The 71004-nt window shown below is 36.8% G+C and overlaps 8 protein-coding genes and 3 long non-coding RNA genes across 16 annotated transcripts in view; all 11 read left to right on the plus strand.

The window, feature by feature from the left end:
- Positions 1-5167: 5167 nt before the first annotated feature.
- LOC119492617 (nuclear factor 7, brain-like) lies at positions 5168-7535 on the plus strand. The gene has a single exon (XM_037777186.1). The coding sequence runs from the start codon at positions 5479-5481 to the stop codon at positions 6925-6927; it is 1449 nt and encodes a 482-aa protein (XP_037633114.1). The 5' UTR covers positions 5168-5478; the 3' UTR covers positions 6928-7535.
- Positions 7536-12385: 4850 nt separating this feature from the next.
- On the plus strand, positions 12386-14217 carry LOC119492620 (nuclear factor 7, brain-like). Its single transcript, XM_037777192.1, has one exon. The coding sequence runs from the start codon at positions 12501-12503 to the stop codon at positions 13923-13925; it is 1425 nt and encodes a 474-aa protein (XP_037633120.1). The 5' UTR covers positions 12386-12500; the 3' UTR covers positions 13926-14217.
- A 4837-nt stretch (positions 14218-19054) lies between these two features.
- Positions 19055-26223, plus strand: LOC119492618 (nuclear factor 7, brain-like). Of its 3 annotated transcripts, none has more exons than XM_037777190.1 (2): positions 19058-20343; positions 24986-26223. In XM_037777190.1, exons 1-2 carry the CDS (start codon positions 19242-19244, stop codon positions 25303-25305), a joined length of 1422 nt encoding a protein of 473 aa, XP_037633118.1. In that variant the 5' UTR covers positions 19058-19241; the 3' UTR covers positions 25306-26223. The 3 variants fall into 3 exon arrangements, with proteins under 3 accessions (XP_037633116.1, XP_037633118.1, XP_037633117.1); XM_037777189.1 differs by having other exon boundaries at positions 19058-20309; positions 24952-26223; XM_037777188.1 differs by lacking the exon at positions 24986-26223 and having other exon boundaries at positions 19055-21075.
- Positions 26224-27145: 922 nt separating this feature from the next.
- LOC119492624 lies at positions 27146-28872 on the plus strand. Its single transcript, XR_005207820.1, has 2 exons — positions 27146-27498; positions 28663-28872. It is a non-coding gene; the product is annotated as an uncharacterized LOC119492624 (long non-coding RNA).
- A 1439-nt stretch (positions 28873-30311) lies between these two features.
- LOC119492619 (zinc-binding protein A33-like) lies at positions 30312-32040 on the plus strand. Its single transcript, XM_037777191.1, has one exon. It carries the CDS (start codon positions 30468-30470, stop codon positions 31911-31913), a length of 1446 nt encoding a protein of 481 aa, XP_037633119.1. The 5' UTR covers positions 30312-30467; the 3' UTR covers positions 31914-32040.
- Positions 32041-33646: 1606 nt separating this feature from the next.
- Positions 33647-35476, plus strand: LOC119492623. Its single transcript, XR_005207819.1, has 2 exons — positions 33647-34028; positions 35267-35476. It is a non-coding gene; the product is annotated as an uncharacterized LOC119492623 (long non-coding RNA).
- Positions 35477-36987: 1511 nt separating this feature from the next.
- LOC119492621 (nuclear factor 7, brain-like) lies at positions 36988-38843 on the plus strand. Its single transcript, XM_037777193.1, has one exon. The coding sequence runs from the start codon at positions 37130-37132 to the stop codon at positions 38549-38551; it is 1422 nt and encodes a 473-aa protein (XP_037633121.1). The 5' UTR covers positions 36988-37129; the 3' UTR covers positions 38552-38843.
- A 2317-nt stretch (positions 38844-41160) lies between these two features.
- On the plus strand, positions 41161-42821 carry LOC119492622. Its single transcript, XR_005207818.1, has 2 exons — positions 41161-41285; positions 42612-42821. It is a non-coding gene; the product is annotated as an uncharacterized LOC119492622 (long non-coding RNA).
- A 1386-nt stretch (positions 42822-44207) lies between these two features.
- LOC119492615 (zinc-binding protein A33-like) lies at positions 44208-46291 on the plus strand. The gene has a single exon (XM_037777184.1). It carries the CDS (start codon positions 44468-44470, stop codon positions 45914-45916), a length of 1449 nt encoding a protein of 482 aa, XP_037633112.1. The 5' UTR covers positions 44208-44467; the 3' UTR covers positions 45917-46291.
- A 6720-nt stretch (positions 46292-53011) lies between these two features.
- On the plus strand, positions 53012-54901 carry LOC119492616 (zinc-binding protein A33-like). The gene has a single exon (XM_037777185.1). The coding sequence runs from the start codon at positions 53185-53187 to the stop codon at positions 54631-54633; it is 1449 nt and encodes a 482-aa protein (XP_037633113.1). The 5' UTR covers positions 53012-53184; the 3' UTR covers positions 54634-54901.
- A 1932-nt stretch (positions 54902-56833) lies between these two features.
- Positions 56834-71004, plus strand: part of LOC119493025 — a 17990-nt gene continuing 3819 nt past the window's right edge. The window contains exons 1-11 of one of the 4 annotated variants that reach the window (XM_037777983.1): positions 56834-56917; positions 59474-60083; positions 60177-60213; positions 61238-61317; positions 61634-61714; positions 61883-61942; positions 62033-62122; positions 63212-63292; positions 64546-66415; positions 67633-67752; positions 68608-69351. In XM_037777983.1, the coding sequence (XP_037633911.1) occupies positions 59532-60083; positions 60177-60213; positions 61238-61317; positions 61634-61714; positions 61883-61942; positions 62033-62122; positions 63212-63292; positions 64546-66415; positions 67633-67752; positions 68608-68897 (3261 nt within the window). In that variant the 5' untranslated portion in view covers positions 56834-56917; positions 59474-59531 and the 3' untranslated portion in view covers positions 68898-69351. Of the gene's footprint in view, positions 56918-59473; positions 60214-61237; positions 61318-61633; positions 61715-61882; positions 61943-62032; positions 62123-63211; positions 63293-64545; positions 66416-67632; positions 67753-68607; positions 69352-71004 lie in introns of those variants that run through there. The other 3 variants (XM_037777979.1, XM_037777982.1, XM_037777980.1) reach the window with 3 other exon arrangements.

The following is a 71004-nucleotide window of genomic DNA, read 5'->3' on the forward strand; positions in this document are numbered from 1 at the left end:
ACTGTTGTTTGTTTTACACATCTGTTTGCCAAGCTGCTTACAACACACATACACATGCACACACACACACACATATACAAACACAAATTATTTGTAATTGGGGAACAAACTCGGCTTATTTGTTCAGATGAAGAAATGTATTTTGTAGTTTATTAGATATTCCTCAGGGTGGTCTTTCTTTATAGAAGTCTTTTTCTTCAGAGTTACAAAGCTAAACCAAAGAGAGTGTTTCTCCGGTGGCCTTGGTTTACGTGTCCCAGCGCTCTTCTGAAAAAAAATAAAAAATGAAACATTTCTGAAACAAAAGCTGTTGAATAATTCAGCCATGTTTAAAAAAGAATAAACTGTGATCCTTCATGATTATGACCCGGTAATCCTGGGGAATAGTGTACTGTTTAGCTGTAAAATCAGCAAGTTTGCTCCAGCTGGTGGGCGGTGCTTGGTATTTCTTCAACTGATCTCAACATGGCTGCCGGGTCACAAACTTTCTCAATTTACAGCTAAACAGAAAACATTTGAGGCGAGAAATAGGCATTACAGTAACAGAATATTGATTCATATTTGATCAGCGCTGCCTAGTTTGACCGTTTGATCAGAGTTTGCGAGTGATTGACAGCTGCTCAGAGACGGCAGGCTCCAGCTCGGCTCTGATTGGTTGTTTTCTTCTGGTCTGTGAAATCTTGCAGATGCCATTAGGAGCACCGGAGGTCAAATTACCTGTCTCATGCACTACTGTCAGGATATAGTGGCTGTTTTATAAAAACAACTTTTTTTTATCATAAAGCTTTAAGCGTCGGTATCTATAAAGCTGACGGCCGTGACAAAGCCTCGGTATTTGACGCCCTCGGAATGAAAACAGGCTGGGTAAGCAGGTGTCATGCACATACAGTAGATATGACCCCAATGGTGGCGGCTGGCGGCTATCAGAAGTAGAGAGGGTCGCCCACCAGTCAGAATGTCGTTGGTTCGATCCCCGGCTCCTCCAGTCCTTGAGCATGATACTTAAACCCAAACTGTGCCATCAGTGTGAATGAGAATTTAAATTAGATCCTGATAGGCAGGTTGGCACCTTGCATGACATCCTCTGCCATCAGTGTATGAATGGGTGTGTGAATGGGTGAATGCTGACATGTAGTGTAAAGCGCTTTGAGTGGTAGGAAGACTAGAAAGGTGCTATATAAATGCAAGTCCATTTACCAACACAGACTTACAATCCTTCAGATGCAAGAACATTAACTCATTTGTGAACTTTCTGGCCCCTGGTGATGAGCTCTGTGAGGGAGCAGACAAGGCTTTACATCAAACTTTAATGCTCATAGTAGGATGATATAACGTAACATGATAATGCAGCACAGGCTTAACATTCGGGAATGAAATGAAACATAATGCAGAACAGGATTGCAGCAAATATGATGCCGCCCCCTACAGACAGTGGGATTTAATCACAAGTAAAAAGAAAGGAAACGTTTTTACTCTTTATGATTGACAGGTGGTCTTAAGGGGAAGAAACATCAGCAATACTTTCTTAAAGTCAAAGAGCCCAAAGAGCCAACAATTAAAAATACAGATTCCTTTTTGATTTTTTTGATGAAAAGTTCTGGATTTGGATTTTACTGACCAAATACTGAGGGACATACATTGTGAGCACCGCTGTGTGTGCAGATGTGGACAGAAGAGTCAGTGTTCAAGGTTTTCAGTTCACTCCAGATGAAATGAGTTACGGTGGGATCCCCCTGGTACTAAATCATGTTCACCAGGCCGACAACCCTTTCCTCACCTTCCGTCCTGATCCAGATTGAGCACAGCAGTGTGTAATTGGTTCAAACAGAATCAGATGCTATGAACTCTGTGTGTGCCATACGGTGGCAAAATTGGATTTTTAAAAATGATTGTATAGTTTTGAGTGAAGTGTTTCATTTTGCAAAAGATCTGAGATGTTCTGCTACTTGTGTGTGTGTGTGGTTGTGTGAATTGTGTGTAGTGTTTTGACAAAATGAGCCCTGTTTTAAAAATTGTGCTTAAAGGTGTAAAAGAATTGACTAAAAAACAATAGACTGATACAAAAATAATCCCTCTCAATCATCACTTATGACCCACTAGAATAGTGTGGCGGTGTCTGTATCTGCAGAGACCCTGCAGCTCACAGCCCACACAGCACGCTCGTTCTCGCTATTTCGCTCCACACGTGCATGCGCGCACACTCCACACTGCAGAAGAGTTAGTAGCTCTGAGAATATCTAGAGAATGTACAGTGGACGTTTGTGCAGAAATAAATGCTGCAGCTCCTCCAGACCAACAGAGGTTTCCCGTGTCTCCTGCCGCGGTCGGGAGGCTGAAGCAGGACAACACAGGATCAGCATTGATTCATGGAGAGACCTTCGTCTGGTCAGCTAACATTACTGCCAAGCAGGTGAAATATAGAGTGATATTGTGCTTTTAGCTGACGTGTGTCGCCTCACTGTTTTGAGCGATGCTCGTTCATGTCTATGTAGAGCGAGCACAAGCACGAGGCCGACGCGGACTTTCGTTGACTGAACGAAAACGGAATAAGTGGAACAACAACGTAGTCAAGTGTTCATGGTAACAACAACACAGGGGGAAAAAAAGGTATTTTTCATTTAATGAGACATTTAAATACTGCAAGAAAACCTTAGGTAGAGGTAATCAGGTACCAAACATGTACTTGTACTGTATGCACACATATTATCACATTCATACCACACTGGGTTTCTCTGCTGGGAGGTCAGGGAGAGCTCAGGTATGCTAGTGGTGTGTTAATGTACCTGGGAGCAAGAGAGAGAGCCGAGCCTCAAGGCCTCTGGACTGCATCAATATTACAGCACACAGGGCCGAAGAGCAGCCAATCAAATATTCATTCATCACCCCTCATCTCTCTCACACTTTTTTATCTTACAGCTCTGGTTCTCTCCAGCTAGTGAAGACACACCCAGCCTCTGTTCACATCAGCTACCTTAACCGTCAGTGTAGACGCTCCACTTGTGGATTCAGTTATTCAGAGCTCCCGGGGGAGAGCTTGGGTTAAGTGTTACATGGAACGAGAGCTCCATTTGGGGTCAAATGCAGAACAAAGACGCCGTAATGCTGAGGACAGGCTGTCTGGTTCTGTTGTTGGAGCACTCTTAGAGTCTAGGACTGCCCTCTCTTAGTGGATTAGTCGACTAATCGTCCGTTTTGGTCTTAAGCCCCAGACACACCAACATTAGAGAACTAGTGGTGATGAAGGCCGCCTGTTGCGTCGCCTCATGTCGCCTTTGTTTTGGCAGACAAGTTGCACTGAAACACACCGCTAAGACGACAGCCGACAGCCAGTTGGCACGTACGTTCTGCGCCTGCATGAGATAAAATAACTCTCCACACCAGCAGGCGATGGTAGTCTGTATTTGTCATTCAAAAAGGGGAAACCAGAAGACCGAGGAAGGCGGATATGCACGCCGTTGTTATGAAACGTACATAAATCAAAGCAGCATCACACGACTCTCACTCACCACTTAGCTTCATTCCAGACGGCCATGTCGTTGTGAAAATATCTGTGTATTGGAATGATCAGATGAGATGAAGATGAAAATGAGAAGAGCCTTCTGTGTTTTTCCTCTTGACTTCACTCGTTGGCTTGCTTTCCTCACGTCTGTTTCTCTTTTCGTGCGCTGATTCGTTTAAGCGGAACAGCCAATCAGAGTGATTTCTCTCACCAACGATTCAATATGCTGAATCGGCCGATAAAACTCCAACATGGGCAGACTAGAGCCGACAGGGCGGGACATATAGCAGTCACCGTACTCAGATCTTTCAAAAGTAGCAATACCACAATGACTTTGTTACAAGTAAAAGTCCTGCATTCAAAGTAAAAATACACAAGTATGAGCAGCAAATTATATTTAAAGTATCAAAAGTAAAAGTATATCATTATGGAAAATATCTCCATTCAAACTGTTACATTTATTGGAATTTTATTCCTGATTCATTACTGTCGAGCTAATTTTAACAGCTGTATATACTGTTGGGTAGTTTCAACTATAACAATAAACATATTTTGTAAACTGATCATAGGTTTAACGTATAAAATGTTGATCTGAAAAGTAACTATAGCTTTCAGTTACAATGTAGTGGAGTACAAAGTACAATATTTCCCTCTGAAAATATGTACTTAAGAACACAGTACTTGCCACCCTACATAGACCTGTGAGACCTGTGAGATAGTATCAGTTGAGGCTGATACAGTAGATCATATTGTGTGTTTCTGTGTAATAACCTGCAATGCAGAACACCAGTGGAACAGGTGTCAGGTATCCACTGAGGTGTTTTAAGGTTTTTAATACGTTTTTTTTCATGCACATGTCAATTTTCTTTTATTTTTGGGCTATTTTGCTTCCATAACATGTCTTTGAGTGGAAAGAAAACATCCAAAAATACACATTTAGGTGTTTATTTTATAACTTTGTCTATATGTGTCTGTAGATTTCTCCTAAATTTAACAACAGTTAGCATTAAATAATGCCTCACTTGCATATTTAAACATAACATTTAAGAAAAAAGTGTAATACAACAAAATAAATGTCTTAATGTAAGTAATCAACTGGGGAAGTTTCATGGTGATATCTATTAGATCATTTTTTTCCTATTTTACCCTATAGTAGTGTCTTGCAAAATGTAGTGAACTTTACAATCCATATATTGAAAGGCAGTTTTCTCAAAATGAGTTTTTTGAGGCATAACATGTTATTATTGCATTAACTTTGACAGTTCTAATTAAAACATTTCTAAAGTTGTTGATCTTCAGGACTGTCACCATATATTCGTGTGACCCTAAACAGAAACTTCAACAGAACACCTAAAATCACGAGGAAGTACATGTACCAATAAATGTTTGAGCTCAAAGCCAAAGCTCAAAGTCCTGCAATAATAATAAAAACTGCCACACAAAGTCCAAAGATAGTGAGAGCTGTAATCAGTCATAAACAGGAACACTGATCAAATATACTGTAGGCACAAATAATGTCAAGAAGTTTAAAGGAGTCTTTTCATCATCAGTGTTTCCAACAGTTTCTTTGTCTTCAGTGAGAGAAAGTATATTTTCATTGTGATACATGAAACATCAGATGCAACAGGGATAAAAATGTTCTGCAGTGTTTATTTCTCACCTAAGAGGGAAATGGGCGGGCTAAACAATGAACTTGAAATGTTTCCAGGTTCTGAAGTACAGGTTGAAACGTAATCTCATTCTTATCTGCTGGTAATAAAAGACAGATGACTGCATTTACTACCGTTAATGATTAACTAATAAAAGAGGTTGGTGAAGTTGTCAGCACATTCTGGCATTGTTGAACAGAGCAACAACTCCATTACACTGGGAGAGACCTCTATCGAACAATGCACACTTGGAGGACTGTAAGGAGCAAACTGAAGGGAAATAAAAATTGGTGAGTCTTTCATTGAAGAACAATTTGGAAAATCAAGAAAATGGCTGAGAAAACTCCTCTTTTTGAAAGTTACCTGAACTGCCATGTGTGTTCAGAGACTTTCAGAGATCCTGTGTCTCTGAGCTGCAACCACAGCTTCTGTTCAAGCTGCCTGAAGAAGTTCTGGGAACAAGCTAAAAACAAAAACTGTCCCATTTGTAAAAGAAAATCATCTAAAGATAATATCTCTGTGAACTTTCCACTGAAGGAACTGTCTGACTCGTTTGCTGGGAGACAGAAAGCTGGATCATCTGAGACAGAAAAAGAAGAGAAGAAGGTGGAGGTGGTGTGTAGTAAACATCAAGAAGAGCCTAAACTGTTCTATAAGGATGAAGAGAAAGCTGTGTGTCCTGTCTGTGAGTTTTCTCTCCACCAGAGTCACAAGGTGGTTCCTGTAGAACAAGCAGTCAGTGACCTGAAGGACCAGCTGACATCTGACTTAAAGTCTCTACAGGACAAGAGGGACACACACAAACAAGTAGAGAAAACATACGATGAAGTGATTCAACACTCCAAGAAGCAGCTGTTGTCCACAGAGAGGCAGATCAGAGCAGAGTTCAACAAGCTCCACCAGTTCCTGAAAGAGGAAGAGGAGTCCAGACTGGCAGCTCTGAGGGAGGAAGAGGAGCAGAAGGGGAAGACTATCAGCAGAGAGATGAAGATGATTCAGGAGCACATCTCCTCTCTGTCAGACAGTATCTCTGCTGTTGAAGAAGACCTGCAGAAACACAACGTGCCCTTCCTCAGCAGTTATAAAGCCACTCAGACCAGAGCCAGAGTCCAGTGCTCACTGTCAGATCCACAGCTGGTCTCAGGAGCGCTGATAGATGTGGCCAAACACCTGGGCAACCTGTCCTTCAGAGTCTGGGAGAAGATGAAGGACAAGGTCCACTTCAGTCCTGTCATTCTGGACCCAAACACTGCAAACCCCGGTCTCTATCTGTCTGATGATCTGACCAGTGTGAGACGTGGAGACACAAACCAGCAGCTTCCTGACAATCCAGAGAGATTCACTAAATATGCCAGTGTTCTGGGCTCTAAGGGCTTCAGCTCAGGGAAACACAGCTGGGAGGTGGAGGTGGGAGACCATCCTGACTGGAATGTAGGTTTGGCTAAAGAGTCAGCTGACAGGAAGGGAGAGATATATGCCTCACCGGAATATGGAATCTGGTGTTTAACTCATCACAGTGGAAAATACAATGTTGTTGTTGGTGGGACAGTCGGAGTGAAGAAGAGTCTCCAGAGGATCAGAGTCCAGCTGGACTATGACAGGGGGGAGGTGTCCTTCTACGACCCTGAAGACATGACTCACATCTCCACTCACAGAGACACTTTCACTGAGAAACTCTTCCCATATTTCAGTGTTGGACGAGCTGGTGATGCTAAAACTGCTGATATCAAAATCATTCAAACTGTGATTCTCTGTGATGTTCAGACACGTTGGTGTTAGTTCAGACTTTAATCTGACTTCACTGTCTGTCTAGATCTTATTGAAATAATCAAGACAATCAACAGTTATAACATAAATAATATTTAATCAATACTTAAACTGCATTACATCATCAGGTCTTAAACTTTCATACAGCTCCAAATCAGTTTACTTATTAACCTGGTTATCATCATCTTGTGTTTAATCAGACCACAATATAACATCTACTGTATCCACTATACCAAACACTTTGTTTCAGCTGTGTGATTCTTTAAGGGGAGAGTCTACAGGTGAATAGGGTAAAATATTTAACTAAAAGATATCACCATGAAACTTCACCAGTTGGTTACTGACATTAAGGCAATTATTTTATGCATGACAAGTTTTCTGAAATGTTATGTTTAAATATGCAAATGAGGTATTATCTAGAGCTAACTTTTGGTGAATTTAGGAGAAATCTACAGACACAAATAGACAAAGTAGTCAAATAAACACTTAAATGTGTATTATGGATGTTTTCTTTCCACTAGTCTGAAAGAAGACGTGTTATTGAAGCAAAATAGCCCATAAATCTCAAAATTGACCAGTGCATGAAAAACAATATTTCTGCCTGTAGTGTCTCTCCTTAACATTTATCATCATCAGACAACATTTTTAGTTTGTCAGATTTCTGTATCTTCTGATGAGTTATTTCAGTTCTGATCTATAATTTCAGTGTTTTACACTTTACACTCAGAGTCTCAGTTTATCAAAACACATTCTGGCTCTGATTGATTGTTATCTTTTTTATATTTTTATGATTTGTTGAGGGTCACAGAAACTGTTTTTCTCTACTGTCCAAAATTAATATATATTCTTTTACTGTTTTAAGGTAACTCACTGTAAAAACATGGACACATAGATCATTTCTGATATCTGAAATTCATTTTTGAAAATACCTTGAGAAATTAAGGATTTGTTGTTTAGCAAAAATGTGTTAAAGACGGTAACTAAGATTAATCCACAAGAAAATGTGGCTGCAAAATCTGTATCACATCATTTAGTCATTTAGTTATTTTAGTTTTGGATCTCTTGTTTTAATGATGTTTTATTTTAAGATAAGATAAAACTTTATTCATCCTGAGGGAAATTACTGTGCAGCAGTTGCAATACAAAGTGAGAAGAGTGTAAATATAAAAAAGTGTAAATATAAAGTCTAACAATATGGTGTAAATATATACACAAGTATATACAATATCAGAATCAAGTCAACAGTATGGGTCATAAAAATATAAACATGCTTTGATTCAGTCTTTAATTCTTACAGCACTTCTTCAAACTGTATATGATATTTTTTGTAGTGTATACATGATCAATAATATGAATGATGAATGACAATGTCCCGTTTGTGATCAAAATAAAGGAAATATCAGCACTACAATTTAGTTTCATGTTTTTTTTATTAAATCAAATATATCTTTATAAAATGTACATCAGATGGATGCTGCTTCACATGATGTGTAATTAAATCACCAGCAGTTTTTATTCTGTAGTTTGTGTATGAGGTTGTTTCTTTACATAAATCTGTCAAATGTTCAGGTGACAAATTACGAAGAATACAAATAATGAAAGATAATTTTACAACCAGCTTTAAAAAATACAATATTTAATCTTTCTCTTTAATTTTTTTATTTTAAATACATTAAATGTCTTATTGAAACTCTTTCAACTTCAACATTTATGGAACTAACTTATTATATATAAAGTGCTACAGGAATGAATCCTAAAACACAGAAATGAGTTAGCATTTTAGCACTTCCTGTTTCCTCGTCTGGAAGTCAATGGGTTTTCAGTTAGATGCCTGAAATAAGGTCTGTGGTTAACACAAGCTGAAGAGATGTTTAAGTTTTGCTCTACGATATAAAATACGTCAGTAAATATCCCACTAGTGAATTTTGAAGCTTTTATGTGTCTTAAAAAAGGTGGTTGCTAACAAGTGACTAAATGAGACTACTAAACTTCATCACGGTGACTCGTCCTCCTTCACAGCCTCGTTGTGTATACACAGCCAGGCTGTAAAGGAGGACAAACAGGATAAACAGGATAAACAAACTACACCACGGTGGCATGACTATAGTCATGGTTTAGTTTGTTTATAGCCTAACCTTAGCTTTTTACTTATGTCAACTGCATTCATGCTTCAAAAATCATAAAGTGGTGTTTATTTGTGGAGATTATTTTATGGAACAAAACATGTAAATATGATAAACATTTGTCACAGAGCTTATTTTAAAGAAACATTTCATGTTCTAAAGAGCTTGGTTATTTGACTTGTGTGTGTGTGTATAAACAATTTGAATCACTGTTCACTATGACCGAGAACTCCGTAGCAACCCTGAGATTAAGAGACTCAATTGATTAATATCAAATTTTGAATTTTTCCCTGTTTTTATAAAATTAGGTGGCGCCTGGGTAAATTCTGATATTAAAACTAATTGTGTGTGATATTTGAAGCTGAGTGTCACCACTCTCCTTCACCTTTTATGACAATTCATGGGTTTATGATTAATACATTTGAGTTATTTATTAGAGATATATATTTTGATATTAATGAATGGTTTGATTATCAATATGCTCTATGCAATAACGCTACAGCATTATTCATTTAATATCTATTAGTTAAAGATATTTACCCTATTCACTTATAGTTTCTTACAAATTGTATGGAATTTAACAATCCATATCTTTAAAGGCAGTTTTCTCAAAATTAGTAATTTCTCAGATTCAGAGCCAGAAATCTCTACTTCAGTAGCACTTACATTCAACAAACTTTCTAGTTTCATTCTTATCTATATTCTGAAGGTTTTTACAGAGGGGTTTGTTCATATATCATTCACAGCCTGATTTATAGAACATTTTATTCATATAAACATGTCGAAAATTGATTTTTTTTTTATGGAGCGATAAAAAGAGATATCCAACATCCCTTCTGTAAAAACATTTGACTTTAATACGTCAAAAAAATTAAAACAAAATTTTGAACCTGGCTTTTTCCAATGTTCACATTTCTGCTCTGGAAATTAAAGCAAATTTCCACATATTTAGTAAGATAATGCCTTGTTTGCATATGTAAACATGCATTTTCAGAAAACTTGTAATACAAAAAATATGTGTCTTAATGTAAGTAATCAACTGTGGTACTTTCATGTTGATATCTATCTGTTAATTGTTTTTGCCTTATTCACCTGTAGTGTCTCTCGACAGAGAATCTTGTTTCTGTTGACCTCCACTGGTGAAAGTTGATGATGAATTTGTGATGAAGCAGATGCATTATAGTTACTAAAAAGTGTGATATTCAGCGTGCATGGACAAAGTAGTCATCTAATTGATGACGTAAACAAATATTTCCAGTATTTGCACGTTGGATGTTGCAGAAGAACTTTTCTGATTCAGCTCCACTTTCCAGTAGGACTTATACCTTCTTGCTTGTTGGCTTTTTTCAGATACTGGATGGCTGACGGCTTTCATATTGCATTTTAGACATTTTACATTCATATACAGTACAGTACATTTTCACAGATGGGCCTTCACACATTCAGTTACAGTTGTGTGTGGACATAAATTCCCTTTCTTTTTCTCCACAAGGGGGCAACAAAGCCTGCACCTTTCCCTGCAGGCTGCCCAGCATGTTCAACAGAAGTCAGTTTATTTCCATCAACTGTCTGTTTGTGAGTAAAACTTAAACGTTAAAAAAAACAAAAAACTGTGCATATAAAGTGCTGTGAAGTAAATCAACTTTAATGTTGTTGGTTGTTTCTTCATGCATCATTATTACCTGATTATCCCTGAAAAGAAATACTGTAACTAGGTTATATATGATTATGATCTGACACAATCTTACATACCTTAAGTAAGAACAGATACACTATTCGCATCTGACCAGTGTGAGACGTGGAGACACAAGGCAGCAACTTCCTGACAATCCAGAGAGAAACACTAATTATCACATTGTTCTGGGCTCTGAGGGCTTCAGCTCAGGGAAACACAGCTGGGAGGTGGAGGTGGGAGACCATCCTCACTGGTTTGTAGGTTTGGCTAAAGAATCAGCTGACAGGAAGGGAGAGAGACATGCCTCACCAAAAGATGGAATCTGGTGTTTAATTCATCTTAGTGGAAAATACACTGATGGTCTTAGTGAGACATTCAGAGTGAAGAAGAGTCTCCAGAGGATCAGAGTCCAGCTGGACTGTGACAGGGGGGAGGTGTCCTTCTACGACCCTGAAGACATGACTCACATCTACACTCTCAGAGACACTTTCACTGAGAAACTCTTCCCAGCTCCTTCACAGCTGTAAACATTGTATTTACATCTGTGTGATTCTTTAAGGGGAGACTCTACAGGTGAATAGGGTAAAATATTTAACTCATAAATATCCCATGAAACTTCCCCAGTTTTCCCCAAATTAATTAATATTCTTTTATTGTTTTAATGCAACTTACTGTAAAAACATGTTGTTTTCATCAGAAAACACACGTTTTATTTTTGATATTTACTGGAAATAACATACGATATAGCCAAGAGTGAGTAGATTGTTATCTAGTGATCTTCTCCAGCCAGCTGCCACCTTATTGTGGTTTCTGTTTGGAAATGAGGAGGTACTGTAGGCTACAGATAACTCCTCAGGCACGCCCTGGCACGCCCTGCGTCTTGCCAGTGCCAGGGTCAAAATGTGCACAAACGCAAGTGCCGAGATAAAGTAAACGGGGTTAAACAACACATTAATCTAACAGTCTGACTGATTTCTTCATAACTATAATTTAAGTTAATAAAGACTAAATGTGGATGTTTCACTCAGCAGTTGTTGTCCCTGCTCAGCCTGCTGTAGTGTAACATTAGTCCATTGTTTTATTCCATGATACTGAACAGAATAATCCAAACAGGTAGAAAAAAGTAAGATGTGAGAGGAGCACAGGATGCTTTTTACTCTCTTGGTCCTAATTGTGCTTTAATGCACCAGGTTTGTAGGTCTACTTTCTCTCATTTTTTTCTATTGAGCTAATCAAGTTAATATTTTCATTTACATCCAGGACAACTGACCCGGTTTTCTCGGCTCATTGTATCTAAACTAATCAGCCGTTCCTCTCAATATGAGTGACAGGAAAAAATAGGAATCGTGTATCTGATAGCAGTTCAGACAAAACGTCACGCCGCGCTGTGCAGCGTCGTGTTGCTCACAGCCAGGTAGGACCCTCCAATAGAAAACAATGTAATCAAGCCCAAGTACATAGTTGTTTCCTAAATGCAAAACTATCACTGTTTTGTGCTTTATTTTGCATTGCAGTGTTAAGTCCTTCCATTACCAAACTGAATTAATTAACTTTACTAATAGCTTAGCTGTTATTTCAGTTTAGTTTTTTGTCAGGAGAGAATTCAGCTGAGGAGGCTCAGTGACCTTTTTGGACGGGCCTGGGCCCCTATGGCCCGCCCCTAACGCTGACGCTGGGTGTGATATATCTGCTGGAAAACACACGTTTGGATTATTTGAAGCAATCAAGAGACGGGACAGTAACTCGGTGAGTCTTGCTTTTGAAAGACAATTTAGATACCAAGACAAATGGCTGAGAAATCCGCTCTTTTTGAAAGTTATCTGAACTGCCATGTGTGTTCAGAGACTTTCAGAGATCCTGTGTCTCTGAGCTGCAGCCACAGCTTCTGTTCAAGCTGCCTGAAGAAATTCTGGGAACAAGCGGAAAACAAAAACTGTCCCATTTGTAAAAGAAAATCATCTAAAGATAATATCTGGGTGAATTTTGCACTGAAGGAACTGTCTGACTCGTTTGCTGGGAGACAGAAAGCTGGATCATCTGAGACAGAAAAAGAAGAGAGGAAGGTGGAGGTGGTGTGTAGTAAACATCAAGAAGAGCCTAAACTGTTCTGTAAGGATGAAGAGAGAGCTGTGTGTCCTGTCTGTGAGTTTTCTCTCCACCAGAGTCACAAGGTGGTTCCTGTAGAACAAGCAGTCAGTGACCTGAAGGACCAGCTGAAATCTGACTTAGAGTCTCTACAGGACAAGAGGAACAAACACAAACAAGTGGAGAAAACATACGATGAAGTGATTCAACACTCCAAGAAGCAGCTGTTGTCCACAGAGAGGCAGATCAGAGCAGAGTTCAACAAGCTCCACCAGTTCCTGAAAGAGGAAGAGGAGTCCAGACTGGCAGCTCTGAGGGAGGAAGAGGAGCAGAAGGGGAAGACTATCAGCAGAGAGATGAAGATGATTCAGGAGCACATCTCCTCTCTGTCAGACAGTATCTCTGCTGTTGAAGAAGACCTGCAGAAACACAACGTGCCCTTCCTCAGCAGTTATAAAGCCACTCAGACCAGAGCCAGAGTCCAGTGCTCACTGTCAGATCCACAGCTGGTCTCAGGAGCGCTGATAGATGTGGCCAAACACCTGGGTAACCTGTCCTTCAGAGTCTGGGAGAAGATGAAGGACAAGGTCCACTTCAGTCCTGTCATTCTGGACCCAAACACTGCAAACCGCTGGCTCTATCTGTCTGATGATCTGACCAGTGTGAGACGTGGAGACACAAACCAGCAGCCTCCTGACAATCCAGAGAGAAACACTAGGTATCCCACTGTTCTGGGCTCTGAGGGCTTCAGCTCAGGGAAACACAGCTGGGAGGTGGAGGTGGGAGACCATCCTGAATGGAATGTAGGTTTGGCTAAAGAGTCAGCTGACAGGAAGGGGAAGGCAGATGCTTCACCAAAATATGGATTCTGGTCTTTATTTCATCGCAGTGGAAAATACACTAATGATCTTTGTGAGATAGTCAGAGTGAAGAAGAGTCTCCAGAGGATCAGAGTCCAGCTGGACTATGACAGGGGGGAGGTGTCCTTCTACGAACCTGAAGACATGACTCACATCTCCACTCTCAGAGACACTTTCACTGAGAAACTCTTCCCATATTTCGGTATTGGACCGGCTGGTGATGTTAAAACTGCTGATATCAAAATCTGTCAAACTGAGATTCTCTGAGACGTTCAGACACGTTGGTCTTAGTTCAGACTTTAATCTGACTTCACTGTCTGTCTAGATCTCATTGAAATAATCAAGACAATCAACAGTTATAACAGAAATAATATTTACTCAATAGTTAAACTGCATTACATCATCAGGTCTTAAACTTTCATACAGCTACAAATCAGTTTACTTATTAACCTGGTTATCAGCATCTTGTGTTTAATCAGACCACAATATAACATCTACTGTATCCACTATACCAAACACTTTGTTTCAGCTGTGTGATTCTTTAAGGGGAGACTCTACAGGTGAATAGGGTAAAATATTTAACTAATAGATATCACCATGAAACTTCCCCAGTTGATTACTGACATTAAGGCAATTATTTTATGCATGACAAGTTTTCTGAAATGTTATGTTTAAATATGCAAATGAGTAATTATCGAATGCTAACTTTGGGTGAATTTAGGAGAAATCTACAGACACAAATAGACAAAGTAGTAAAATTAATTCCAATCCCAAATTAATTAACATTATTTTATTGTTTACATGCAACTCACTGTAAAAACATGAACACAATTATTTTTTATATCTGAAATTATTTTTTTATAAAATACCTTGAGAAATTAAGGATTTGTTTTTTAGAAAAAATGTGTTAAAGACGGTAACTAAGATTAATCCACAAGAAAATGTGGCTGCAAAATGTTGTTTTGAGTCAAACAACATTATATAGTAGTTTCAATCATTAGTTTAAGTTTTTGATATTTTTAAGATCTTCTGATGAGTTATTTTAGTTTTGGATCTCTTGTTTTAATGGTGTTTTATTTTAAGATAAGATAAAACTGTATTCACCCTGAGGGAAATTGCTGTGCAGCAGTTGCAACAAAAAATGAGAAAAGTGTAAATATATATTCTAACAATAAGGTGTAAGTCCAAAAAATATACAATGCCAAAATCAAGTCAACAGTGTGGATCATAAAAATATAAACATGCTTTGATTCAGTCTTTAATTCTTACAGCGCTTCTTCAAACTGTATATGATATTTTTTGTAGTGTATACATGATCAATAATATGAATGATAAATGACAATGTCCAGTTTGTGATCAAAATAAAGGAAATATCAGCACTACAATTTAGTTTCATGTTTTTTTATATAAAATTTAAATCCAATATATCTTTATAAAATGTACATCTTGTAACTTTCCTAGTGCTCTAGGAACTACACTGTGCCAGACCCCCCCAGCCTGTTCGATGGCCACGTCTGGCCCATGTGTTTGAAACACAACAACATCTTGTGTCGAGCTTTTATCTTATAAAGATAAAAGCTGTTAATTATTCTGGTTATCAGCATCTTGTTTTAGGTCAAACAATAATATATAGTAGTTTCAATCATTAGTTTAAGTTTTTGATATTTTTGGGATCTTCTGATGAGTTGTTTTAGTTTTGGATTGCAACATATATCAAAAATTACATTCAAATAAAATAAAAAACTGGTGAAGGAACAAGAAATACAAAATAATAAATGAATTAAAAAAGAAAAAAATATCTAAATATATATATACAGTATATATCACATGAATTAAAAGAAACAGTGCTCATCTCAAATTAAGTTGTACATATCAAATAAAGAGAATAATTTAACTGCTTTTTTGTCAGTCATAATGGACAAAGATTTACTTAGCAGTTTTAACTCATTCTTCATACTGGTCAGACAGGGTTTAGTTTTGAGGTATCTGCATTAATGTATAAAAGATTTACTTAATAATAACAAAATATTGATATTAAATTCCGATTCACAGCAAAGATACCAAATTTTACCGTTCTCTCTCTGAATGGTGACAGCTCAGTCCTCTTGGATTGTAGCCAGCTCTGCATGTCATTCCAGAAAAACTTCACTGATTCACAATAAAAAAAAAAAACACATGTTCCAAAATTTCAATTTCACTTTCACAAAATACACAGTTATTCACATCAAAGTTAAACCTCAGTCTGAAGAATTCGTTCGTTGGGTAAATCTCATTCAGGATTTTGAAGTTCACCTCTTTCACCTTAGGAGGGAGAGGGAATGAAATATATCTTCTCCGTATTATCTTAAACTCTTCAGCTTCAAATTCCTTGAAAACATAATTTCTCCTGACTGGGTTAGTGAAGTATTCTCTTAACAGAATATTACTAATAACTTTGTTGGTAATCTTGCTGTCACACAAATCAATTCCTTCTACACAGAGCTGTCTTAGACTAGGGGAGATATTTGAATACAAGATGTCTTCTATCACCATTGATCTAAAGGAGGGGTCAGCAACCTGCAGCTCCGGAGTCTCTTGAGGCTCTTTAGCTCCTCTCCAGTGGCTCCCTGTGGATTTATACAAATGGAAATGAATAACTGTTTTTTGTTTACATTTTTGTATTTTTATGTATCATTGTTGTAGGTCTAATGTACGACGGTACGACAGAGTATTAGGGCCACATTGAGGAAAAGAAATAAATCTGAGATTTCGAGAATAAAGTCATAATATTACTAGAGTAAAGTCATACGTTTGCGAGAAACAAATTTGTAATGTGAGAATAAAGTCAGAAGTTTACGAGAAAAAAAAGTCGTAATATTATGAGAATAAAATCATAATATTATAAAATAGTAATTTTACGTGTTATTTTATTTTTTTTCTTGTAAAGTTCTGAATTTATTCTCAAAAAGTTCTAACTTTATTCTCCTAATATTAAGACTTTTTTCTTGTTACGTTATGACTTTATTCTCATAAAGTTCTAACTTTATTCTCGTAATATTACAACTTTTTTCTCGTAATATTATGACTTTATTCTGGAAATCTCTGATTTTTTTCCCCTCAATGTGGCCCTAATACTCCGTAGTACATTTGCACTTTGGCCCTCACTGCATTAGACTTATATACTATATACTTAGACTATAAACTGTGTTACCTTCATCACAATGCTCAAATGTTTTGCGGCTCCAGACAGATTTATTTTTTTCTTTGCCTAAAAATGGCTCTTTTGATAGTAAAGCTTGCTGACCCCTGATCTAAGGGAAGCTGGTACGGCTTTTATCTTTCTATTATAGTTCTTAACGGTACATTGGATTGAGAACTTCTCACAAAACTCTTCATGCTGTCACAAGTTTCCACTGTCATCCATGAAATGGGCTACAGCCCAAATCCCTTTGGATTTCCAAACCTCTATGTACACTGATTTTTTACTCCACAAAATGTGTCTATTGTTCCACACAGGTGTGTTATGTGGTGTAAAGTTATGTTTGTAAATTAACTTCCAGTAGAGGAGCACTTGCTGATGGAAAGCAGAAAGTTTGACAATGTAAAAATCCCGTCGGCTTTGTGATTCTGACTTCCAGGTTGGCCTACATTAATTCATCATCCCTGCACTGCTCTATTTGCTTCTGTAAAGTCACATGACTAATTAACTGATTGTAGAAACAACCTCATAGCAGCCTGATGACGGCTAAATAGCTGAAAACATGTGAGGAATAAATGAAATGTGCAACTTGTTTAATTTAGATGGAGTTGTTTTGATTCTCACACTGGTCTGTACCTCACTGTGTGTGTTGTCAACATTAGAAACAGTCAGAAATCACATTTAAAAGATGGTTCAACTTTACCCTCCTACAACTTCACTGCATCATTATAATCTCATACAAAAACAAACAAACAAGCAGAATCATGTCAGATGTTGATCAGCTTTGTTAGTTGAAGTCGTAACAGTGTGTTGATACTCCAGTCTGTTCTAGACAGCCTCACTGAAGAGAGGGAGCACTGAGGGTTGTATACACAGAGATGTAGTGATGGCTGTCTAAACTGACCTTAAGGAGCATTAAGATGTTCACTATAAAGATGTGTTTCTTTAAACCAGTTGAGTCAGTCAGCAGGACTGTATAATGCTAACACAGTGTATGAAGGCTGTAGAGATGGATAAGCATTTCCAAGAAGACAACATTGTTTAAGAAATGATTTCACTATTGCATCTGATTAATTCTGTGACCTACTGAATGCAGTTTTCAGGGACAACATGCTCACATGTGCATAATGTCATCAACATTACTGAATGTACAGTATGTATACAACATGTGATTGCATGGACACATTTTACTTCCTGTTAACACCACAAGATGGAGACAAAGTCCACGTTTTGTTGCTCATTTTGAACACTGAACATTTTATTTCTGTTACTGATTTACATGCATATTGTTGTTTGCTGCACAGGTTGATCAACAGTAGCTCCTCTTAGTAGTTTCTGATAGATTTTTCTTTTAATGCGTATTCGTCAACATACTTTATGTACAGAGTATCTAAGAAATGCATCACTGCTGTGTCTCTTGATGTTGTTGTTGCTTCATCAGGCACCAAATGAGTGAAATCATCTCAAACACATGATTCAGATTGAATTATATCTCAGACATGAGTCTTTCCAGCTCTTAAGAGGCCAGCTTTTATTTTGAGCTGCTGTACCATCATCATCAAAACCCATGAATGAATGAATGAATGAATGAATGAATGAGAGAGAAAATGTGCCAGAAAGTAAAACAAATACAGTCAGGTTGAGAGACTTTATGTAGATTCTATATCATGATTATTATTTGTACATTTACTGTTACACAATGTGAAAAACAACAGTCATTTTAGTGAGTTTTCTCTCATGTTTTTGGAAAATACTCTCAAAATAAATTGCACAGACATTTGACCACTTTGACTTGTGATGAATCGGAGAATAAGCAAATTAAATGAAAACTAAATAACAAGTTTAATTCCTATAAGTGCAGGTTTAGAGAGTGCTATCTATTTAGTCCAACTGGATGAAACTAACAAAGTCATGCAACTGGTTTAGTGTCAGTCAGCCTGTTGAAATGTTCAGTCCTCGTTAGACTAAAACATTACAATCATCTCCTTGTTTTTAGCATTTTATGAACATTTCTATTATTTATTTAGTGAAACAAAACAGGAGAAGTCACAATTATTTATACATATTTTGCGTTTTATTTTGTTTAGTCTATGAAAATTGATTATAGATTTTAAAAATGTTATTGTTCTTAATCAAGAGGAAAGTGTTGAACTCTGAAAACATCCTGACACCATCTGCTGGTGACATAATGACATGGCAGCATTTCCTCCTAATAAGTCACCCTGTGACGGAGGTGAGTGACGATGAAAGAACATTTTTGACATTGTTGATCAGAGCTGAGACGCCATCACAGGGTGTGAGATCTCTGCTGGAAAACACACGTTTGGATTATTTGAAGCAATCAAGAGACGGGACAGTAACTCGGTGAGTCTTGCTTTTGAAAGACAATTTAGATACCAAGACAAATGGCTGACAGAGCTCTTTTTGAAAGTTTCCTGAACTGCCATGTGTGTTCAGAGACTTTCAGAGATCCTGTGTCTCTGAGCTGCAACCACAGCTTCTGTTCAAGCTGCCTGAAGAAATTCTGGGAACAAGCTGAAAACAAAAACTGTCCCATTTGTAAAACAAAGTCCTCAACAGATGAACCAGCAGTGAACTTTGCTCTGAAGGGACTGGCTGACTCGTTTGCTGAGAGACAAAAAGCTGGATCATCTGAGACAGAAAAAGAAGAGAAGAAGGTGGAGGTGGTGTGTAGTAAACATCAAGAAGAGACTAGACTGTTCTGTAAGGATGAAGAGAGAGCTGTGTGTCCTGTCTGTGAGTTTTCTCTCCACCAGAGTCACAAGGTGGTTCCTGTAGAACAAGCAGTCAGTGACCTGAAGGACCAGCTGAAATCTGACTTAGAGTCTCTACAGGACAAGAGGGACAAACACAAACAAGTAGAGAAAACATATGATGAAATAGTTAAACACTCCAAGAAGCAGCTGTTGTCCACAGAGAGGCAGATCAGAGCAGAGTTCAACAAGCTCCACCAGTTCCTGAAAGAGGAAGAGGAGTCCAGACTGGCAGCTCTGAGGGAGGAAGAGGAGCAGAAGGGGAAGACTATCAGCAGAGAGATGAAGATGATTCAGGAGCACATCTCCTCTCTGTCAGACAGTATCTCTGCTGTTGAAGAAGACCTGCAGAAACACAACGTGCCCTTCCTCAGCAGTTATAAAGCCACTCAGACCAGAGCCAGAGTCCAGTGCTCACTGTCAGATCCACAGCTGGTCTCAGGAGCGCTGATAGATGTGGCCAAACACCTGGGCAACCTGTCCTTCAGAGTCTGGGAGAAGATGAAGGACAAGGTCCACTTCAGTCCTGTCATTCTGGACCCAAACACTGCAGCCTCCAGTCTCTATCTGTCTGATGATCTGACCAGTGTGAGAAGTGGAGACACAAACCAGCAGCTTCCTGACAATCCAGAGAGAAACACTAAGTATGCAGATGTTCTGGGCTCTGAGGGCTTCAGCTCAGGGAAACACAGCTGGGAGGTGGAGGTGGGAGACCATCCTGTCTGGATTGTAGGTTTGGCTAAAGAGTCAGTTGACAGGAAGGAGAAGATATCTGCCACATCAGAATATGGAAACTGGTGTTTAGCTCATCGCAGTGGAAAATACACTAATGGTCTTGGTAAGACAGTCAGAGTGAAGAAGAGTCTCCAGAGGATCAGAGTCCAGCTGGACTATGACAGGGGGAAGGTGTCCTTCTACGACCCTGAAGACATGACTCACATCTGCACTCACAGAGACACTTTCACTGAGAAACTCTTCCCATTGTTCAGTATTGGATCAGCTGGTGATGCTAAAACTACTGATATCCAAATCAGTCAAACTGAGATTCTCTGTGATGTTCAGACACGTTGGTGTTAGTTCAGACTTTAATCTGATTTCACTGTCTGTCTAGATCTCATTGAAATAATCAAGACAATCAACAGTTATAACAGAAATAATATTTACTCAATACTTAAACTGCGTTACATCATCAGGTCTTAAACTTTCATACAGCTCCAAATCAGTTTACTTACTAACCTGGTTATCATCATCTTGTGTTTAATCAGACCACAATATAACATCTACTGTATCCACTATACCAAACACTTTGTTTCAGCTGTGTGATTCTTTAAGGGGAGAGTCTACAGGTGAATAGGGTCAAATATTTAACTAACAGATATCACCATGAAACTTCACCAGTTGATTACTGACATTAAGACAATTGTTTTTTGTATTATAAATTTCTGAAATGTTATGTTTAAATTTGCAATAGAGTCATTATCTAATGCTAACTTTGAGTGAATTTAGGAGAAATCTACAGACACAAATAGACAAAGTAGTAAAATTAATTCCAATCCAAAATTAATTAACACTCTTTTATTGTTTACATGCAACTCACTGTAAAATCATGAACATAAATCATTTCTTATATCTGAAATTCATTTTTGAAAATACCTTGAGAAATTAAGGATTTGTTGTTTAGTAAACATTTTAAAGACGGTAACTAAGATTAATCCACAAGAAAATGTGGCTACAAAATCTGCATCACATCATCAGGAGACAAACTTTAAAGATAAAAGCTGTTAATTATTCTGGTTATCAGCATCTTGTTTTGAGTCAAACAACATTATATCGTAGTTTCAATCATTTAGTTTTAGTTTTTGATATTTTCTAGGATCTTCTGATGAGTTATTTTAGTTTTGGATCTCTTGATTTAATGGTGTTTTATTTTAAGATAATATAAAACTTTATTCATCCTGAGGGAAATTGCTGTGCAGCAGTTGCAACAAAAAGTGAGAAGAGTGTAAATATAAAAAGTGTAAATATAAAGTCTAATAATAAGGTGTAAGTCCAAAATATCTACAATATATACAATGCCAAAATCAGGTTAACAGTATGGATCGTAAAAATATAAACATGCTTTGATTCAGTCTTTAATTCTTACAGCGCTTCTTCATACTGTATATGATATTTTTTGTAGTGTATACATGATCAATAATATGAATGATAAATGACAATGTCCAGTTTGTGATCAAAATAAAGGAAATATCAGCAGTACAAGTTAGTTTCATGTTTTTTTTATTAAATCAAATATATCTTTATAAAATGTACATCAGATGGATGCTGCTTCACATGATGTGTAATTAAATCACTGGCAGTTTTTATTCTGTAGTTTGTGTATGAGGTTGTTTCTTTACATAAATCTGTGAAATGTTCAGGTGACAAATTACGAAGAATACAAATAATGAAAGATAATTATACAACCAGCTTTACAAAATACAATATTTAATCATTCTCTTTAATTTTTTTATTTTAAATACATTAAATGTCTTATTGAAACTCTTTCAACTTCAACATTTATGGAACTAACTTATTATATATAAAGAGCTACAGGAATGAATCCTAAAACACAGAAATGAGTTAGCATTTTAGCACTTCCTGTTTCCTCGTCTGGAAGTCAATGGGTTTTCAGTTAGATGCCTGAAATAAGGTCTGTGGTTAACACAAGCTGAAGAGATGTTTAAGTTTTGTTCTACGATATAAAATACGTCAGTAAATATCCCACTAGTGAATTTTGAAGCTTTTATGTGTCTTAAAAAAGGTGGTTGCTAACAAGTGACTAAATGAGACTACTAAACTTCATCACGGTGACTCGTCCTCCTTTACAGCCTGGTTGTGTATACACAGCCAGGCTGTAAAGGAGGACAAACAGGATAAACAGGATAAACAAACTACACCACGGTGGCATGACTATAGTCATGGTTTAGTTTGTTTATAGCCTAACCTTAGCTTTTTACTTATGTCAACTGCATTCATGCTTCAAAAATCATAAAGTGGTGTTTATTTGTGGAGATTATTTTATGGAACAAAACATGTAAATATGATAAACATTTGTCACAGAGCTTATTTTAAATAAACATTTCATGTTCTAAAGAGCTTGGTTATTTGACTTGTGTGTTTGTGTATAAACAATTTGAATCACTGTTCACTATGACCAAGAACTCCGTAGCAACCCTGAGATTAAAAGACTCAATTGATTAATATCACATTTTTAATTTTTCCCCGTTTTTATAAAATTAGGTGGCGCTTGGGTAAATTCTGATATTAAAACTAATTGTATGTGATATTTGAAGCTGAGTGTCACCACTCTCCTTCACATTTTATGACAATTCATGGGTTTATGATTAACAAATTTGAGTTATTTATTAGAGATATATATTTTGATATTAATTAATGATTGATTATCAATATGCTCTATGCAATAACGCTACAGCATTATTCATTTAATATCTATTAGTTAAAGATATTTACCCTATTCACTTACAGTGTCTTACAAATTGTATAGAATTTAACAATCCATATATTTAAAGGCAGTTTTCTCAAAATTAGTAATTTCTCAGATTCAGAGCCAGAAATCTCTACTTCAGTATCACTTACATTCAACAAACTTTCTAGTTTCATTCCTATCTATATTCTGAAGGTTTTTACAGAGGGGTTTGTTCATATATCATTCACAGCCTGATTTATAGAACACTTTATTCATATAAACATGGCGAAAATTGATTTTTTTTTTTATCACTCTTGACAGTATTTTCTGTAAAAACATTTGACTTTAATACGTCAAAAAAATTAAAACAAAATTTTGAACCTGGCTTTTTCCAATGTTCACATTTCTGCTCTGGAAATTAAAGCAAATTTCCACATATTTAGTAAGATAATGCCTTGTTTGCATATGTAAACATGCATTTTCAGAAAACTTGTAATACAAAAAATATGTGTCTTAATGTAAGTAATCAACTGTGGTAGTTTCATGTTGATATCTATCTGTTAATTGTTTTTGCCTTATTCATCTGTAGTGTCTCTCGACAGAGAATCTTGTTTTTGTTGACCTCCAGTGGTGAGAGTTGATGATGAATTTGTGATGAAGCAGATGCATTATAGTTACTAAAACGTGTGATATTTAGTGTGCATGGACAAAGTAGTCATCTAATTGATGACGTAAACAAATATTTCCAGTATTTGCACGTTGGATGTTGCAGGAAGAACTGTTCTGATTCAGCTCCACTTTCCAGTAGGACTTATACCTTCTTGCTTGTCGGCTTTTTTCAGATACTGGATGGCTGACAGCTTTCATATTGTATTTTACACATTTTATATTATATACAGTACAGTACATTTTCACAGATGGGCCTTCACACATTCAGTTACAGTTGTGTGTGGACATAAATTCCCTTTCTTTTTCTCCACAAGGGGGCAACAAAGCCTGCACCTTTCCCTGCAGGCTGCCCAGCATGTTCAACAGAAGTCAGTTTATTTCAACCAACTGTCTGTTTGTGAGTAAAACTTAAACGTTAAAAAAAACAAAAAACTGTGCATATAAAGTGCTGTGAAGTAAATCAACTTTAATGTTGTTGGTTGTTTCTTCATGCATCATTATTACCTGATTATCCCTGAAAAGAAATACTGTAACTAGGTTATATATGATTATGATCTGGCACAATCTTACATACCTTAAGTAAGAACAGATACACTACTTAGTTTTTAGGATTTACAGTAGTTTTGAGGGGTTTTGCAATGAAAATATATAAAGTGAAAAAGATATTAAAACTAGGGTTGTTAATCAATTAAAATAGTTAATCACGATTAATCGCAAATTAATCAAATTTTTTAACTGTTCAAAATGTACGTTAAAGGGAGATTTGTCAAGTCTTTAATACTCTTATCAACATGGGAGTGGGCAAATATGCTTCCTTTATTCAAATGTATGTATATATTTATTATTGGAAATCAATTAACAACACAAAATAATGACAAATATTGTCCAGAAACCCTCACAGGTACTGCATTTAGCATAAGAAATATGCTCAAATCATAACATGGCAAACTGCAGCCCAACAGGCAACAACAGCTGTCAGTGTGTCAGTGTGCTGACTTGACTATGTCTTGCCCCCAAACTGCATGTGATTATCATAAAGTCCACTTCAGTCCTGTCATTCTGGACCCAAACACTGCAAGCCGCTGCCTCTATCTGTCTGATGATCTGACCAGTGTGAGACGTGGAGACACAAACCAGCAGCTTCCTGACAATCCAGAGAGATTCACTAATTATCACATTGTTCACTAATTATCACACAGCTGGGAGGTGGAGGTGGGAGACCATCCTTACTGGTTTGTAGGTTTGGCTAAAGAGTCAGCTGACAGGAAGGGAGAGATATATGCCTCACCAGAAGATGTAATCTGGTGTTTAACTCATGAAAGTGGAGAATACATTGATGTTGTTGGTGAGACAGTCAGAGTGAAGAAGAGTCTCCAGAGGATCAGAGTCCAGCTGGACTATGACAGGGGGGAGGTGTCCTTCTACGACCCTGAAGACATGACTCACATCTACACTCACAGAGACACTTTCACTGAGAAACTCTTCCCATGTTTCAGTATTGGATCAGCTGGTGATGCTAAAACTGCTGATATCAAAATCAGTCAAACTGTGAATCTCTGAGATGTTCAGACACGTTGGTGTTAGTTCAGACTTTAATCTGACTTCACTGTCTGTCTAGATCTCATTGAAATAATCAAGACAATCAACAGTTATGACAGAAATAATATTTACTCAATACTTAAACTGCATTACATCATCAGGTCTTAAACTTTCCTGCAGCTCCAAATCAGTTTACTTATTAACCTGGTTATCAGCATCTTGTGTTTAATCAGACCACAATATAACATCTACTGTATCCACTATACCAAACACTTTGTGTCCAGCTGTGTGATTCTTTAAGGGGAGACTCTACAGGTGAATAGGGTAAAATATTTAACTAATAGATATCACCATGAAACTTCACCAGTTGATTACTGACATTAAGGCAAATGTTTTTTTCATGACAAGTTTTCTGAAATGTTGTGTTTAAATATGCAAATGAGTCATTATCTAATTATAACTTTGGGTGGATTTAGGAGAAATCTACAGACACAAATAGACAAAGTAGTAAAATTAATTCCAATCCCAAATGAATTAATATTATTTTATTGTTTACATGCAACTCACTGTAAAAACATGAACCCAATTATTTTTTAAATCTGAAATTCATTTTTGGAAATACCTTGAGAAATTAAGGATTTGTTTTTTTAGAAAAAATGTGTTGAAGACGGTAACTAAGATTAATCCACAAGAAAATGTGGCTACAAAATCTGTATCACATCATCAGGAGACAAACTTTAAAGATAAAAGCTGTTAATTATTCTGGTTATCAGCATCATGTTTTGAGTCAAACAACATTATATAGTAGTTTCAATCATTAGTTTAAGTTTTTGATATTTTCTAGGATCTTCTGATGAGTTATTTTAGTTTTGGATCTCTTGTTTTAATGATGTTTTATTTTAAGATAAGATAAAACTGTATTCACCCTGAGGGAAATTGCTGTGCAGCAGTTGCAACAAAAAATGAGAAAAGTGTAAATATATATTCTAACAATAAGGTCTAAGTCCAAAAAATATACAATGCCAAAATCAAGTCAACAGTGTGGATCATAAAAATATAAACATGCTTTGTTTCAGTCTTTAATTCTTACAGCGCTTCTTCAAACTGTATATGATATTTTTTGTAGTGTTTACATGATCAATAATATGAATGATGAATGACAATGTCCAGTTTGTGATCAAAATAAAGGAAATATCAGCACTACAATTTAGTTTCATGTTTTTTTATATAAAATTTAAATCCAATATATCTTTATAAAATGTACATCTTGTAACTTTCCTAGTGCTCTAGGAACTACACTGTGCCAGACCCCCCCAGCCTGTTCGATGGCCACGTCTGGCCCATGTGTTTGAAACACAACAACATCTTGTGTCGAGCTTTTATCTTATAAAGATAAAAGCTGTTAATTATTCTGGTTATCAGCATCTTGTTTTAGGTCAAACAATAATATATAGTAGTTTCAATCATTAGTTTAAGTTTTTGATATTTTTGGGATCTTCTGATTAGTTGTTTTAGTTTTGGATTGCAACATATATCAAAAATTACATTCAAATAAAATAAAAAACTGGTGAAGGAACAAGAAATACAAAATAATAAATGAATTAAAAAAGAAAAAAATATATAAATATATATATACAGTATATATCACATGAATTAAAAGAAACAGTGCTCATCTCAAATTAATTTGTACATATCAAATAAAGCGAATAATTTGACAGCTTTTTTAGTCAGTCATAATGGACAAAGATTTACTTAGCAGTTTTAACTCATTCTTCATAGTCAGACAGGGTTTAGTTTTGAGGTATCTGCATTAATGTATAAAAGATTTACTTAATAATAATAAAATATTGATATTAAATTCCGATTCACAGCAAAGATACCAAATTTGACCGTTTTCTCTCTGAATGGTGACAGCTCAGTCCTCTTGGATTGTAGCCAGCTCTGCATGTCATTCCAGAAAAACTTCACTGATTCACAATTAAAAAAAAAAAACACATGTTCCAAACTTTCAATTTCACTTTCACAAAATACTCAGTTATTCACATCAAAGTTAAACCTCAGTCTGAAGAATTTTTTCGTTGGGTAAATCTCATTCAGGATTTTGAAGTTCACCTCTTTCACCTTAGGAGGGAGAGGGAATGAAATATATCTTCTCCGTATTATCTTAAACTCTTCAGCTTCAAATTCCTTGACAACATAATTTCTCCTGACTGGGTTAGGGAAGTATTCTCTGAACAGAATATTACTAATAACTTTGTTGGTAATCTTGCTGTCACACAAATCAATTCCTTCTATACAGAGCTGTCTTAGACTAGGGGAGATATTTGAATACAAGATGTTTAAAAATGGAAATGAATAACTGTTTTTTGTTTACATTTTCATTTTTATGTATCATTGTTGTAGGTCTAATGTACGACGGTATGACAGAGTATTAGGGCCACATTGAGGAAAAAAAATAAATCTGAGATTTCGAGAATAAAGTCATACGTTTACGAGAAACAAAGTTGTAATGTGAGAATAAAGTCAGAAGTATACGAGAAAAAAAGTCGTAATATTATGAGAATAAAATCATAATATTATAAAGTAGTAATTTTACGTGTTATTTTATTTTTTTCTCATAAAGTTCTAACTTTATTCTCGTAATATTACGACTTTTTTTTTTGTAAAGTTATGACTCAATTCTCGTAATATTATGGCTTTATTTTGGAAATCTCTGATTTTTTTCCCCTCAATGTGGCCCTAATACTCCGTAGTACATTTGCACTTTGGCCCCACTGCATTAGACTTATATGCTATATACTTAGACTATAAACTGTGTTACCTTCATCACAATGCTCAAATGCTTTGCGGCTCTAGACAGATTTTTTTTTTTCTTTGCCTAAAATGTCTCTTTTGATAGTAAAGGTTTCTGACCCCTGATCTAAGGGAAGCTGGTACGGCTTTTATCTTTCTATTATAGTTCTTAACGGTACATTGGATTGAGAACTTCTCACAAAACTCTTCATGCTGTCACAAGTTTCCACTGTCATCCATGAAATGGGCTACAGCCCAAATCCCTTTGGATTTCCAATCCTCTAAGCACACTGATTTTTTTACTCCACAAAATGTGTCTATTGTTCCACACAGGGGTGTTATGTGGTGTAAAGTTATGTTTGTAAATTAACTTCCAATAGAGGAGCACTTGCTGATGGAAAGCAGAAAGTTTGACAATGTAAAAATCCCATTGGCTTTGTGATTCTGACTTCCAGGTTGGCCTACATTAATTCATCATCCCTGCACCACTCTAGTTGCTTCTGTAAAGTCACATAACTAATTAACTGATTGTAGAAACAACCTCGTAGCAGCCTGATGACGGCTAAATAGCTGAAAACATGTGAGGAATAAATGAATTGTGCAACTTGTTTAATTTAGATGGAGTTGTTTTGATTCTCACACTGGTCTGTACCTCACTGTGTGTGTTGTCAACATTAGAAACAGTCAGAAATCACATTTAAAAGATGGTTCAACTTTACCCTCCTACAACTTCACTGCATCATTATAATCTCATATAAAAACAAACAAACAAGCAGAATCATGTCAGTTGTTGATCAGCTTTGTTAGTTGAAGTCGTAACAGTGTGTTGATACTCCAGTCTGTTCTAGACAGCCTCACTGAAGAGAGGGAGCACTGAGGGTTGTATACACAGAGATGTAGTGATGGCTGTCTAAACTGACCTTAAGGAGCATTAAGATGTTCACTATAAAGATATGTTTCTTTAAACCAGTTGAGTCAGTCAGCAGGACTGTATAATGCTAACACAGTGTATGAAGGCTGTAGAGATGGATAAGCATTTCCAAGAAGACAACATTGTTTAAGAAATGATTTCACTTTTACATTTGGTTAATTCTGTAACCTACTGAATGCAGTTTTCAGGGACAACATGCTCACATGTGCATAATGTCATCAACATTACTGAATGTACAGTATGTATACAACATGTGATTGCATGGACACATTTTACTTTCTGTTAACACCACAAGATGGAGACAAAGTCCACGTTTTGTTGCTCATTTTGAACACTGAACATTTTATTTCTGTTACTTATTTACATGCATATTGTTGTTTGCTGCACAGGTTGATCAATAGTAGCTCCTCTTAGTAGTTTCTGATAGATTTTTCTTTTAATGCGTATTCTTCAACACACTGTATGTCCAGAGTATCTAAGAAATGCATCACTGCTGTGTCTCTTGATGTTGTTGTTGCTTCATCAGGCACCAAATGAGTTAAATCATCTCAAACACATGATTCAGATTGAATTATATCTCAGACATGAGTCTTTCCAGCTCTTAAGAGACCAGCTTTTATTTTGTGCTGAATGAATGAATGAATGAATGAATGAGAGAGAAAATGTGCCAGAAAGTAAAACAAATACAGTCAGGTTGAGAGACTTTATGTAGATTCTATATCATGATTATTATTTGTACATTTACTGTGACACAATGTGAAAAACAACAGTCATTTTAGTGAGTTTTCTCTTTTTGGAAAATACTCTCAAAATAAATTGCACAGACATTTGACCACTTTGACTTGTGATGAATCGGAGAATAAGCAAATTAAATGAAAGATAAATAACAAGTTTAATTTGTATAAATGCAGATTTAGAGAGTGCTATATATTTAGTCCAACTGGATGAAACTAACAAAGTCATGCAACTGGTTTAGTGTCAGTCAGCCTGTTGAAATGTTCAGTCCTCGTTAGACTAAAACATTACAATCCTCTCCTTGTTTTTGTGCGTTTTTATGAATATTTCTATTATTTATTTAGTGAAACAAAACAGGAGAAGTCACAATTATTTATACATATTTTGCATTTTATTGTTTTTTGTCTATGAAAATTGATTATAGATTTTTAAAAAATTGTTTTGTTCTTAATCAAGAGGAAAGTGTTCAACTCTGAATGACATCCTGACACCATCTGCTGGTGACATAATGACATGGCAGCATTTCCTGATAATAATTCACCCTGTGACAGAGGTGAGTGTAAATGAAAGTAGATTTTGACATTGTTGAGCAGAGCTGAGACGCCATCACAGGGTGTGAGATCTCTGCTGGAAAACACACGTTTGGATTATTTGAAGCAATCAAGAGACGGGACAGTAACTCGGTGAGTCTTGCTTTTGAAAGACAATTTAGATACCAAGACAAATGGCTGAGAGAGCTCTTTTTGAACGTTTCCTGAACTGCCATGTGTGTTCAGAGACTTTCAGAGATCCTGTGTCTCTGAGCTGCAACCACAGCTTCTGTTCAAGCTGCCTGAAGAAATTCTGGGAACAAGCTGAAAACAAAAACTGTCCCATTTGTAAAACAAAGTCCTCAACGGATGACCCAGCAGTGAACTTTGCACTGAAGGAACTGTCTGACTCGTTTGCTGAGAGACAGAAAACTGGATCATCTGAAACAGAAAAAGAAGAGAAGAAGGTGGAGGTGGTGTGTAGTAAACATCCAGAAGAGACTAAACTGTTCTGTGAGGATGAAGAGAGAGCTGTGTGTCCTGTCTGTGACTTTTCTCTCCACCAGAGTCACAAGGTGGTTCCTGTAGAACAAGCAGTCAGTGACCTGAAGGACCAGCTGAAATCTGACTTAAAGTCTCTACAGGACAAGAGGGACAAACACAAACAAGTGGAGAAAACATACAATGAAGTGATTCAACACTCCAAGAAGCAGCTGTTGTCCACAGAGAGGCAGATCAGAGCAGAGTTCAACAAGCTCCACCAGTTCCTGAAAGAGGAAGAGGAGTCCAGACTGGCAGCTCTGAGGGAGGAAGAGGAGCAGAAGGGGAAGACTATCAGCAGAGAGATGAAGATGATTCAGGTGCACATCTCCTCTCTGTCAGACAGTATCTCTGCTGTTGAAGAAGACCTGCAGAAACACAACGTGCCCTTCCTCAGCAGTTATAAAGCCACTCAGACCAGAGCCAGAGTCCAGTGCTCACTGTCAGATCCACAGCTGGTCTCAGGAGCGCTGATAGATGTGGCCAAACACCTGGGCAACCTGTCCTTCAGAGTCTGGGAGAAGATGAAGGACAAGGTCCACTTCAGTCCTGTCATTCTGGACCCAAACACTGCAAACCCCATTCTCTATCTGTCTGATGATCTGACCAGTGTGAGATGTGGAGACACAAGGCAGCAGCTTCCTGACAATCCAGAGAGACTCACTAAGTATCTCACTGTTCTGGGCTCTGAGGGCTTCAGCTCAGGGAAACACAGCTGGGAGGTGGAGGTGGGAGACCATCCTGTCTGGTTTTTAGGTTTGGCTAAAGAGTCAGCTGACAGGAAGGAGAACGCAGGAGTTTCACCAGAAGATGGAATCTGGTGTTTAGTTCATGACAGTGGAAAATACACTAATGATCTTGGTGAGACAGTCGGAGTGAAGAAGAGTCTCCAGAGGATCAGAGTCCAGCTGGACTATGACAGGGGGGAGGTGTCCTTCTACGACCCTGAAGACATGACTCACATCTACACTTACAGAGACACTTTCACTGAGAAACTCTTCCCATGGTTCTTTATTGGACTGGCTGGTGATGCTAAAACTGCTGATATCAAAATCTGTCAAACTGAGATTCTCTGTGATGTTCAGATACGTTGGTGTTAGTTCAGACAGAAACTGTTTCTCTGTCCTGTCTCTACTGTCCCAAATGAATTATGCAAAACTGTTTTCATCTTCCTTTATTGTTTAATGTAACCCATTTTAAAAATATGAACACAGAAGTAATTTCTTATATCTGAAATTCATTTTTCGGAAATACCATGAGAAATTAAGAATTTGTTGTTTACCAAAAATGTGTTGAAGACGGTAACTAAGATTAATCCACAAGAAAATGTGGATACAAAAACTGTATCACATCATCAGGAGACAAACTTTATAGATTAAAGATGTTAATTATTCTGGTTATCAGCATCTTGTTTTGAGTCAAACAACATTATATAGTAGTTTCAATCATTAGTTGTAGTTTTTTATATTTTTTAAGATCTTCTGATGAGTTGTTTTAGTTTTGGATCTCTTGTTTTAATGATGTTTTATTTTAAGATAAGATAAAACTTTATTCATCCTGAGGGAAATTGCTGTGCAGTAGTTTAAAAAAAAAGTGAGAAAAGTGTAAACATAAAAAATGTAAATATAAAGTCTATGACAATATGGTGTAAATATATACAAAAATATATACAATGTCAGAATCAGGTTAACAGTGTGGATCATAAAAATATAAACATGCTTTGATTCAGTCTTTAATTCTTACAGCGCTTCTTCAAACTGTATATGATATTTTTTGTAGTGTATACATGATCAATAATATGAATGATGAATGACAATGTCCAGTTTGTGATCAAAATAAAGGAAATATCAGCACTACAATTTAGTTTCATGTTTTTTTTTATATAAAATTTAAATCCAATATATCTTTATAAAATGTACATCTTGTAACTTTCCTAGTGCTCTAGGAACTACACTGTGCCAGACCCCCCAGCCTGTTCGATGGCCACGTCTGGCCCATGTGTTTGAAACACAACAACATCTTGTGTCGCTGTTCATTATTCTGGTTATCAGAATCTTGTTTTGAGTCAAACAGCATTATATAGTAGTTTCAATCATTAGTTTAAGTTTTTGATATTTTTGGGATCTTCTGATGAGTTGTTTTAGTTTTGAATCTCAACATATATATATATATATATATATATATATATATATAGTATATATCATAAATTAAAACAAACAGTGCTCATCTCAAATTAATTTGTACATATCAAATAAAGAGAATAGTTTAACAGATTTACTGAGCAGTTTTAACTCATTCTTCATACTGGTCAGACAGGGTTTAGTGTTGAGTTATCTGCATTAATGTATAAAAATGTACTTAACCCTCCTGTTTCTTCCCGTCCGTCGACCATGCAACTTTTGTCTTCCCGGGTCAAAATGAACCCGGTCTGGTTTGACTTTTTATAAAGCATACAGTATAAACTATCACCCAATTCTGTGTTACACCTTTTTGGCCAACTTCATTCCTAATTATTAAGTTTTACGCTTTTTTGGGGGAAATTAAGGTTAATAAACCTAATTTCCGTGAAATTATACCAAATTTTTTAGTATAAAAAAACAACCAGATATTGTGAATTATTTTGACTAAAGTTATTATCAGAGGAACATAATGTTGATGTATTATCACATACTGGTATATGTAAACTTTTAGTCAGAATATTGTTTTGAGTAGGCAACCATCCATGTTTTTCCATGTTATTTTTAGGTAATTAGATTAAAGAAATCCATATTTATGATATAATGAAGTTTGAAAACGGGTCAAATTTGACCCGAGGACAACAGGAGGGTTAATAATAGTGAAATATTGATAACAAAATCCAAATTCGGATTCACAGCAAAGATACCAAATTTGACCGTTTTCTCTCTGAATGGTGACAGCTCAGTCCTCTTGGATTGTAGCCAGCTCTGCATGTCATTCCAGAAAAGCTTCACTGATTCACAATAAAAAAAAAACACATGTTCCAAACTTTCAATTTCACTTTCACAAACTACACAGTTATTCACATCAAAGTTAAACCTCAGTCTCAAGAATTCGTTCGTTGGGTAAATCTCATTCAGGATTTTGAAGTTCACCTCTTTCACCTTATGAGGGAGAGGGAATGAAATATATCTTCTCCGTATTATCTTAAACTCTTCAGCTTCAAATTCCTTGAAAACATAATTTCTCCTGACTGGGTTAGTGAAGTATTCTCTTAAAGGAATATTACTAATAACTTTGTTGGTAATCTTGCTGTCACACAAATCAATTCCTTCTACACAGAGCTGTCTTAGACTAGGGGAGATATTTGAATACAAGATGTCTTCTATCACCATTGATCTAAGGCAGGGGTCAGCAACCTGCAGCTCCGGAGCCACTTGAGGCTCTTTAGCTCCTCTCCAGTGGGTCCCTGTGGATTTTTAAAAATGGAAATGAATAACTGTTTTTTGTTTACATTTTCATTTTTATGTATCATTGTTATAGGTCTAATGTACGACGGTACGACAGAGTATTAGGGCCACATTGAGGAAAAGAAATAAATCTGAGATTTCGAGAATGAAGTCATAATATTACTAGAATAAAGTCATACGTTTACGAGAAAAAAAGTTGCAATATGAGAATAAAGTCAGAAGTTTACAAGAAAATAAAGTCGTAATATTATGAGAATAAAATCTTAATATTATAAAGTAATAATTTTACGTGTTATTTTCTTTTTTTCGCATAAAGTTATGACTTTGTCTTGTAATATTATGACTTTATTCTGGAAATCTCTGATTTATTTCCCCTCAATGTGGCCCTAATACTCTATAGTACATTTGCACTTTGGCCCTCACTGCATTAGACTGATATACTATATACTCAGACTATAAACTGTGTTACCTTCATCACAATGCTCAAATGTTTTGCAGCTCCAGACAGATTTATTTTTTTCTTTGCCTAAAATGGCTCTTTTGATAGTAAAGCTTGCTGACCCCTGATCTAAGGGAAGCTGGTACGGCTTTTATCTTTCTATTATAGTTCTTAACGGTACATTGGATTGAGAACTTCTCACAAAACTCATCATGCTGTCACAAGTTTCCACTGTCATCCATGAAATGGGCTACAGCCCAAATCCCTTTGGATTTCCAAACCTCTATGTACACTGATATTTTACTCCACAAAATGTGTCTATTGTTCCACACAGGTGTGTTATGTGGTGTGAAGTTATGTTTGTAAATTAACTTCCAATAGAGGAGCACTTGCTGATGGAAAGCAGAAAGTTTGACAATGTAAAAATCCCATTGGCTTTGTGATTCTGACTTCCAGGTTGGCCTACATTAATTCATCATCCCTGCACCGCTCTATTTGCTTCTGTAAAGTCACATGACTAATTAACTGATTGTAGAAACAACCTCATAGCAGCCTGATGACGGCTAAATAGCTGAAAACATGTGAGGAATAAATGAATTGTGCAACTTGTTTAATTTAGATGGAGTTGTTTTGATTCTCACACTGGTCTGTACCTCACTGTGTGTGTTGTCAACATTAGAAACAGTCAGAAATCACATTTAAAAGATGGTTCAACTTTACCCTCCTACAACTTCACTGCATCATTATAATCTCATATAAAAACAAACAAACAAGCAGAATCATGTCAGTTGTTGATCAGCTTTGTTAGTTGAAGTCATAACAGTGTGTTGATACTCCAGTCTGTTCTAGACAGCCTCACTGAAGAGAGGGAGCACTGAGGGTTGTATACACAGAGATGTAGTGATGGCTGTCTAAACTGACCTTAAGGAGCATTAAGATGTTCACTATAAAGATGTGTTTCTTTAAACCAGTTGAGTCAGTCAGCAGGACTGTATAATGCTAACACAGTGTATGAAGGCTGTAGAGATGGATAAGCATTTCCAAGAAGACAACATTGTTTAAGAAATGATTTCACTTTTACATTTGATTAATTCTGTAATCTACTGAATGCAGTTTTCAGGGACAACATGCTCACATGTGCATAATGTCATCAACATTACTGAATGTACAGTATGTATACAACATGTGATTGCATGGACACATTTTACTTTCTGTAAAACACCACAAGATGGAGACAAAGTCCACGTTTTGTTGCTCATTTTGAACACTGAACATTTTATTTCTGTTACTTATTTACATGCATATTGTTGTTTGCTGCACAGGTTGATCAATAGTAGCTCCTCTTAGTAGTTTCTGATAGATTTTTCTTTTAATGCGTATTCTTCAACACACTGTATGTCCAGAGTATCTAAGAAATGCATCACTGCTGTGTCTCTTGATGTTGTTGTTGCTTCATCAGGCACCAAATGAGTGAAATCATCTCAAACACATGATTCAGATTGAATTATATCTCAGACATGAGTCTTTTCAGCTCTTAAGAGGCCAGCATTTATTTTGTGCTGCTGTACCATCATCATCAAAACTCATGAATGAATGAATGAATGAATGAATGAATGAATGAATGAATGAATGAATGAATGAGAGAGAAAATGTGCCAGAAAGTAAAACAAATACAGTCAGGTTGAGAAACTTTATGTAGATTCTATATCATGATTATTATTTGTACATTTACTGTGACACAATGTGGAAAACAACAGTCATTTTAGTGAGTTTTCTCTCATGTTTTTGGAAAATACTCTCAAAATAAATTGCACAGACATTTGACCACTTTGACTTGTGATGAATAGGAGAATAAGCAAATTAAATGAAAGATAAATAACAAGTTTAATTTGTATAAATGCAGATTTAGAGAGTGCTATATATTTAGTCCAACTGGATGAAACTAACAAAGTCATGCAACTGGTTTAGTGTCAGTCAGCCTGTTGAAATGTTCAGTCCTCGTTAGACTAAAACATTACAATCCTCTCCTTGTTTTTGTGCGTTTTTATGAATATTTCTATTATTTATTTAGTGAAACAAAACAGGAGAAGTCACAATTATTTATACATATTTTGCATTTTATTGTTTTTTGTCTATGAAAATTGATTATAGATTTTTAAAAAATTGTTTTGTTCTTAATCAAGAGGAAAGTGTTCAACTCTGAATGACATCCTGACACCATCTGCTGGTGACATAATGACATGGCATCATTTCCTGATAATAATTCACCTTGTGACAGGTGAGTGTAAATGAAAGTAGACTTTGACATTGTTGATCAGAGCTGAGACGCCATCACAGGGTGTGAGATCTCTGCTGGAAAACACACGTTTGGATTATTTGAAGCAATCAAGAGACGGGACAGTAACTCGGTGAGTCTTGCTTTTGAAAGACAATTTAGATACCAAGACAAATGGCTGACAAAGATCTTCTTGAAAGTTTCCTGAACTGCCATGTGTGTTCAGAGACTTTCAGAGATCCTGTGTCTCTGAGCTGCAACCACAGCTTCTGTTCAAGCTGCCTGAAGAAATTCTGGGAACAAGCTAAAAACAAAAACTGTCCCATTTGTAAAAGAAAATCCTCTAAAGACGGTTCCTTGGTGAACTTTGAACTGAAGGAACTGTCTGACTCGTTTGCTGAGAGACAGAAAGCTGGATCATCTGAGACAGAAAAAGAAGAGAAGAAGGTGGAGGTGGTGTGTAGTAAACATCAAGAAGAGCCTAAACTGTTCTGTAAGGATGAAGAGAGAGCTGTGTGTCCTGTCTGTGAGTTTTCTCTCCACCAGAGTCACAAGGTGGTTCCTGTAGAACAAGCAGTCAGTGACCTGAAGGACCAGCTGACATCTGACTTAGAGTCTCTACAGGACAAGAGGGACAAATATGAAGAAGTGGAGGAAAAATACAATGAAGTGATTCAACACTCCAAGAAGCAGCTGTTGTCCACAGAGAGGCAGATCAGAGCAGAGTTCAACAAGCTCCACCAGTTCCTGAAAGAGGAAGAGGAGTCCAGACTGGCAGCTCTGAGGGAGGAAGAGGAGCAGAAGGGGAAGACTATCAGCAGAGAGATGAAGATGATTCAGGAGCACATCTCCTCTCTGTCAGACAGTATCTCTGCTGTTGAAGAAGACCTGCAGAAACACAACGTGCCCTTCCTCAGCAGTTATAAAGCCACTCAGACCAGAGCCAGAGTCCAGTGCTCACTGTCAGATCCACAGCTGGTCTCAGGAGCGCTGATAGATGTGGCCAAACACCTGGGCAACCTGTCCTTCAGAGTCTGGGAGAAGATGAAGGACAAGGTCCACTTCAGTCCTGTCATTCTGGACCCAAACACTGCAAGCCGCTGGCTCTATCAGTCTGATGATCTGACCAGTGTGAGACGTGGAGACACAATCCAGCAGCTTCCTGACAATCCAGAGAGAAACACTAATTATGCCACTGTTCTGGGCTCTGAGGGCTTCAGCTCAGGGAAACACAGCTGGGAGATGGAGGTGGGAGACCTTCCTGACTGGAATGTAGGTTTGGCTAAAGAGTCAGCTGACAGGAAGGAGAAGAGATATGACACACCAGAAGATGGAATCTGGTGTTTAGCTCATCGCAGTGGAAAATACATTGATGTTGTTGGTAAGAAAGTCAGAGTGAAGAAGAGTCTCCAGAGGATCAGAGTCCAGCTGGACTATGACAGGGGGGAGGTGTCCTTCTACGACCCTGAAGACGTGACTCACATCTACACTTACAGAGACACTTTCACTGAGAAACTCTTCCCGTATTTCGCTATTGGACCGGCTGGTGATGCTAAAACTTCTGATATCAAAATCAGTCAAACTGAGATTCTCTGAGATGTTCAGACACGTTGGTGTTAGTTCAGACTTTAATCTGACTTCACTGTCTGTCTAGATCTCATTGAAATAATCAAGACAATCAACAGTTATAACAGAAATAATATTTACTCAATACTTAAACTGCATTACATCATCAGGTCTTAAACTTTCATACTGCTCCAAATCAGTTTACTTATTAACCTGGTTATCATCATCTTGTGTTTAATCAGACCACAATATAACATCTACTGTATCCACTATACCAAACACTTTGTTTCAGCTGTGTGATTCTTTAAGGGGAGACTCTACAGGTGAATAGGGTCAAATATTTAACTAATAGATATCACCATGAAACTTCACCAGTTGATTACTGACATTAAGACAATTGTTTTTTGCATGAAAAGTTTTCTGAAATTGTATGTTTAAATATGCAAATGAGTCATTATCTAATTCTGATTTTGAGTGAATTTAGGAGAAATCTGCAGACACAAATAGACAAAGTAGTAAAATGAATTCCAATCCAAAATTAATTAACATTATTTTATTGTTTTCATGCAACCCACTGTAAAAACATGAACCCAATTATTTTTTATATCTGAAATTCATTTTTGGCAATACCTTGAGAAATTAAGGATTCGTTGTTTAGCAAAAATGTGTTGAAGACGGTAACTAAGATTAATCCACAAGAAAATGTGGTCACAAAATCTGCATCACATCATCAGGAGAGAAACTTTAAAGATAAAAGCTGTTAATTATTCTGGTTATCAGCATCTTGTTTTGAGTCAAACAACATTATATAGTAGTTTCAATCATTAGTTGTAGTTTTTTATATTTTCTAGGATCTTCTGATGAGTTATTTTAGTTTTGGATCTCTTGTTTTAATGGTGTTTTATTTTAAGATAAGATAAAACTTTATTCATCCTGAGGGAAATTGCTGTGCAGCAGTTGCAACAAAAAGTGAGAAAAGTGTAAATATAAAAAATGTAAATATAAAGTCTATGACAATATGGTGTAAATATATACAAAAAATATACACAATGCCAAAATCAAGTCAACAGTGTGGGTCATAAAAATATAAACATGCTTTGATTCAGTCTTTAATTCTTACAGCGCTTCTTCAAACTGTATATGATATTTTTTGTAGTGTATACATGATCAATAATATGAATGATAAATGACAATGTCCAGTTTGTGATCAAAATAAAGGAAATATCAGCAGTACAATTTAGTTTCATGTTTTTTTTTATATAAAATTTAAATCCAATATATCTTTATAAAATGTACATCTTGTAACTTTCCTAGTGCTCTAAGAACTACACTGTGCCAGACCCCCCCAGCCTGTTCGATGGCCAAGTCTGGCCCATGTGTTTGAAACACAACAACATCTTGTGTCGAGCTTTTATCTCGTAAAGATAAAAGCTGTTAATTATTCTGGTTATCAGCATCTTGTTTGAGTCAAACAACATTATATAGATGTTTCAGTCATTAGTTTAAGTTTTTTATATTTTTGGGATCTTCTGATGAGTTGTTTTAGTTTTGAATCTCAACATATATATATATATATATATATATATATATATAGAAACAGCATTCAAATAGAATAAAAAAAAGTAAAACTGGTCAAGGAACAAGAAATAAAAGATAATAAATGAAGAAAAAAAGAAAAAATATATACATATATATATATATACTTATATATATATATGTATATAAAGTATATATCATAAATTAAAAGAAACAGTGCTCATCTCAAATGAATTTGTACATATCAAACAAAGAGAATAATTTAACAGCTTTTTTAGCCAGTCATAATGGACATAGATTTACTGAGCAGTTTTAACTCATTCTTCATACTGGTCAGACAGGGTTTAGTGTTGAGTTATCTGCATTAATGTATAAAAATGTACTTAACCCTCCTGTTTCTTCCCGTCCGTCGACCATGCAACTTTTGTCTTCCCGGGTCAAAATGAACCTGGTCTGGTTTGACTTTTTATAAAGCATACAGTATAAACTATCACCCAATTCTGTGTTACACCTTTTTGGCCAACTTCATTCCTAATTATTAAGTTTTACACTTTTTGGGGGGAAATTAAGGTTAATAAACCTAATTTCCGTGAAATTATACCAAATGTTTTTAGTATAAAATAACAACCAGATGTTGTGAATTATTTTGACTAAAGTTATTATCAGAGGAACATAATGTTGTCGTATTATCACATACTGGTATAGGTAAACTTTTAGTCAGAATATTGTTTTGAGTAGGCAACCATCCATGTTATTTTTGGGTAATTAGATTAAAGAAATCCATATTTATCATATAATGAAGTTTGAAAACGGGTCAAATTTGACCCGAGGACAACAGGAGGGTTAATAAAAGTGAAATATTGATAACAAAATCCAAATTCAGATTCGCAGCAAAGATACCAAATTTGACCGTTTTCTCTCTGAATGGTGACAGCTCAGTCCTCTTGGATTGTAGCCAGCTCTGCATGTCATTCCAGAAAAACTTCACTGATTCACAAAAAAAAAACACATGTTCCAAACTTTCAATTTCACTTTCACAAACTACACAGTTATTCACATCAAAGTTAAACCTCAGTCTCAAGAATTTGTTCGTTGGGTAAATTTCATTCAGGAATTTGAAGTTCACCTCTTTCACCTTAGGAGGGAGAGGGAATGAAATATATCTTCTCCGTATTATCTTAAACTCTTCAGCTTCAAATTCCTTGAAAACATAATTTCTCCTGACTGGGTTAGTGAAGTATTCTCTTAACAGAATATTACTAATAACTTTGTTGGTAATCTTGCTGTCACACAAATCAATTCCTTCTACACAGAGCTGTCTTAGACTAGGGGAGATATTTGAATACAAGATGTCTTCTATCACCATTGATCTAAGGCAGGGGTCAGCAACCTGCGGCTCCGGAGCCACTTGAGGCTCTTTAGCTCCTCTCCAGTGGCTCCCTGGATTTTTAAAAATCGAAATGAATAACTGTTTTTCGTTTACATTTTCATTTTTATGTATCATTGTTGTAGGTCTAATGTACGACGGTACGACAGAGTATTAGGGCCACATTGAGGAAAAAAAATAAATCTGAGATTTTGAGAATAAAGTCATAATATTACGAGAATAAAGTTGTAATATTATGAAAATAAAGTCATACGTTTACGAGAAACAAAGTTGTAATGTGAGAATAAAGTCAGAAGTTTACGAGAAAAAAAAGTAATATTATGAGAATAAAATCATAATATTATAAAGTAGTAATTTTACGTGTTATTTTATTTTATTCTCATAAAGTTCTGACTTTATTCTCATAATATTACGACTTTTTTTCTCGTAAAGTTATGACTCAATTCTCGTAATATTACGACTTTTTTTCTCGTAATATTATGACTTTATTCTGGAAATCTCTGATTTTTTTTCCCCTCAATGTGGCCCTAATACTCCGTAGTACATTTGCACTTTGGCCCTCACTGCATTAGACTTATATGCTATATACTTAGACTATAAACTGTGTTACCTTCATCACAATGCTCAAAGGTTTTGCGGCTCCAGACAGATTTATTTTTTTTTTTCCTAAAAATGGCTCTTTTGATAGTAAAGCTTGCTGACCCCTGATCTAAGGGAAGCTGGTACGGCTTTTATCTTTCTATTATGGTTCTTAACGGTACATTGGATTGAGAACTTCTCACAAAACTCTTCATGCTGTCACAAGTTTCCACTGTCATCCATGAAATGGGCTACAGCCCAAATCCCTTTGGATTTCCAATCCTCTATGCACACTGATTTTTTTACTCCACAAAATGTGTCTATTGTTCCACACAGGTGTGTTATGTGGGGTAAAGTTATGTTTGTAAATTAACTTCCAGTAGAGGAGCACTTGCTGATGGAAAGCAGAAAGTTTGACAATGTAAAAATCCCATTGGCTTTGTGATTCTGACTTCCAGGTTGGCCTACATTAATTCATCATCCCTGCACCGCTCTAGTTGCTTCTGTAAAGTCACATAACTAATTAACCAACTGTAGAAACAACCTCGTAGCAGCCTGATGACGGCTAAATAGCTGAAAACATGTGAGGAATAAATGAATTGTGCAACTTGTTTAATTTAGATGGAGTTGTTTTGATTCTCACACTGGTCTGTACCTCACTGTGTGTGTTGTCAACATTAGAAACAGTCAGAAATCACATTTAAAAGATGGTTCAACTTTACCCTCCTACAACTTCACTGCATCATTATAATCTCATATAAAAACAAACAAACAAGCAGAATCATGTCAGTTGTTGATCAGCTTTGTTAGTTGAAGTCGTAACAGTGTGTTGATACTCCAGTCTGTTCTAGACAGCCTCACTGAAGAGAGGGAGCACTGAGGGTTGTATACACAGAGATGTAGTGATGGCTGTCTAAACTGACCTTAAGGAGCATTAAGATGTTCACTATAAAGATGTGTTTCTTTAAACCAGTTGAGTCAGTCAGCAGGACTGTATAATGCTAACACAGTGTATGAAGGCTGTAGAGATGGATAAGCATTTCCAAGAAGACAACATTGTTTAAGAAATGATTTCACTTTTACATTTGATTAATTCTGTAACCTACTGAATGAAGTTTTTAGGGACAACATGCTCACATGTGCATAATGTCATCAACATTACTGAATGTACAGTATGTACACAACATGTGATTGCATGGACACATTTTACTTCCTGTTAACACCACAAGATGGAGACAAAGTCCACGTTTTGTTGCTCATTTTGAACACTGAACATTTTATTTCTGTTACTGATTTACATGCATATTGTTGTTTGCTGCACAGGTTGATCAATAGTAGCTCCTCTTAGTAGTTTCTGATAGATTTTTCTTTTAATGCGTATTCTTCAACATACTGTATGTCCAGAGTATCTAAGAAATGCATCACTGCTGTGTCTCTTGATGTTGTTGTTGCTTCATCAGGCACCAAATGAGTGAAATCATCTCAAACACATGATTCAGATTGAATTATATCTCAGACATGAGTCTTTTCAGCTCTTAAGAGGCCAGCATTTATTTTGTGCTGCTGTACCATCATCATCAAAACTCATGAATGAATGAATGAATGAATGAATGAATGAATGAATGAATGAATGAGAGAGAAAATGTGCCAGAAAGTAAAACAAATACAGTCAGGTTGAGAAACTTTATGTAGATTCTATATCATGATTATTATTTGTACATTTACTGTGACACAATGTGGAAAACAACAGTCATTTTAGTGAGTTTTCTCTCATGTTTTTGGAAAATACTCTCAAAATAAATTGCACAGACATTTGACCACTTTGACTTGTGATGAATAGGAGAATAAGCAAATTAAATGAAAGATAAATAACAAGTTTAATTTGTATAAATGCAGATTTAGAGAGTGCTATATATTTAGTCCAACTGGATGAAACTAACAAAGTCATGCAACTGGTTTAGTGTCAGTCAGCCTGTTGAAATGTTCAGTCCTCGTTAGACTAAAACATTACAATCCTCTCCTTGTTTTTGTGCGTTTTTATGAATATTTCTATTATTTATTTAGTGAAACAAAACAGGAGAAGTCACAATTATTTATACATATTTTGCATTTTATTGTTTTTTGTCTATGAAAATTGATTATAGATTTTTAAAAAATTGTTTTGTTCTTAATCAAGAGGAAAGTGTTCAACTCTGAATGACATCCTGACACCATCTGCTGGTGACATAATGACATGGCAGCATTTCCTGATAATAATTCACCCTGTGACAGAGGTGAGTGTAAATGAAAGTAGATTTTGACATTGTTGAGCAGAGCTGAGACGCCATCACAGGGTGTGAGATCTCTGCTGGAAAACACACATTTGGATTATTTGAAGCAATCAAGAGACGGGACAGTAACTCGGTGAGTCTTGCTTTTGAAAGACAATTTAGATACCAAGACAAATGGCTGAGAAAATTGCTCTTTTTGAACGTTTCCTGAACTGCCATGTGTGTTCAGAGACTTTCAGAGATCCTGTGTCTCTGAGCTGCAACCACAGCTTCTGTTCAAGCTGCCTGAAGAAATTCTGGGAACAAGCTGAAAACAAAAACTGTCCCATTTGTAAAACAAAGTCCTCAACGGATGACCCAGCAGTGAACTTTGCACTGAAGGAACTGTCTGATTCGTTTGCTGAGAGACAGAAAACTGGATCATCTGAAACAGAAAAAGAAGAGAAGAAGGTGGAGGTGGTGTGTAGTAAACATCCAGAAGAGCCTAAACTGTTCTGTGAGGATGAAGAGAGAGCTGTGTGTCCTGTCTGTGACTTTTCTCTCCACCAGAGTCACAAGGTGGTTCCTGTAGAACAAGCAGTCAGTGACCTGAAGGACCAGCTGAAATCTGACTTAAAGTCTCTACAGGACAAGAGGGACAAACACAAACAAGTGGAGAAAACATACAATGAAGTGATTCAACACTCCAAGAAGCAGCTGTTGTCCACAGAGAGGCAGATCAGAGCAGAGTTCAACAAGCTCCACCAGTTCCTGAAAGAGGAAGAGGAGTCCAGACTGGCAGCTCTGAGGGAGGAAGAGGAGCAGAAGGGGAAGACTATCAGCAGAGAGATGAAGATGATTCAGGTGCACATCTCCTCTCTGTCAGACAGTATCTCTGCTGTTGAAGAAGACCTGCAGAAACACAACGTGCCCTTCCTCAGCAGTTATGAAGCCACTCAGACCAGAGCCAGAGTCCAGTGCTCACTGTCAGATCCACAGCTGGTCTCAGGAGCGCTGATAGATGTGGCCAAACACCTGGGCAACCTGTCCTTCAGAGTCTGGGGGAAGATGAAGGACAAGGTCCACTTCAGTCCTGTCATTCTGGACCCAAACACTGCAAACCCCATTCTCTATCTGTCTGATGATCTGACCAGTGTGAGATGTGGAGACACAAGGCAGCAGCTTCCTGACAATCCAGAGAGACTCACTAAGTATCTCACTGTTCTGGGCTCTGAGGGCTTCAGCTCAGGGAAACACAGCTGGGAGGTGGAGGTGGGAGACCATCCTGTCTGGTTTTTAGGTTTGGCTAAAGAGTCAGCTGACAGGAAGGAGAACGCAGGAGTTTCACCAGAAGATGGAATCTGGTGTTTAGTTCATGACAGTGGAAAATACACTAATGATCTTGGTGAGACAGTCGGAGTGAAGAAGAGTCTCCAGAGGATCAGAGTCCAGCTGGACTATGACAGGGGGGAGGTGTCCTTCTACGACCCTGAAGACATCACTCACATCTACACTTACAGAGACACTTTCACTGAGAAACTCTTCCCATGGTTCTTTATTGGACTGGCTGGTGATGCTAAAACTGCTGATATCAAAATCTGTCAAACTGAGATTCTCTGTGATGTTCAGATACGTTGGTGTTAGTTCAGACAGAAACTGTTTCTCTGTCCTGTCTCTACTGTCCCAAATGAATTATGCAAAACTGTTTTCATCTTCCTTTATTGTTTAATGTAACCCATTTTAAAAATATGAACACAGAAGTAATTTCTTATATCTGAAATTCATTTTTCGGAAATACCATGAGAAATTAAGAATTTGTTGTTTAGCAAAAATGTGTTGAAGACGGTAACTAAGATTAATCCACAAGAAAATGTGGATACAAAAACTGTATCACATCATCAGGAGACAAACTTTATAGATTAAAGATGTTAATTATTCTGGTTATCAGCATCTTGTTTTGAGTCAAACAACATTATATAGTAGTTTCAATCATTAGTTGTAGTTTTTTATATTTTTTAAGATCTTCTGATGAGTTGTTTTAGTTTTGGATCTCTTGTTTTAATGATGTTTTATTTTAAGATAAGATAAAACTTTATTCATCCTGAGGGAAATTGCTGTGCAGTAGTTTAAAAAAAAAGTGAGAAAAGTGTAAACATAAAAAATGTAAATATAAAGTCTATGACAATATGGTGTAAATATATACAAAAATATATACAATGTCAGAATCAGGTTAACAGTGTGGATCATAAAAATATAAACATGCTTTGATTCAGTCTTTAATTCTTACAGCGCTTCTTCAAACTGTATATGATATTTTTTGTAGTGTATTCATGATCAATAATATGAATGATAAATGACAATGTCCAGTTTGTGATCAAAATAAAGGAAATATCAGCACTACAATTTAGTTTCATGTTTTTTTTTATATAAAATTTAAATCCAATATATCTTTATAAAATGTACATCTTGTAACTTTCCTAGTGCTCTAGGAACTACACTGTGCCAGACCCCCCCAGCCTGTTCGATGGCCACGTCTGGCCCATGTGTTTGAAACACAACAACATCTTGTGTCGCTGTTAATTATTCTGGTTATCAGAATCTTGTTTTGAGTCAAACAGCATTATATAGTAGTTTCAATCATTAGTTTAAGTTTTTGATATTTTTGGGATCTTCTGATGAGTTGTTTTAGTTTTGAATCTCAACATATATATATATATATATATAGTATATATCATAAATTAAAACAAACAGTGCTCATCTCAAATTAATTTGTACATATCAAATAAAGAGAATAGTTTAACAGATTTACTGAGCAGTTTTAACTCATTCTTCATACTGGTCAGACAGGGTTTAGTGTTGAGTTATCTGCATTAATGTATAAAAATGTACTTAACCCTCCTGTTTCTTCCCGTCCGTCGACCATGCAACTTTTGTCTTCCAACCAGATAAAATCAGGAAAATCCTCTAAAGACAATCCTCTGGTGAACTTTGCACTGAAGGAACTGTCTGACTCGTTTTCTGAGAGACAGAAAGCTGGATCATCTGAGACAGAAAAAGAAGAGAAGAAGGTGGAGGTGGTGTGTAGTAAACATCAAGAAGAGCCTAGACTGTTCTGTAAGGATGAAGAGAGAGCTGTGTGTCCTGTCTGTGAGTTTTCTCTCCACCAGAGTCACAAGGTGGTTCCTGTAGAACAAGCAGTCAGTGACCTGAAGGACCAGCTGAAGTCTGACTTAGAGTCTCTACAGGACAAGAGGGACAAACACAAACAAGTGGAGAAAACATACCATGAAGTGATTCAACACTCCAAGAAGCAGCTGTTGTCCACAGAGAGGCAGATCAGAGCAGAGTTCAACAAGCTCCACCAGTTCCTGAAAGAGGAAGAGGAGTCCAGACTGGCAGCTCTGAGGGAGGAAGAGGAGCAGAAGGGGAAGACTATCAGCAGAGAGATGAAGATGATTCAGGAGCACATCTCCTCTCTGTCAGACAGTATCTCTGCTGTTGAAGAAGACCTGCAGAAACACAACGTGCCCTTCCTCAGCAGTTATAAAGCCACTCAGACCAGAGCCAGAGTCCAGTGCTCACTGTCAGATCCACAGCTGGTCTCAGGAGCGCTGATAGATGTGGCCAAACACCTGGGCAACCTGTCCTTCAGAGTCTGGGAGAAGATGAAGGACAAGGTCCACTTCAGTCCTGTCATTCTGGACCCAAACACTGCAAACCGCTGTCTCTATCTGTCTGATGATCTGACCAGTGTGAGACTTGGAAACACAAACCAGCAGCTTCCTGACAATCCAGAGAGAAACACATATTCTGCCACTGTTCTGGGCTCTGAGGGCTTCAGCTCAGGGAAACACAGCTGGGAGGTAGAGATGGGAGACCATCCTCACTGGTATGTAGGTTTGGCTAAAGAGTCAGTTGACAGGAAGGGACAGATATATGCCTCAGCAAAGTATGGAACCTGGTGTTTAACTCATTTCAGTGGAAAATACACTGATGTTGTTGGTGAGACAGTCGGAGTGAAGAAGAGTCTCCAGAGGATCAGAGTCCAGCTGGACTATGACAGGGGGGAGGTGTCCTTCTACGACCCTGAAGACATGACTCACATCTACACTCACAGAGACACTTTCACTGAGAAACTCTTCCCATTTTTCTGTATTATGTCAGCTGGTGATGCTAAAACTGTTGATATCAAAATCAGTCAAACTGAGATTCTCTGTGATGTTCAGACACGTTGGTGTTAGTTCAGACTTTAATCTGACTTCACTGTCTGTCTAGATCTCATTGAAATAATCAAAACAATCAACAGTTATAACAGAAATAATATTTACTCAATACTTAAACTGCATTACATCATCAGGTCTTAAACTTTTATACAGCTCCAAATCAGTTTACTTATTTACCTGGTTATCAGCATCTTGTGTTTAATCAGACCACAATATAACATCTGCTGTTTCCACTATACCAAACACTTTGTTTCAGCTGTGTGATTCTTTAAGGGGAGACTCTACAGGTGAATAGGGTAAAATATTATACTAATAGATATCACCATGAAACTTCCCCAGTTGATTACTGACATTAAGACAATTATTTTTTGTATTATAAGTTTCTGAAATGTTATGTTTAATTATGCAAATGAGGCATTTTCTATAGCTAACTTTGGGTGAATTTAGGAGAAATCTACAGACACAAATAGACAAAGTAGTAAAATTAATTCCAATCCCAAATTAATAAATTTTATTTTATTGTTTTCATGCAACTCACTGTAAAAACATGAACCCAATTATTTGTTATATCTGAAATTCATTTTTGAAAATACCTTGAGAAATTAAGGATTTGTTTTTAGAAAAAATGTGTTAAAGACGGTAACTAAGATTAATCCACAAGAAAATGTGACTACAAAATGTGTATCACATCATCTTGAGACAAACTTTAAAGATTAAAGCTGTTAATTATTCTGGTTATCAGCATCTTGTTTTGAGTCAAACAACATTATATAGTAGTTTCAATCATTAGTTTTTGGATCTCTTGTTTTAATGGTGTTTTATTTTAAGATAAGATAAAACTTTATTCATCCTGAGGGAAATTGCTGTGCAGCAGTTGCAATACAACGTGAGAAGAGTGTAAATATAAAAAGTGTAAATTTAAAGTCTATGACAATATGGTGTAAATATATAAAAAATATATATACAATGCCAAAATCAAGTCAACAGTGTGGATCATAAAAATATAAACATGCTTTGATTCAGTCTTTAATTCTTACAGCGCTTCTTCAAACTGTATATAATATTTTTTGTAGTGTATACATGATCAATAATATGAATGATAAATGACAATGTCCAGTTTGTGATCAAAATAAAGGAAATATCAACACTACAATTTAGTTTCATGTTTTTTTTTATATAAAATTTAAATCCAATATATCTTTATAAAATGTACATCTTGTAACTTTCCTAGTGCTCTAGGAACTACACTGTGCCAGACCCCCCCAGCCTGTTCGATGGCCACGTCTGGCCCATGTGTTTGAAACACAACAACATCTTGTGTCGAGCTTTTATCTTGTAAAGATAAAAGCTGTTAATTATTCTGGTTATCAGAATCTTGTTTTGAGTCAAACAACATTATATAGTAGTTTCAATCATTAGTTTAAGTTTTTGATATTTTTGGGATCTTCTGATGAGTTGTTTTAGTTTTGAATCTCAAAATATGTATATATATATCTATATATATATATATAAAACATTCAAATAGAATAAAAAAAAGTAAAACTGGTCAAGGAACAAGAAATAAAAAATAATAAATGAGAAAACAAAATTATATATATATATATACAGTGTATATATATATATACACTGTATATATCATAAATTAAAAGAAACAGTGCTCATCTCAAATTAATTTGTACATATCAAATAAAGAGAATAATTTAACAGCTTTTTTAGTCAGTCATAATGGACAAAGATTTACTTAGCAGTTTTAACTCATTCTTCATACTAGTCAGACAGGGTTTAATTTTGAGTTATCTGCATTAATGTATAAAAAAATGTGCTTAATAATAGTAAAATATTGATAACAAAATCCAAATTCAGATTCGCAGCAAAGATACCAAATTTGACCGTTTTCTCTCTGAATGGTGACAGCTCAGTCCTCTTAGATTGTAGCCAGCTCTGCATGTCATTCCAGAAAAACTTCACTGATTCACAATAAAAAAAAACACATGTTCCAAACTTTCAATTTCACTTTCACAAAATAAACAGTTATTCACATCAAAGTTAAACCTCAGTCTCAAGAATTTGTTCGTTGGGTAAATCTCATTCAGGATTTTGAAGTTCACCTCTTTCACCTTAGGAGGGAGAGGGAATGAAATATATTAGGGAAGTATTCTCTTAACAGAATATTACTAATAACTTTGTTGGTAATCTTGCTGTCACACAAATCAATTCCTTCTACACAGAGCTGTCTTAGACTAGGGGAGATATTTGAATACAAGATGTCTTCTATCACCATTGATCTAAGGCAGGGGTCAGCAAACAGCAGCTCCAGACAGATTTTTTTTTTTTTCTTTGACTAAAATGGCTCTTTTGATAGTAAAGCTTGCTGACCCCTGATCTAAGGGAAGCTGGTACGGCTTTTATCTTTCTATTATGGTTCTTAACGGTACATTGGATTGAGAACTTCTCACAAAACTCTTCATGCTGTCACAAGTTTCCACTCTCATCCATGAAATGGGCTACAGCCCAAATCCCTTTGGATTTCCAATCCTCTATGTACACTGATTTTTTTACTCCACAAAATGTGTCTATTGTTCCACACAGGTGTGTTATGTGGTGTAAAGTTATGTTTGTAAATTAACTTCCAGTAGAGGAGCACTTGCTGATGGAAAGCAGAAAGTTTGACAATGTAAAAATCCCATTGGCTTTGTGATTCTGACTTCCAGGTTGGCCTACATTAATTCATCATCCCTGCACCGCTCTATTTGCTTCTGTAAAGTCACATGACCAATTAACTGATTGTAGAAACAACCTCATAGCAGCCTGATGACGGCTAAATAGCTGAAAACATGTGAGGAATAAATGAAATGTGCAACTTGTTTAATTTAGATGGAGTTGTTTTGATTCTCACACTGGTCTGTACCTCACTGTGTGTGTTGTCAACATTAGAAACAGTCAGAAATCACATTTAAAAGATGGTTCAACTTTACCCTCCTACAACTTCACTGCATCATTATAATCTCATATAAAAACAAACGAACAAGCAGAATCATGTCAGATGTTGATCAGCTTTGTTAGTTGAAGTCGTAACAGTGTGTTGATACTCCAGTCTGTTCTAGACAGCCTCACTGAAGAGAGGGAGCACTGAGGGTTGTATACACAGAGATGTAGTGATGGCTGTCTAAACTGACCTTAAGGAGCATTAAGATGTTCACTATAAAGATGTGTTTCTTTAAACCAGTTGAGTCAGTCAGCAGGACTGTATAATGCTAACACAGTGTATGAAGGCTGTAGAGATGGATAAGCATTTCCAAGAAGACAACATTGTTTAAGAAATGATTTCACTTTTACATTTGATTAATTCTGTAACCTACTGAATGCAGTTTTCAGGGACAACATGCTCACATGTGCATAATGTCATCAACATTACTGAATGTACAGTATGTATACAACATGTGATTGCATGGACACATTTTACTTTCTGTAAAACACCACAAGATGGAGACAAAGTCCACGTTTTGTTGCTCATTTTGAACACTGAACATTTTATTTCTGTTACTTATTTACATGCATATTGTTGTTTGCTGCACAGGTTGATCAATAGTAGCTCCTCTTAGTAGTTTCTGATAGATTTTTCTTTTAATGCGTATTCTTCAACATACTGTATGTCCAGAGTATCTAAGAAATGCATCACTGCTGTGTCTCTTGATGTTGTTGCTGCTTCATCAGGCACCAAATGAGTCAAATCATCTCAAACACATGATTCAGATTGAATTATATCTCAGACATGAGTCTTTTCAGCTCTTAAGAGGCCAGCATTTATTTTGTGCTGCTGTACCATCATCATCAAAACCCATGAATGAATGAATGAATGAATGAATGAATGAATGAATGAGAGAGAAAATGTGCCAGAAAGTAAAACAAATACAGTCAGGTTGAGAGACTTTATGTAGATTCTATATCATGATTATTATTTGTATATTTACTGTGACACAATGTGAAAAACAACAGTCATTTTAGTGAGTTTTCTCTCATGTTTTTGGAAAATACTCTCAAAATAAATTGCACAGACATTTGACCACTTTGACTTGTGATGAATAGGAGAATAAGCAAATGAAATGAAAAATAAATAACAAGTTTAATTTCTATAAATGCAGATTTAGAGAGTGCTATCTATTTAGTCCAACTGGATGAAATTAACAAAGTCATACAACTGGTTTAGTGTCAGTCAGCCTGTTGAAATGTTCAGTCCTCGTTAGACTAAAACATTACAATCATCTCCTTGTTTTTTGGCATTTTATGAACATTTCTATTATTTATTTAGTGAAACAAAACAGGAGAAGTCACAATTATTTATACATATTTTGCATTTTATTGTTTTTTGTCTATGAAAATTGATTATAGATTTAAAAAGAAATGTTATTGTTCTTAATCAAGAGGAAAGTGTTGAACTCTGAAAACATCCTGACACCATCTGCTGGTGACATAATGACATGGCAGCATTTCCTGATAATAATTCACCTTGTGACAGAGGTGAGTGTAAATGAAAGTAGATTTTGACATTGTTGATCAGAGCTGAGACGCCATCACAGGGTGTGAGATCTCTGCTGGAAAACACACGTTTGGATTATTTGAAGCAATCAAGAGACGGGACAGTAACTCGGTGAGTCTTGCTTTTGAAAGACAATTTAGATACCAAGACAAATGGCTGAGAAAACCGCTCTTTTTGAAAGTTTCCTGAACTGCCATGTGTGTTCAGAGACTTTCAGAGATCCTGTGTCTCTGAGCTGCAACCACAACTTCTGTTCAAGCTGCCTGAAGAAAATCTGGGAACAAGCTGAAAACAAAAACTGTCCCATTTGTAAAAGAAAATCCTCAAAGGATCATCTCTGGGTGAACTTTTCACTGAAGGAACTGTCTGACTCGTTTGCTGAGAGACAGAAAGCTGGATCATCTGAGCCAGAAATAAAGAAGAAGAAGGTGGAGGTGGTGTGTAGTAAACATCAAGAAGAGACTAAACTGTTCTGTAAGGATGAAGAGAGAGCTGTGTGTCCTGTCTGTGACTTTTCCTTCCACCAGAATCACAAGGTGGTTCCTGTAGAACAAGCAGTCAGTGACCTGAAGGACCAGCTGAAATCTGACTTAGAGTCTCTACAGGACAAGAGGGACAAACACAAACAAGTGGAGAAAACATACCATGAAGTGATTCAACACTCCAAGAAGCAGCTGTTGTCCACAGAGAGGCAGATCAGAGCAGAGTTCAACAAGCTCCACCAGTTCCTGAAAGAGGAAGAGGAGTCCAGACTGGCAGCTCTGAGGGAGGAAGAGGAGCAGAAGGGGAAGACTATCAGCAGAGAGATGAAGATGATTCAGGAGCACATCTCCTCTCTGTCAGCCAGTATCTCTGCTGTTGAAGAAGACCTGCAGAAACACAACGTGCCCTTCCTCAGCAGTTATAAAGCCACTCAGACCAGAGCCAGAGTCCAGTGCTCACTGTCAGATCCACAGCTGGTCTCAGGAGCGCTGATAGATGTGGCCAAACACCTGGGCAACCTGTCCTTCAGAGTCTGGGAGAAGATGAAGGACAAGGTCCACTTCAGTCCTGTCATTCTGGACCCAAACACTGCATGCCCCATTCTCTATCTGTCTGATGATCTGACCAGTGTGAGATGTGGAGACACAAACCAGCAGCTTCCTGACAATCCAGAGAGAAACACTAGGTATCCCACTGTTCTGGGCTCTGAGGGCTTCAGCTCAGGGAAACACAGCTGGGAGGTGGAGGTGGGAGACCATCCTGAATGGAATGTAGGTTTGGCTAAAGAGTCAGCTGACAGGAAGGGGAAGGCAGACGCTTCACCAAAATATGGATTCTGGTCTTTATTTCATCGCAGTGGAAAATACACTAATGATCTTTGTGAGACAGTCGGAGTGAAGAAGAGTCTCCAGAGGATCAGAGTCCAGCTGGACTATGACATGGGGGAGTTGTCCTTCTACGACCCTGAAGACATGACTCACATCTCCACTCACAGAGACACTTTCACTGAGAAACTCTTCCCATATTTCAGTATTGGACCAGCTGGTGATGCTAAAACTGTTGATATCAAAATCTGTCAAACTGAGATTCTCTGTGATGTTCAGACACGTTGGTGTTAGTTCAGACTTTAATCTGACTTCACTGTCTGTCTAGATCTCATTGAAATAATCAAGACAATCAACAGTTATAACAGAAATAATATTTACTCAATACTTAAACTGCGTTACATCATCAGGTCTAAAACTTTCATACAGCTCCAAATCAGTTTACTTCATAACCTGGTTATCAGCATCTTGTGTTTAATCAGACCACAATATAACATCTGCTGTATCCACTATACCAAACACTTTGTTTCAGCTGTGTGATTCTTTAAGGGGAGACTCTACAGGTGAATAGGGTCAAATATTTAACTAATAGATATCAACATGAAACTTCCCCAGTTGATTACTGACATTAAGACAGTTATTTTTTGCACGACAAGTTTTCTGAAATGTTATGTTTAAATATGCAAATGAGGCATTATCTAAATATAACTTTGGGTGAATTTAGGAGAAATCTGCAGACACAAATAAACAAAGAAGTAAAATGAATTCCAATCCCAAATTAATTAATATTATTTTATTGTTTTCATGCAACTCACTGTAAAAACATGAACACAATTTTTTTTTATATCTGAAATTCATTTTTTATAAAATACCTTGAGAAATTAAGGATTTGTTGTTTAGTAAACATGTTAAAGACGGTAACTAAAATTAATCCACAAGAAATTGTGGCTACAAAATCTGCATCACATCATCAGGAGACAAACTTTAAAGATAAAAGCTGTTAATTATTCTGGTTATCAGCATCTTGTTTTGAGTCAAACAACATTATAGAGTAGTTTCAATCATTAGTTTTAGTTTATTTATATTTTTGGGATCTTCTGATGAGTTGTTTTAGTTTTGGATCTCTTGTTTTAATGTTGTTTTATTTTAAGATGAGTTAAAAACTTTATTCATCCTGAGGGAAATTGCTGTGCAGTAGTTGCAATACAAAGTGAGGAGAGTGTAAATATAAAGTCTAACAATATGGTGTAAGTCTAAAATATATACAATGTCAGAATCAGGTTAACAGTATGGATCATAAAAATATAAACATGCTTTGATTCAGTCTTTAATTCTTACAGCGCTTCTTCAAACTGTATATAATATTTTTTTGTAGTGTATAAATGATCAATAATATGAATGATAAATGACAATGTCCAGTTTGTGATCAAAATAAAGGAAATATCAGCAGTACAATTTAGTTTAATGTTTTTTTTGTAATTTAATCAACTATATCTTTTCAAAATATACATCAGATGGATGCTGCTTCACATGATGTGTAATTAAATCACCAGCAGTTTTTATTCTGTAGTTTGTGTATGAGGTTGTTTCCACTTTCTTTACATAAATCTGTCAAATGTTCACTTTCACTGAGAAACTCTTCTCATATTTCGGTATTAGATCAGCTGGTAATGCTAAAACTACTGATATCAAAATCTGTCAAACTGAGATTTAACTGAACTCTGTGAAATTCAGACATGTTAGTGTTAGTTAAGACTTTAGTCTGACTTCAGTGTCTCTCTAGAGCTCATTGGAATAATCAAGACAAAAAACAGTTAATCCAGAAAAAAATATGTAGTCAATTCTCAAACTGCATTAAGTTACGTCATCAGGTGATAAACCTTCATATACAAATCAAGACTGATTTATAAATTACAACTTATTAACCTGGTTATCAAAATCTTGTTTTTAATCAGACCACAAAATGTATATGTAAAAATCTGTCTCTGATTTAATTTAATTTGTTCTTTTGGTCTTTTGTTGTCAAGAACTGTCTCTATTGTCTAAAATGAATTATGCAAAATGGTTGTCATCTTCGTTTATTGTTTTCCTGCAATTTTCTGTAAAAACATGAACACATAAATCATTGTTTTAATCTGAAATTAATTTTTGAAATTTCTTGATTCATTAATTAGTTATATTTTGTTTAGGTAAATATATTTTTAATTAAATATCTAAATCAACTATATCTTTATAAAATGTAGATCAGATGGATGCTGCTTCACATGATGTGTAATTAAATTAACACCAGTTTTTATTGTGTCTGTGTGAGCTTCTTTACATACATCTATCAAATGGTCATGTAAAAAAATAGGCTACAAAGAAAATTAATGAAATCATAACACCAGTTTTTGCAAAATACAATATATAATCTTTACCCATTAATGCTTAAATATCCTTTTTTTCTTCTTCAAAACATTACATTTCTCTTTTGTAGAGATGCCGCTCTTATTCTGAAAAAACTAAGCGGAAGTGTTATGTTAGCATCATTGGCTCAGAGTCGTGAGGTAAACAAACCAACCAACGGCCGCTGCTTCCTGTAAGATACTCACACATTTATTCACACATTTATTCACTTTTACTTAAGTTAGATGTATTTTTAATGCACGAACCGGGTTTTTTTCAGCGTGTTAATTTCATAGTCATTGTCAGTTTTACTAATAACTCCGGAATTTACCAGCCAGTCGTGCTAACAGCTAGTAAGTGTAGCTAGCTAGCCAGAGAACTAGAGATGTGACACCGCTGAGCTACATAAATACAACCATTTAGTTATAGCTGCTCACTCCTCTACTGCAGGGGTCTGCAACCTGCAGCTCTTAAGCTCCTCTCCAGTGGCTCCCTGTGGGTTTATAACAAAAACATTAGTGGACATGAATAACTGAGTATTAGGGTCACATTGAGGGAAAATAAATAAATAATCTGAGATTTTGAGAATAAAGTCATAATATTATTAGAATAAAGTCATAATATTACGAGAATAAAGTCATAACATTACGAGAATAAGGTCATAATATTATTAGAATAAAGTCATAATATTATTAGAATAAAGTCATAATATTACGAGAATAAAGTCATAACATTACGAGAATAAAGTCATAATATTATTAGAATAAAGTCATAATATTACGAGAATAAAGTCATAACATTACGAGAATAAAGTCATAATATTATTAGAATAAAGTCATAATATTACGAGAATAAAGTCATAATATTACGAGAATAAAGTCATAATATTATTAGAATAGAGTCATAATATTACGAGAATAAAGTCATAATATTAGAATAGAGTCATAATATTATGAGAATAAAGTCAGAATATTATTAGAATAAAGTCATAATATTATTAGAATAAAGTCATAATATTATGAGAATAAAGTCATAACATTGTTATAATAAAGTCATAACATTGTTATAATAAAGTCATAACATTGTTATAATAAAGTCATAACATTGTTATAATAAAGTCATAACATTGTTATAATAAAGTCACAATATTATTATAATAAAGTCATAACATTGTTATAATAAAGTCATAATATTATTAGAATAAAGTCAGAATATTATTAGAATAGAGTCAGAATATTATTAGAATAAAGTCAGAATATTATTAGAATAAAGTCAGAATATGATTAGAATAGAGTCATAATATTACGAGAATAGAGTCATAATATTACGAGAATAAAGTCATAATATTATGAGAATAAAGTCATAATATTATGAGAATAAAGTCATAATATTATTAGAATAAAGTCATAATATTATTAGAATAGTCATAATATTACGAGAATAAAGTCATAATATTACGAAAATAAAGTCATAACATTACGAGAATAAAGTCATAATATTACGAGAATAAAGTCATAATATTACGAGAATATTATGAGAATAAAGTCAACATTTTATTATTAGAATAAAGTCATAATATTACGAGAATATTATGAGAATAGTCATAATATTATGAGAATAAAGTCATAATATTACGAGAGAGTTATGACTATTCTTGTAATATTAAGACTTTTTTTCTTGTAAAGTTATGACTTTACTCGTAATATTAAGACTTTTTTCTTGTAAAGTTATGATTTTATTCTTGTAATGTTCAGACTTTTTTTCTCGTAAAGTTATGACTTTATTTTCGTAATATTAAGACTTTTTTTCTCGTAAAGTTATAACTTTATTCTCGTAATATTAAGACTTTTTTTCTCGTAAAGTTATGATTTTATTCTTGTAATATTAAGACTTTTTTCTTGTAAAGTTATGATTTTATTCTCGTAATATTAAGACTTTTTCTCGTAATATTAAGACTTTTTTTCTCATAAAGTTATGACTTTACTCGTAATATTAAGACTTTTTTCTTGTAAAGTTATGATTTTATTCTTGTAATATTAAGACTTTTTTCTTGTAAAGTTATGATTTTATTCTCGTAATATTAAGACTTTTTTTCTCGTAATATTAAGACTTTTTTTCTCATAAAGTTATGACTTTACTCGTAATATTAAGATTTTTTTCTTGTAAAGTTATGATTTTATTCTCGTAATATTAAGACTTTTTTTCTCGTAATATTAAGACTTTTTTTCTCATAAAGTTATGACTTTACTCGTAATATTAAGACTTTTTTTCTCGTAAAGTTATGACTTTATTCTCGTAATAGTAAAACTTTTTTCTCATAAAGTTATGACTTTATTCTCGTAATATTAAGACTTTTTTTCTTGTAAAGTTATGATTTTATTCTTGTAATATTAAGACTTTTTTTTCTTGTAAAGTTATGACTTTATTCTCGTAATATTAAGACTTTTTTTTCTTGTGAATTTATTTTGACTTTATTCTGGAAATCTAAAAAATGTTTCCCCTCAATTTGGCCCTAATACTCCGTAGTACATTTGCTCTTTGGCCCTCACTGCATTAGACTTATTTACTATATACTTAGACTATAAACTGTGTTACCTTCATCACAATGTTCAAATGTGAAGACATGCCAATGTATCAGTGGAAAGTATGCACAACATTGTCCCACACTGAACACAGCGACAGGACAGTGAAAGCAAATTTAGAATTGATAACCTGATAATTAAGTGTGCATGTTGTTTTGCTTTGCTAGGCCCTGTCTCCAAGGAAATAAAAGGACTCCAGGCAACAAACTCTGATGGTTATGGAGAATGATGGATAACCTGACTGCAAATAAAAGCCACATACCCTGTCAGTCGTGGGCGGGCCAGAATGGCTGGTCCACTACTTCAGCTCAAGGACCCCTCCTCAACCCACTGCACAGCTCTCAGCATCTCAGCCTGGGCTTGTCTCCTGACCAGAGACACTCCTACAACCACCTGCAGGAGTCCAATCAGAGCTGTATGAGTGATCTCAGCACCTTATCATCCAGAAACAACACTCATCACTCTGCTCTGTACAAAGCTTCTCACATTAGCAGCAATCCGTCATCCAACGCGCTGTTCGCCAGCACCGCTATTCCGAGTGCCTCTCACATTATTTCCTTTGCCCAGCAAACCCCTCACACTTCATCAATGCTGCTAACTGCAAACCAAGGAAAAAACATACCCCCACCATCTCTCCCCCAAACACACCAAGCTCCACAGCCCTGTAGGCCCCAGGATCTACCACTTTTCTCACCCCACGACCCTTGCAAAGCGCCATTTCAACCTCCATTATCAAATCAAAGTTTACCAAACGGACTTCTTTCATGTGAACAACATGTAAGTACATCTCAAGCTACTTTTGAAGGAGCTTATGTGGAGTTTGCTGGTGTTGCTGGACACACTCACAGCCATGCCTCATCCACTTCTCAGGAGAAGAGTCAGTGGATACCGTCATCACACTGCAGGGGTAAGCTTTATTACCTTTGTGGTACGCTGGAATGTTTGTCCTGTATTGGAGGAGGAAAAGCTTGTTCAGTGTGGCTAAACGTGTTGGGTTTGATTGATCTAAACCTCAGTGTGTTTCGTACTTTAGCTGGATGTTGCTTATCCTTGGTGCCCTGGATGTTTTCAATCTGATATTCGTATCTGAATTTGAGCCAATTTGAGCACCCAGATATTATGCCTCCGCGCCGGCAACAGCCGTGGCCAGAGATATTAGGTTTTCGATTGTCCATCCGTCTGTCTGTCCATACATACGTACGGTTCATTCTCGTGATATCTCAGGAACGCCTGGAGGGAATTTCTTAAAATTTGGCACAAACGTCCACTTGGACACAAGGATGAACTGATTCGATTTTGGTGTCAGAGGTCACTGACCTCACAAAACATGGTTTTGGCCATAACTCAAGAATTCATATGCTAATTATAACAATTTCACACAAATGTCTAACAGGATAAAATGATGAAGTGATGACATTTTGGAACGACATGGATGTAAACTGTAACTTGACTGGTTGGCGGAGGCATACAACCGCAAGGCGGTAATTCTAGTTTCTCTTTACTTGAACTTTGGAATATCTGAAGATCTGAAAATGGTTTTCAAAGTAAAAGACTTAGGTGCTATAAATTTAGTGGTTTCAACATTGAGAATCCAGTAGTGATTAATTTTCGCAATTAGGTATTCAGTTCCTTAAAAGATTCAAATCTTTATGGCCATTATTTGCTTCCATATCTGCCCCCTGAAAATGCAACTTAACCAATGTACAAATTGTTTGTGATGATGAGCTATGATGTAATATGAACAGCTGTATGTCAAGTACGACTGTTAGAGAAACGGCAACACCTCATCATTCACAAAAAGTAAAAACACATGTCAACACACCACAGATTAGTCACGTGTTTAAACAAGCGGTGCCGTTCAGATTACAGTGCTGCTGGATGTTGCCTCCAACCTTCTCTTCTATCGTCTAACTTGCTTGTCTTTCCCTCAGGAGCTGTGAACGAGTCTGTCCCTGACGCAGCTGTTCATCCTAAAAACAAGCCATCGCAAGATAGGAAGACTAATCCATCGGTGAGGAAATGAACAGCACCAAAACTTATTACAGAAGAAAGTTTTGTTGTTCGGTGGTCAATGTTTGTACATATCTTCAAAAATACAACTAAGGCGTCGTAAATGTTTTTACATGTTTGATGACATCTAGCTGTTTGTTCCTACAGATGTTGATAATACACATTGTGAGTCACTAGCATCTACCAAATGAATATTGCCCATTAGCTACATGCTATTATGTGGACATTTCCAGTAAAGTTACAGAGCTGTGGGGTTTCATAGGAGGTCATTGCCTTTAGATTATACCTTCAATTTTTCCATTTTTATCTACTTTCAGGCCAGCAATGAGAGACAACGTTTGGAGATTTTACATCAGCGTGCACAACTACTTCAACAATTGGCAGAGTTGGATAAACTTGTAAGTGTGCTATGGCAATTTCTTAATTGAAGGAGGTGAATATAATTTCTTTAGATAGTTGCTACCCAGTTATTTTTAAGTATAAATTGCTCAAATGCCTGTTCTAGAGATTATTGTAGATTATTCTACAGTTACACCCTGTTGACTTCACTTTGTCCCCCAATTAAGCTGGAATCCATACCTCCAGAGGACAGCTGTGATGGGAAGTCTCCACACACAGCTAATCAGGTAGGTTAAGTTTTTTAGATGCAGCAGTTTGATTTGATTTATACAACTGAAGAAATATAGGTGCATGTATATTTTTTTGTTCGCTTTTAGTCTCCTCCATCAATGGATGATTCATCTCAATGTGAACCAACTAAGACCAGCGATGCACAGCAAGTTCAGCTGTCTGCAGGAAAGTCAACGGTAGCTCCACATCTCTTTATTTACTATAAATCAGAGCATGTGAGCGGAGCGCGAGCGAGTGGGAGGATTTTGTATGGAGGGCAGAGTGGATTTTTTAAATAGTTGAAGCTTCGCCTTATCTCCCGCTCCCATTTTGCTCCGGTACCACTCATACCATGAGTTTGAGGCATGCCCGAGCCCGACCCATTTACATTTAAATTCTAATAAACATAAGAAAGCTGCACAGCTTTCTTTAAAAAAAAAAATTCTTTGCATGTCTATTCATAAGGGGCCCTCTTTTTTTGTCAATATTATTATTATTCTTCCTAAGAAAGCTGCCTTCCCATGCATGAAAAAAAAAAAAACTTTGCACATAGGTTCAGTCCTATGCCAAACCTGGCCAACTGGCTTTGTGGGCTTATAGCAACCGTCTAAAGTTAAGAACTTAAAAAAATCACCAAAATGTAGCCCAAGTGTGCAGAAATGTTCATATGCTCCGAGCTGACAGGAATTATGAAGTCGATCACTCTGTTTTTCTCAAAAATTGTAAAACTAATTGTAAATCTCCTCCCACATTTTTTTCTCAAGTGACACCATGCTTGCTACGCTGCATCTTCAGACTGTCCTCCACAAATGTTCCAGCCAGATTTCTGATTTATCAAAAATTTAGCCCCCAGTGCATCAAGGCATTTTAGTGTAAATATTTGATTTTTTTTCTCAAAAACTGCATTTTTAAAGTATTTTGAATTCTATCCTCATGTAAACTATTGCAGTCAATGGAAATAGAGCATCTTTAAACATCACTTATGGAGCAATCAGTCGCAGAAATCAAAACGCAGAGAGTTTTTGCTCTTTTTTTGGAGTAAATGGTGAGTGAAATCTGAGTTGAGCGCGCAGCGATATTGAGCAGAGCGGCTTTGAGCGGAGAGCGGAGGGAATGAACAGTTCCGTGAGTGAGGAGCGGAAATGCATTCCGATCACATGTCCTGCTGTCCATACAAGACTGCTCTTTTAATTTGTACATTTTAGGCTATTAATAAATGATAGGTCAACCACATGGCTGTTAAAATTGTAGAATTTCTTGTCTTCTTTTCACTCTTTGTTTTTCAGTCACAGTCACATCTTTCATCGGATAAACAAAGTGAAGCCTGTGATACACCAGAGGATCCAATGTCAGCAGCAGAATCAGAGGTAGTTACCTGTATATCATTGTTAGTTTAATCCTTAACAAATAGTACATGTTAGTTTTTAGTATTGGTATTAAGCAGTTCATCATTTCAGAACAGTTTCACATTTCCATGTGATATATCAGGGCATGGCCCACAGTAGAAGTTATGTGGTATGCACTGTAACCATTAGGCTTCTGGGCGCTGCAAGCTTGTTATTTCATATTATAATAGAACATGAGAATCAAATGCAGCTTATTATACCATCAAACACCATAAGCTAGGGGATGCTTAAAAGTTTCATAAATCTCAAGCAATTCGTGTACAGTTTTGTCAGATATCATAGTGCAAGGGTTGTGAAATTTAGATAATTAGCTATGTCAAAAGATTCAACATTTATTTGATTATTTCCTAGATAATTCACTCTACAGTTTTAACCAACTGTCTTCAGTGCTGTTTGAATTATTACAAACAAAAAAATATAACCAATTAAATTTGCAATATACTGTATATTCTCCACAGTATTGAAGATGTTAAGATATAACATTGTCACTCTGTTTAAGATTTAGGTGTTACTCACTTAGCAAGTGGAGCTAGCTTTAAATAAAATGAAGTGAAATTAGTTGTAAGTAAGTAATTAAAAAAACTTGACGTTCAGTTTTTAGCCTTTTGGAGAATATGAAGACAGAATACTGACAATTTCCATGTTAATTACATAAACAATGAACTTTTGAACCTGGTTTCAAATTCCATAGCTTTAGAGCACTTATATGCACAAATCATAACATGGCAAACTCAAGCCCAACAGGCAACAACAGCTGTCAGTGTGTCAGTGTGCTGACTTGACTATGACTTGCCCCAAACTGCATGTGATTATCATAAAGTGGGCATGTCTGTAAAGGGGAGACTCGTGGGTACCCATTTTCAGGTCAAGGAACCTCTTTGAAAATGATCATGGCAGTTTTTCCTCATCAAAATTTAGCGTAAGTTTGGAGTGTTATTTAGCGTCCTTCGCGAAGAGCTAGTATGACATGGTTGGTACCAATGGATTCCTTAGGTTTTTATAGTTTCATATGATGTCAGTATGTCTATTTCTAGCTTTAACTGAGCCCGCTACAATCGAAAAATTACAAGTTGCGTTAATGCGTTAAAAAATTAGTGCCGTTAAAACAAATTTGCGTTATTATTGTGTTAACTTTGACAGCCATCATTTTTAAGTTAACTAAAATAATGATAAATGCATCTTTTAACATACAATTGTTTTTCCTTTTTTTCCAGAAAGAAGAAAATGCCTCAGCTGAGTCAGAGGATGACAGCGATCCTGATTACTTACCCAACAGTGATGGCGACTTCTCTGATTTCCTATCTGACCCTGACAGGGGGTCTCCAGATGAACCCAGTCAAAGCAGTCACCCGACCCCCACAGACGAAAAACCTTCTCAGCCAGAAAAGAAAAAGGCTAAATCGGAAAGTTCTTTGTTTAAGGACAAAAGTGTCGCTCTCCCAAAAAAGATACGTGCAGCTAATCGGAAGTCCTTTGAAAATGTAGTGTTGCCATGTTCAAATTCGAAAGCACGACGGAATTATTGTTTGTTTTGCTCTGATCCAGTAACCAAAATGTCACGACATCTTGAGCGCATCCACAGTGACAAACCGGAGGTTGCAGCTGTTTTTCAGTATCCCAAGAATTCCAGAGAAAGACAAAAGATATGGAACAGACTAATAAATCAAGGAAACTTTGCCCATAATAAAGATGTCTTGAAAACAGGGAAAGGACAACTTGCAGTCCGAAAAAGGTCGAGCAAAACTCAAAAACCCCAAAACTTTCTTCATTGTCTTTACTGTCGAGGTCTTTTTATGAAGAAAGCTTTGTTCAAACACATAAAATCGTGCCCAGAGAAAGTGGTGTCTGAAAATGAATCAGAGTTTGGAAGAAGGAAGCGTATCGCATCACGGTGTGTGCTTGAAACTGTAGGAGACCTTGGCCTAAGTGATGGTTTTAGGAACGTTTTGTCCCAGATGATATACGATGATGTGACACAAACCATCATTGAAGACGAGGTTCTCTTGCAGTTTGGTGAGCTCCTATTTAGCCAGCACGGATCCGATCCGAAGAAGAATGATTATATAAGACAAAACCTTCGTCAGATAGCAAGACTTGTACTCGAAGCTAAAAAAATAACCCCTCTGAAGAAACTGGAGGACTTCTTTCTCCCTTCAAGCTTCCCACATGTGGTGTCCGCAGTGAACGTCGTGGCAGGCTACAATCCAGAAAACAAAACGTACATCGTTCCTTCACTTGCTGTCAAGCTTGGCTACCACCTACAGAAGACCTGTGGTATTGTTGAGGGTAACGCAGTGGAGAGTGGTGATGCAGGTTTGGCAGAGTCTGCGCAAAACTTCCTCTCTGTGTACCAGGAAAAATGGAACAAACTCATTTCTGCAGGTGCATTAACAGCAATCAGAGAAATAAAATCGAACGCAGAAAAGAAGGTGCCGTTTACTGAAGATGTAAAGCGCCTGAATTTCCACATGGAGAGTGTTCACCTTCTTGCTGAAAAAAACCTCAGAGACAGCCCTTCTACAGAAAACTATGCTGCTCTGGCCAAGGTAGTACTCTCTCGGACAATAGTTTTCAACAGGAGAAGTGTCGGAGAGATATCATCAGTGCAACTAACAGCTTTTATGTCACGGAAAAAGTCAAGCTTGCATGATGGCATGGACGTATCCGTCTCAGATTTGGAAAAAAAAATGTGTGGGTTCTTCACTAGAGTTGACATACAAGGGAAATGTGGGGGAACGGTCCCTGTTTTACTAAAACCCTCATTCTTGTCAGCTATGGAGCTCCTCGTAGAGGTACGCGAGGCATGTGGAGTCCCCAGTCAGAATCCCTTCCTGTTTGGCCGACCAAATGCACTGACTGCCTACAAAGGGGCAGATTGCATCCAAAAATATGTCAAAGAATGTGGAGCTAAAGTCCCTGAAGCACTGACATCCAGAAAGATCCGGAAGCATTACGGAAAAATGCTACAGCTGATGAACCTGGATGAAAATGAGGCCGACCAAATATTTGGCCCTAATAATCAAGTCCGAAGCCTGCTACAGGACAGCAGCATGCAGCTGGATGACGTCGAAATGGAATCTGACGGTAGGAATTTTTCCTCTTTTTCTTTAATGATTTACAAGTATTAGTGAAGTTTTACATAGTTCAGGATGAAATGTGATTTAGAAAGGGGGACAGTCTGTGGTTAAAGGGACAGTGTGTAGGATTTGACAGCATCTAGTGGTGTGGTTGCAGACTGCAACGAAATGAGTACCCCTTTGCTCACTCCTCCCTTTCCAAGACTGCAGTAACGTGAGTTACAAAACCGAGTGCAAAACTGAGTGCAAAACCGTGGTAACGCTGTTCACCTCGCTCAGAGACCATCCATACTATGATAACACTACTTTAGGAGCAACGGAAGTCAGACGGCGGCTGGCGGTACCACGGTTTTGCACTGTGCGACTCACGTTACCGCAGTTTCACAAGCGTGTCGGAGAACTACGGTGGCCTCCAGGTAACGCGAAAGGCTCTCTCTAGAGCCAGTGTTTGGTTTGTCGTTCTGGGCTACTGTAGAATCATGACGGAGCAACACGGCGGACTCCATGAAGAGAACCCGCTCCCTATGTAGATATGAAGGGCTTATTCTAAGCTAACGAAAAAACAACAATTCTATGTTTCAGGTGTTTATACACTAATGGAAATATAGTTATGAATATTATATTCCATTTCTGCTAATTGATCTTCCAAAATGCTACACATTGTTCCTTTAAGTGTAGTGGGAATAGCCTTATGTGTTACCTGTACATTAGTCACAAAATAATCAGATTGTTATTCACTATTTGGGCAGCCACAGTTTTAACTTCACTGCAAAACCTGTGTATTTTAACCTGGTTTCCAAATGTTACCTGTGATAAACCCAGGTGTGTCAGTGCTGATTTCCTATCACTATCTTAGGACGGTTACATTCCTACAAAATTAAAATTATATTAATTATTATCATATATTATAAATTAACATAAATACAGGATCCTGGAATATAGCTCAAGCTTGGTTTGAAGACTCTAAAAACATTGTGATTGAACTTTGAAAATGTCCAGTATTGATGAATACCTTTCATTTGTCATTTTTACTTGGTATCGTAAGGCAAGTGGGTGGATATTAGTGCTGTGATCTATTTATGTAGTAATGGCTCAAAATCTTAGTCTGAGTGCAGCACTTTGAGTCACTTATTTTGCTGGCTTTTCTGCATTGAGTTTGGGAAATGTGTGTGTAGGCAGACGGGATATGTAAAAGAAGACTTTCTCTTTTTGTCTTCAATACAGAGAGAGCTGCATCATGGGGTCACGATGAGCTTTCCGGTGCCCGCTATGGACCAGCAGATCCTCATCATGGAGCAACAACAGGCACCAACATGACCGTACCTCCCAAATCGGGCAAAGAAGGTAGTAAATTTGGTGATCATTAACAGTCATTCTATCCATTTCAAAGGGGAGGTTGAGACAAAGTATCTACAAGAGTTCTTATTTATCGTCTATGTCATTGTCCAAGAATTAACTAAAAAACAATGTATAGGCTGATACAAAAATAATTCCACTCAATCATCACTTATGACCCACCAGAAGTGTGTGTCGGTGTCTCTTTCTGCAGAGACCGTGCAGCCCTCTGCCTGTGTTTTCTTTTTTCTTATTATTTTGCTTTACTCGGTACGCTTTTGGGCATCTGCAAACAGCCTTTGGGCCCCACGTGGGGGTGTAACACCAAGCCAATAACAGCATGCAGGGTGTGCAGCCCGTGCAGGTGGTCATATGTCACGGCATTGTCACGCCCCTTGGCTTCTGATATCGACTCACAAGTGCCCACATTCAAAGCGTATAGGAATGGGTGGTGTTATGTGCATGTGTTTCAGTGATCTCCCTGCTCTTCTCTGTGCTGTGAGTGCAGCCAAGATCGGTGTGCATCTGTCGTTTGACGAGAGTATCCTCTGATCGCTGCCTTGTTCTCACTAACGCCGCTCTCTCTCTTCAGTCACTCTATACCTCACTCGCCTATCGCTGCTCTCTCTCTCTCCCTCTCGGCTCGTTAAGGTGTGGAGTTGTGGCCAACTTTGAATGCTGTGTGTTTACAAACAGCAACCGACAACGGTTACATATTAAACCTTTAATTAGATGTCAAAACACATAAAGAAAATATGGGTGGTGAAGATGGAGAGATACTGGGTAGCCATAGAGAGAGAAGAATCTGTCTTCCCGTTATTTTTGTGATTGCAAAAGTTGACTCATTTCCCTTTTACCCCACAGGCTCCAGCTATAAGGGCAAACATAAGTGGGAGGAAGCAGAGGTTCTTGCTGTTGAAAGACACATGATGCGTTTAATTGAAGGACACAAGGTGCCTCAGAAAAACGACTGCATTCAGTGTCTTGAGGCTGAGCCAGAAGCACTGAGGACCCGATCATGGAAAGGGGTAAAGGACTACGTCAGAAACAGGATCACTGCCCTAAAAAGGCAAAGCGGATCTTCCCAAGCTACATCCTCAAACCGTAACCGGCCTGGGCAAGCGGAACCACAGCAGACTACTGGACATTATTAAACAGTTCTAGATGGGTTATCTATCCCTTTTCCATTTTCTTATCCTTCACCACCCTCTGTTCTTCTTTGTCTTTCATTTGTTCTGTCTCCATCATCTTTTATGCCAAATTGTGAGCGTTTGCATCCATTAGGATGGCCAAGAATAGATTTATATTTTATCATTTTTATTTTTTATCTTACTTTGTATGATTACAGTATAAATTTCACTGTGGTTTTGTTTCATTTTATTAAGTTAATCTGAAAAGAGACAGCCCATGCACACTGACAAATAATTAGTTTGATAAGCTAAGGGATAATTAGTACGTTTTTGGGGCTGTAAGTTAAGTTATCTGGTATACTGTATTTTGTTATCCTCTTTGGTATGCTGTGTTTTGTTCGACTTTGTATAACAACTTACCACCAATAAAGTACAGTTTTTGTTTGATCAAAAACAAAAGTTAACTGTATTCCACTCACAAAATTGTGGACGCGTGGTATTTCATTGATTTGCGCTACCCCTAGTTTCACCACAGCAGACTGACGTCACTAACATCTGCCGCTGTCGCATCATAATTATGGAGCCTAGTGAAAGAGCAGTCAGATTCTCTTAAAGGACCTATATTGTAAAAAGTGAGATTTTCATGTCTTTTATATTATAAAGCAGGTTCATGTGATATATAAATAATGTGAAAGTATCAAAACACTCAATCCACAGAGAAATACACACAGCCCGGATTCAGAAATTGTGAGTTTGAAACAAGCCGTCAGGATTTCTGTCCATTTGTGATGTCACAAATCTACAATATTTAGACAATTTCACAGTTTTAAATGTAAACATTCTAAATGTGTCCCAGTTTATTTCCTGTTGCAGTGTATGTGAATAAAATCAGCTGACAGGAATTAAACTTGGACCCATCTGTTTCCTAGCAACGCAATTGTGTTGCCATTCCATTGAAATGCGCTAAAACGGAGCGTTTCAGACAGAGGGTAAATACAGGTATATTCAGGCAGACAGTATGAGGAAAATAATGTGCTATTTCAACATTACAGCGTGTAAACATGTTCTAGTAGAAACACAAGATACAAGTATGAACCTGAAAATGAGCATGATATGGGACCTTTAAAGGGACTATTTGTAACTTTTTAAGCGTATAAATGCAGCGGGTCGTCATACATGCGCGTTCGCATATGCGCGCTCGCGTGTGGCTTGAGCCTCGTCTCCGCTGCATGCTCTCCTTCATTCAGACGGCGCGCGCGTCCTCGCTGTCTCGCTCCACCTCTAGATGTGAACGCGCGCTCACTCCTCACTGCAGAAGAGTGAGTTTAGCTCTGAGAATATCTAGTGAATGCACAGTGGACGTTTGTGCAGAAAAAAAAATGCTGCAGCTCCTCCAGACCAACAGAGCTTTCCCGTGTCTTGTGAAGTGACGGAGCTCCTTAGCTAGTAACGTTACCCTCTCGTTACCGACCGGGTGCCGGTGTCTCCTCTGCTCTCTCCGGCTGCGGGAGGAGAGAGCAGAGAGACACGCTGCAGAGCCCCGCTGCCTCAGCCTGCACTTAGGCAGGAAAAGCCAACACTAGGATCAGATCTAAATCATGTTCATGGAGAGACCTTCGTCTGGTCAGCTAACATTACTGCCAAGCAGCTGAAATATAGAGTGATATTGTGGTTTTAGCTGACGTGTGTCGCCTCACTGTTTTGAGCGATGCTCGTTCAGGTATATTTAGAGCGAGCAAGCGCGAGCCCGACGCTGACTTTCGTTGATTTCACGGCCACAGGTGTCGCTGTTAAGAAGCATTTCTGAAAGTTACAAATAGTCCCTTTAACACCGCAATTGTCTTTTCCTAACTCCTTCTGAATTCTCCTTCTCATTTTTCCTTGACCTCATGACCTTTTTCAACTGGGGTCAAGGAAAAGTGGTTAGGAAAAGACGTTAGGACGTAATTTTTTGACTTTTCGAACTCAACGTTGGTCTAGTATCCCAAACTATCGCAGGCTTTTACTTTGAAAAGGAAGGCGGAAGTGCGTTGCTGTCATTCTCGCTAACTTGATGCTAACATTGCAGCAGGTTCATTGTTGTTGGTGTTTTAAGGCTAAAATCATCAAGTCAGTCATGTAATAGTATCTT

This window comes from Sebastes umbrosus, chromosome 8, assembly GCF_015220745.1.
Source record: "Sebastes umbrosus isolate fSebUmb1 chromosome 8, fSebUmb1.pri, whole genome shotgun sequence".
NCBI classification, from domain to species: domain Eukaryota; kingdom Metazoa; phylum Chordata; class Actinopteri; order Perciformes; family Sebastidae; genus Sebastes; species Sebastes umbrosus.

Coding starts and splice junctions, on each gene's coding strand:
- LOC119492617 (XM_037777186.1), top strand. CDS start 5,479: ATGGCTGAGAAAACTCCTCTTTTTGAAAGTTACCTGAACTGCCATGTG.
- LOC119492620 (XM_037777192.1), top strand. CDS start 12,501: ATGGCTGAGAAATCCGCTCTTTTTGAAAGTTATCTGAACTGCCATGTG.
- LOC119492618 (XM_037777188.1), top strand. CDS start 19,242: ATGGCTGACAGAGCTCTTTTTGAAAGTTTCCTGAACTGCCATGTGTGT.
- LOC119492619 (XM_037777191.1), top strand. CDS start 30,468: ATGGCTGAGAGAGCTCTTTTTGAACGTTTCCTGAACTGCCATGTGTGT.
- LOC119492621 (XM_037777193.1), top strand. CDS start 37,130: ATGGCTGACAAAGATCTTCTTGAAAGTTTCCTGAACTGCCATGTGTGT.
- LOC119492615 (XM_037777184.1), top strand. CDS start 44,468: ATGGCTGAGAAAATTGCTCTTTTTGAACGTTTCCTGAACTGCCATGTG.
- LOC119492616 (XM_037777185.1), top strand. CDS start 53,185: ATGGCTGAGAAAACCGCTCTTTTTGAAAGTTTCCTGAACTGCCATGTG.